The sequence below is a fragment of the Ranitomeya imitator genome, chromosome 1 (assembly GCF_032444005.1).
Source record: "Ranitomeya imitator isolate aRanImi1 chromosome 1, aRanImi1.pri, whole genome shotgun sequence".
In the NCBI taxonomy this organism is placed as follows: Eukaryota; Metazoa; Chordata; class Amphibia; order Anura; family Dendrobatidae; genus Ranitomeya; species Ranitomeya imitator.
The window spans coordinates 323535007-323607095 of record NC_091282.1 but is presented as its reverse complement, the minus strand read 5'-3'; the positions used below and the strand labels follow the sequence as shown (position 1 = coordinate 323607095).

The 72089-nt window shown below is 43.1% G+C and overlaps 1 protein-coding gene across 1 annotated transcript; it reads left to right on the top strand.

The window, feature by feature from the left end:
- The first annotated feature begins 40427 nt into the window (after positions 1 to 40427).
- On the top strand, positions 40428 to 41366 carry LOC138663544 (olfactory receptor 11L1-like). The gene has a single exon (XM_069749822.1). The coding sequence runs from the start codon at positions 40428 to 40430 to the stop codon at positions 41364 to 41366; it is 939 nt and encodes a 312-aa protein (XP_069605923.1).
- Positions 41367 to 72089: the final 30723 nt, after the last annotated feature.

Sequence of the window (72089 nt, the reverse complement as noted above, 5' to 3'; positions counted from 1 at the left end):
TTACATAGTTTTGTATCATCTGCAAATATCGATATTTTACTGTGTAAACCTTCTACCAGATCATTAATGAATATGTTGAAGAGAACAGGTCCCAATACTGACCCCTGCGGTACCCCACTGGTCACAGCGACCCAGTTAGAGACTATACCATTTATAACCACCCTCTGCTTTCTATCACTAAGCCAGTTACTAACCCATTTACACACATTTTCCCCCAGACCAAGCATTCTCATTTTGTGTACCAACCTCTTGTGCGGCACGGTATCAAACGCTTTGGAAAAATCGAGATATACCACGTCCAATGACTCACCGTGGTCCAGTCTATAGCTTACCTCTTCATAAAAACTGATTAGATTGGTTTGACAGGAGCGATTTCTCATAAACCCATGCTGATATGGAGTTAAACAGTTATTCTCATTGAGATAATCCAGAATAACATCCCTCAGAAACCCTTCAAATATTTTACCAACAATAGAGGTTAGACTTACTGGCCTATAATTTCCAGGTTCACTTTTAGAGCCCTTTTTGAATATTGGCACCACATTTGCTATGCGCCAGTCCTGCGGAACAGACCCTGTCGCTATAGAGTCACTAAAAATAAGAAATAATGGTTTATCTATTACATTACTTAGTTCTCTTAGTACTCGTGGGTGTATGCCATCCGGACCCGGAGATTTATCTATTTTAATCTTATTTAGCCGGTTTCGCACCTCTTCTTGGGTTAGATTGGTGACCCTTAATATAGGGTTTTCATTGTTTCTTGGGATTTCACCTAGCATTTCATTTTCCACCGTGAATACCATGGAGAAGAAGGTGTTTAATATGTTAGCTTTTTCCTCGTCATCTACAACCATTCTTTCCTCACTATTTTTTAAGGGGCCTACATTTTCAGTTTTTATTCTTTTACTATTGATATAGTTGAAGAACAGTTTGGGATTAGTTTTACTCTCCTTAGCAATGTGCTTCTCTGTTTCCTTTTTGGCAGCTTTAATTAGTTTTTTAGATAAAGTATTTTTCTCCCTATAGTTTTTTAGAGCTTCAATGGTGCCATCCTGCTTTAGTAGTGCAAATGCTTTCTTTTTACTGTTAATTGCCTGTCTTACTTCTTTGTTTAGCCACATTGGGTTTTTCCTATTTCTAGTCCTTTTATTCCCACAAGGTATAAACCGCTTACACTGCCTATTTAGGATGTTCTTAAACATTTCCCATTTATTATCTGTATTCTCATTTCTGAGGATATTGTCCCAGTCTACCAGATTAAGGGCATCTCTAAGCTGTTCAAACTTTGCCTTCCTAAAGTTCAATGTTTTTGTGACTCCCTGACAAGTCCCCCTAGTGAAAGACAGGTGAAACTGCACAATATTGTGGTCGCTATTTCCTAAATGCCCAACCACCTGCAGATTTGTTATTCTGTCAGGTCTATTAGATAGTATTAGGTCTAAAAGTGCTGCTCCTCTGGTTGGATTCTGCACCAATTGTGAAAGATAATTTTTCTTGGTTATTAGTAGAAACCTGTTGCCTTTATGGGTTTCACAGGTTTCTGTTTCCCAGTTAATATCCGGGTAGTTAAAGTCCCCCATAACCAGGACCTCATTATGGGTTGCAGCTTCATCTATCTGCTTTAGAAGTAGACTTTCCATGCTTTCTGTTATATTTGGGGGTTTGTAACAGACCCCAATGAGAATTTTGTTACCATTTTTCCCTCCATGAATTTCAACCCATATGGACTCGACATCCTCATTCCCTTCGCTAATATCCTCCCTTAAAGTGGACTTTAGACAAGACTTTACATAGAGACAAACCCCTCCTCCTCTCCGATTTTTACGATCCTTTCTAAACAGACTGTAACCCTGTAAGTTAACTGCCCAGTCATAGCTTTCATCTAACCATGTCTCGGTTATTCCCACTATGTCAAAGTTACCTGTAGATATTTCTGCTTCTAGTTCTTCCATCTTGTTTGTCAGGCTTCTGGCGTTTGCGAGCATGCAGTTTAGAGGATTTTGTTTTGTTCCAATCTCCTCACTGTGGATTGTTTTAGAAATGTTCTTACCTCCCTTCTGAGTATGTTTTCCTGGGTCGTCTTTGTTCGAGTCTAATGTTTTTCTTCCCGTCCCCTCTTCTTCTAGTTTAACGCCCTCCTGATGAGTGTAGCGAGTCTTCTGGCGAATGTGTGTTTCCCAGGTTTGTTGAGGTGTAGTCCGTCTCTGGCGAGGAGTCCATCATACCAGTAATTCACACCGTGGTCCAGGAATCCAAATCCTTGTTGTCTGCACCATCGTCTTAGCCAGTTGTTTGCATCAAGGATCCTGTTCCATCTCCTGGTGCCATGCCCGTCTACTGGAAGGATAGAAGAAAAAACTACCTGTGCATCCAGTTCCTTTACTTTCTTCCCCAACTCTTCAAAGTCCTTGCAGATTGTCGGTAGGTCCTTCCTTGCCGTGTCATTGGTGCCAACATGTATCAGAAGAAATGGGTGGACGTCCTTGGAGCTGAAGAGCTTTGGTATCCTATCGGTCACATCCTTGATCATCGCACCTGGAAGGCAGCATACTTCTCTTGCAGTTATGTCCGGTCTGCAGATGGCTGCTTCGGTGCCTCTCAGTAGTGAGTCTCCCACCACCACCACTCTTCGTTGCTTCTTGGCTGTACTTTTTGCTGTCACTTGTTGCTGTGTGCCCTTTTCTTTTTTGCTTGCTGGTATTGCTTCATTCTTAGGTGTGCCATCTTCATCCTCTACAAAGATTTGATATCGGTTCTTCAGTTGTGTGGTTGGTGATTTCTCCATGGTCTTCTTGCTTCTTTTGGTCACATGCTTCCACTCATCTGCTTTTGGAGGTTCTCTGACACTTTTTGCACCTTCTGTGACCAGTAGAGATGCTTCTGTTCTGTCTAGAAAGTCTTCATTCTCTTTGATGAGTTTCAAAGTTGCTATTCATTCTTCCAGACCCCGCACCTTTTCTTCTAAAAGGGCCACTAGTCTACACTTCTGACAGGTGAAATTGGATTCTTCTTCTGGTCGATCTGTGAACATGTAGCACATGCTGCAGCTCACCATGTAGGTTGTCACATCTGCCATGTTGCTCCTAGATCCTGCTGACTTGCTGTGTGTTTTCCTTCTTGTGTAATCTACTCAGCCAAGCTCTCTTGCAATAATGTCCTACAGGCAAAAATTTGCGCGCCGTAAGGCGCGCGGTTTGGTGATGCTTTCGAAGCAGCTGGTCCCGGCTGTACCCAACGATCTTCTAGCTTAGGGAGACTTCGCTTCTCCCAGAAGGCACCTGGAATATGCAAATTAGCCTCCTGAAGCTTGAATCCCTGGTTTGGTGATGCTTTCGAAGCAGCTGGTCCCGGCTGTACCCAACGATCTTCTAGCTTAGGGAGACTTCGCTTCTCCCAGAAGGCACCTGGAATATGCAAATTAGCCTCCTGAAGCTTGAATCCCTGGTTTGGTGATGCTTTCGAAGCAGCTGGTCCCGGCTGTACCCAACGATCTTCTAGCTTAGGGAGACTTCGCTTCTCCCAGAAGGCACCTGGAATATGCAAATTAGCCTCCTGAAGCTTGAATCCCTGGTTTGGTGATGCTTTCGAAGCAGCTGGTCCCGGCTGTACCCAACGATCTTCTAGCTTAGGGAGACTTCGCTTCTCCCAGAAGGCACCTGGAATATGCAAATTAGCCTCCTGAAGCTTGAATCCCTGGTTTGGTGATGCTTTCGAAGCAGCTGGTCCCGGCTGTACCCAACGATCTTCTAGCTTAGGGAGACTTCGCTTCTCCCAGAAGGCACCTGGAATATGCAAATTAGCCTCCTGAAGCTTGAATCCCTGGTTTGGTGATGCTTTCGAAGCAGCTGGTCCCGGCTGTACCCAACGATCTTCTAGCTTAGGGAGACTTCGCTTCTCCCAGAAGGCACCTGGAATATGCAAATTAGCCTCCTGAAGCTTGAATCCCTGGTTTGGTGATGCTTTCGAAGCAGCTGGTCCCGGCTGTACCCAACGATCTTCTAGCTTAGGGAGACTTCGCTTCTCCCAGAAGGCACCTGGAATATGCAAATTAGCCTCCTGAAGCTTGAATCCCTGGTTTGGTGATGCTTTCGAAGCAGCTGGTCCCGGCTGTACCCAACGATCTTCTAGCTTAGGGAGACTTCGCTTCTCCCAGAAGGCACCTGGAATATGCAAATTAGCCTCCTGAAGCTTGAATCCCTGGTTTGGTGATGCTTTCGAAGCAGCTGGTCCCGGCTGTACCCAACGATCTTCTAGCTTAGGGAGACTTCGCTTCTCCCAGAAGGCACCTGGAATATGCAAATTAGCCTCCTGAAGCTTGAATCCCTGGTTTGGTGATGCTTTCGAAGCAGCTGGTCCCGGCTGTACCCAACGATCTTCTAGCTTAGGGAGACTTCGCTTCTCCCAGAAGGCACCTGGAATATGCAAATTAGCCTCCTGAAGCTTGAATCCCTGCAGACTTGTTCAATGTGCAAGTAGCCCAAGTGTTTCTGGTTCTACAATCGTTCTCTTGTTTCTACAATACAAAGGAGTCCACCACTACTTATGGGTCATTTGCATCAAAGGTGTTCCATTCCGCATGTCTAAATGGATATTCCCTCTCTGAACCCTGCTTATACAGGTACTATACAGATGATCAAGTTTTTAAATACATCAGATAGGGATTATATACATTAGTTAGGACAGCTCTATAAGGGTATACCTTGACGATTGGTGGAGCAGCTTAGTATGCATTTTTGTGCAACAAAACGTGTCAACTAAATGCCCTGTTTTTTCCATATTTTGACCAGCACTTGCTTATTATTGTGATTTTTTTTAACAAAAGAGTGTTTTTGACCTCACTGTGCTCTTTTGTGTCTTCAAGTTTCTTGGTGGTGTGTGAACAGGTTTCTAAAGACTTGTTCAATGTGCAAGTAGCCCAGGTGTTTCTGGTTCTATAATTGTTCTCTTGTTTCTACAAGACTCCACCACTCCTTATGGGTCATTTGCATCAAAGCTGTTCCATCCAGCATGTCCATATGGATATTCCCTCTGTGAACCCGGCTTATACAGGTACTATACATATGATCAGGTTTTTAACACTAGGACTACTTGTGTTGTCATTTTGACTCTTCTGTGACTCCATTCTTCGGGATTCCAGCTTGAGACTCGGTGACTTTTCCTCAAATAGGATATGAAAAAAGATTTTGTGACAATAAATAATTTTGGTGAAAAAATTGCGCATTTTTTTCAAAATTTACCTTTAACTACTAAAGGTAGTCATTTCGACTACCTACTATATTTTGCTGCTCCTTTTGTCACTAAGGGTATGTGCACACGTTCAGGATTATTCGTGTTTTTTCGTGTTTTTTCATTATAAAAACGCGATACAACCGCATTAGAAGCTTCAGCCATATGCATCCTATCATTTAGAATGCATTCTGCAGTTTTTGTGCACATGATGCATTTTTTTCTGCGAAAAAAACGCATTGTGGTAAAAAAAAGCAGCATGTTCATTAATTTTGCGGTTTTTTTCGCGTTTTTTCTGCTATTCTATGCATTTGGTAAAAACGCAGGAGAAAACGCATGAGAAAACGCATGAAAAACGTGCAAAAAACGAATCAAAAACGCGCAAAAAAACGCAAAAAAAAACACATGCGGTTTTCTGGCAGAAATTTCAGGAAAATTTCTGCCAGAAATCCTGATGTGTGCACATAGCCTAAATGTTGCTGTAAAGTTTTGTGCATAATTTTTTCACTGTATCTTATTTACCCTGATGTTCATGTAGATGTAGTTCAATTCAGATGTCAACTTTCACATTTTCCTTGTGTTACCTGGTTCTATTACTGTGTAATGCTGAACTGAAAAGAGCTTGTTTGTAATACTGTAGGCTCTTATGTTATGCTAAAGAAGGGTGTTGTTTTTCTCTGGTCCTAGCAGTAGACAGTAGTCTGGATAGTAAGTTTAATTTCAGTTCAGCTGAAGAGACAAAGAGAACATATGCAGACATAATGTTAGGGCTAGCGGAACGCACCAAATAATAAGACTGATAGTGTACGGTGCGTTCGTAGCCCGGGGTCCACCGTGCAGAGATGGAACCTGCTGCTGAGTAATGATGGACTATATGGCGGTACTCATAAGTATACTCGCGTGGATTAAACTTCACCCAACGTGAAGGAAGCGATCCTGTTGCGTCACAGGATCGCGGTACCGCACATAGAAGGCGAGCAAGCAGTCAGTGAACTTAACCCCAACTAGGATTGAAGTCCGATTAGACCACTTGCTGACACAACACCGCAACAGGGTGTGTTAGGAAACTCTTATCATTAGAGCACCGAAGTGCGAACTGTGCCGTGCTGGCAGGCACCACTAAGCACCCAGACGTGGGTCAGGAAGTGCACTACTGGCGCGTGGCGCCGCACAGGCGGTCACAGCAATAGATGCTGATACGTGTGTGACACGTTGAGTGATTTGTCGGGCGCTAGATAGCAGCCATACTCCATACGCGAACAGTCATACAATAGGGTAGGGGTATTTAATGAACGACTTGCACTCACAACAAACACACGTATTCAATTGTACACTAGCGCATGGCCGTGCGGTCATGCGCAGTTTATATAATTGCAGGACAGGAAGTGGCCACAGAAACTTTGCCCTTCCAGGGCCTGCCAAGAGGACCAATGGAATGCGCTGCAGAGCCAGAGCACATGACCCTCGATCTCCAACGGGAGATCTTGCTCTGCGCATGCTCAGTGTGCGCAAACAAGGACTTAATCCCAGGGAAGTCCGCTCGCCGCTGACCAGCACTGACTTTAATGGCAGGAGCTGAAGAAGCAGCAGTAACTCTCTGTACAGAGTGAGAGCGAGCAAGACACTGGGAGCGACGTCCCTGCTGAGCAGACTCTACTGCGGCTGGAGGAGAATGGGAGACCGCAGCGGAGACGGATTGAGATTCCCCCTGTGCAGCAGAGGAAACTCGACTCCTAACACATAAGAGCTCAAAAAACTCATACAAGTATATAGCAGTTGCAACATTTTATTGTCATATTATTCGATTATTTTGTACTGTATAGTGTGAAGCAGCAATTTTTTTGGGGGGAAAAACTATATTTGCATACAGCTTGATGTTATTAGTTATAGTTCACAGCTAGAAATAATTTTTTTTATCTGCAAATGGGCAATATGCATGAATATAGCAATAATGCAATGTAATGGTTTATGACGCGAAAACAATAAAGATTACGTGTTTTTTTATTTTTCTTTTGTTTATGATCAATCATGTTCACATGCAGTATAATTCTGTGAAAAAATGTATAAATTAGCTAAAACATCAAGACTTTTATAGGTCCAGTCAAAAATGAACTAACATTATATTTGTATAGTGGTAGCGAACAGAACAGCAGGGATATGTTACTGGTGATTCTCATTGTATGCTGTGTTATATGAATATATACTGTATATATGTCCAGTACTGCTATTTTCTGTTGTAGTTTTACAATGATCCTAGCAATAAAAGTTGTAAAAGACCCCCTCTAAACTCTAAAAATAAACAAAAACAAGTCAGTAGTCAGAATGACTACATTCAGTAGTTCTAGTCAGGGTCATGAGTCCAGTAGTCCTAGTGTTAAATACATCAGATAGGGATTATATACATTAGTTAGGATTGCTCTACATGGGTATACCTTGACAATTGGTGGAGCAGCTGAGTATACATTTTTTTGCAAAAAAACAGACTTGTTCAATGTGCAAGTAGCCCATGACTTCTGGTTCTATAATTGTTCTCTTGATTCTACAAGACTATGGAGTCCACCACTCCTTATAGGTCATTTGCATCAAAGCTGTTCCATCCAGCATGTCCACATGGATATTCTCTCTCTGAACCCTGCTTATACAGGTACTATACAGATGATCAGGTTTTTAAATACATCAGAGAGGGATTATATACATTAGTTAGGACTGCTCTATATGGGTATACCTTGACGATTGGTGGAGCAGCTTAGTATGCATTTTTGTGCAAAAAAAGTGTCAACTAAATACCCTGTTTTTTCCATCTTTTGACTAGCACTTGCTTATTACTGTGATTTTTTTACAACAGAGTATTTTTTACCTCACTGTGCACTTTTGTGTCTTCAAGTTTTTGGTGGTGTGTGAACAGGTTCCTACAGACTTGTTCAATGTGCAAGTAGCCCATGTATCTCTGGTTCTATTTTTCACTCTTTGTTTCCTTGCAGCCATTTGGTAAATTCAAAAAATGTTGATTTTTTCTCATTAATGTACACTCTGCACCCCATCTTGACTGAAAAAAACAGAAATGTCAACATTTTTGCACATTGATTAAAAAAGAAAAACTAGAATATCACGTGGTCATAAGAATTCAGACCCTTTGCTCAGTATTGAGTAGAAGCAGCCTTTTGAGCTAGTGCAACCATGAGTCTTCTTGGAAATGATGCAACAAGTTTTTCTTACCTGGATTTGGAATGCTATGCCATTCTTCCTTGCAGATCCTCTCCAGTTCCGTCAGGTTGGATGGTGAACTTTGGTGGACAGTCATTTTCAGGTCTCTCCAGAGATGCTCAATTGGGTTTAGGCCAGGGCTCTGGCTGGGCCAGTCAAGAAAGGTCACAGAGTTGTTCTGAAGCCACTCCTTTGTAATTTTAGCTGTGTGCTTAGGGTCATTGTCTTGTTGGAAGGTAACCCTTCAGCCTAGACTGAGGTCCAGAGCACTCTGGAAGAGGTTTTCATCCAGGATATCTCTGTACTTGGCCGCATTCATTTTGTCTTGTCCCGGCAGCTGAAAAACACCCCCATAGCTTGATGCTGCCACCATGTTTCACTGTTGGGATTTTAATAGGCAGGTGATGAGCAGTTCTTGTTTTTCTCCCCACATACCGCTTAGAATTATCACCAAAAAGGTATATCTTCATCTCATCAGACCAGATAATCTTATTTCTCATAGTATGGGAGTCCTTTGTGTGTTTTTTAGCAAACTCTATGTGGGCTTTCATATGTCTTGCACTGAGGAGAGGCTTCCGTCGGGCCATTCTGACATAAAGGCCTGACTGGTGGAGGGATAGTTGACTTTTTGGAACTGTCTCCCATCTTCCTACTGCATCTCTCAAGCTCAGCCAAAGTGATCTTGGGGTTCTTCTTTACCTCTATCACCAAGGCTCTTCTCCCACTATTGCTTAATTTGGATGGACAGCCAGGTATAAGAAGACTTCTGGTGGTCCCAAACATCTTCCATTTAAGGAATATGGAGGCCACTGTGCTCTTAGGAACCTTGAGTACTACAGAAATTCTGTTGCAACCTTGACCAGATCCAAGATTGGCCTTGCTACAATTCTGTCTCTGAGCTCCTTGGCCAGTTCCTTTGACCTCATGATTTTCATTTGGTTTGACATGCACTGTGAGCTGTGAAGTCTTATACAGACAAGTGTGTGCCTTTCCAAATCAAGTCCGATCAGTTAAATTAAACACAGCTGGACTCCAATGAAGGAGTAGAACCACCTGAAGGAGGATCACAAGGAAATGGACAGCATGTGACTTATATATGAGTGTCTGAGCCAAGGGTCTGAATACTTCTGACCATGTGGTATTTCAGTTTATCTTTTTAATACATTTAAAAAATTTTCTACATTTCTGTTTTTTTTCAGTCAAGATGGGGTGCAGAGTGTGCATTAATGAGAAAAAAAATGAACTTTTTAGAATGTACCAAATGGCTGCACTGAAACTAAGGGAAAAATGTAATGGGGTCTGAATACTTTCCATACCCACTGTATGTGCAGGAAAGTTTGTTTTTTTCTAGCCCATATTAAAATGTTTTTATATCCTTAACCCTGCTGTTCTGTTTGCATTTGCTATACACTTGTACTGTTCCCGGGTCAATATGACCTATTAATTCTTGATTTTTAGCTACTCTAAGTGTTTTATTTGAATACTTTTTTCATTGTTATACTGTATGTGAACATGGTTGATCATAAACAAATGAAAAATTTAAATTTAAACTTAATAATTTATTTTTTTTCATAAAAAGTTTACACAGGCTTTTAACAATTATCTTTGATTGTTGGCATTCTGCACACAAATAACAAAGAAGCTTTACATTACTATTACTAAAACATGAAATTTAACTTTTTGAAAACAATATTTATAAATCAACAAATAAAAAATCATAAAAACTTCAACCTTTTAAGAAAGAAAAAAGAAAAACTGAACATGTTCATGCGTTTTTACACTGAACACAATAATAAGACACATGTCCTTTACACAGATATTTTGAACATCCAGCACATGTCAGATTAGTCTTATTGTCACAGGAAGATGGACAGAAGCTACATCTCTTCCTTTTTTTGCTGGTAGCTGTGCTGGTGGAGGCCGTGGATGTGGAGTCTTTCTTGAGCATGCTGGACACTTTTTACAATGGCTGTTGCTCCTTCACTTCTGGAGGTCACTTTTCGTCTCTCAATACATGGCCTAACCAGGGATTTGCCCAATTCCTCAAGAAATAATCTTCTTTTATGCAGCTTATTCCGGTTCCAATCGGGGTCGATTTCTCTCCATAAGACAAATGCATTGTCTGCAGAAACGTCCAGTATGTTATAAAATGAAATCATTGGCCACCGATTGGTTTTGCGTTTGCATGTATATGTTGATATTGCTTGGTCTAAAGTATCAACTGCTCCCTTTGTGGCATTATAATCCAAAATAATGTCAGGCTTTCTGTCTTCTCTATCACTTACGGCATTGTCATGGTGCATTGTGCTCATTAGAATTACCTGCTTGTTTTTTTTTCGAACATAAGAAACAACAGTTGTATTTCCAGAAAAAAAAAAGTAGAACTGTACACCTCTCTCTTGCTAAGGATACCTTGTGGTAGTTCAGGTTTGTTTTTTCTTATAGTACCCAGCATGGTAAGTTGTTTTTCTTCAACATCTGGCCTAGTTGATAGGATGTAAAAAAGTTGTCACATGTGACATTTTGTCCTTTTAGTGCATGAGTCAAATTGAGAACAACACGCATACCCTGATTTTTTTCAGGTCTTTCACCAGGGGTTTTCCTGTATACACTTGAACATTTAGAGCATATGAACTTTTGCTGTCGCAAAGTGTCCAGATCCTGATGCCGTATTTTGCTGGCTTACTTGGTATATATTGTCTGAATGGGCACCTACCTCGGAATGCCACCAGTTGCTCATCAACAGTTAAATTTTCACCACTATTATACAATTTTGGTAGAATCTCTACCCATTGATTCCAAACATTTCTAACAGGTGCTAGTTTATCTTTAGCTCTTCTTTCCATTCTATCTGTTTTAGAATCAAACCGCAGTACTCTAGAAATTTCATGAAACCTTTGAATGATAGACAACCAGTCTCCTCTCTCACAAACAACAAATGGATAATACTAGATAATTACTTGTTTACTGATAAGAACAGTGAAACCATCACCATTTTGAGATGAAGTACACATAAAAAAACATAACTTTTGCAGTCAGAAATAATCAGAGACCTGTAGAACAGTATAAAATGCTACTGGGTCATATTGACCCGAACAGTACAAGTGTAACAATCAGGGTGTAGCAATAAGTAAACAAAAAAAAGCAAAAACAAAAAAAATATATAGAGCTCCACAAATGAGGAGAAGTCAAGATACCACTAGTTTCAAATCCTCATATAAAAAAATCTACATGGTCTCAAAAATCATTTTGGGTCATATTGACCCGAACAGTACAGCAGGGTTAATTGCCTATTTATTTGGATTCATAATAAATGTGTTATGGCATTATGCATGCTGTCAGTGCTTCAGTTATATTGCATAGAAAATATATAAATTCCATTTATGTCTCCGTAATTGTGTAAAAATCAAAACATAACTCATAAAAGAGTTAAGTCTTCTGTTTGCTGTTATGAAACTCATTAGAATCACACAAGTGTATTGTATCAGTAGAACTCTTGATAATACTTTATTGACAACAGATACATTTTTTTTGTAGCACATGAAATTAACTAGAATTGAGATGCACTGAGGCCATTTGAAAATAAATACTAATTAAACTCTTGAGGATTTCGCTGCAAGATATTTCTGTCCCCTGACACTAATTACGGTAGTTGACTATGAGTATGGTATTTATTTTCATGGTTTTTGTGTTAGTTATGTTATAATTGAAGTAATATGAAATTTATGGTCTTTAAAATGATGCAATATAATATTTACTAGTATTTTTGTATTTACTAGTATTATTGGATATTTAATTTAAAATACAAATATTGATATCACAATTATTTAATCAGTCCAAGTATATTGCTGATTAATTGCACTATTTGTGTTTAAAGGTTCAAACTCAATTTTCTTCACATTACAAAACTCCTGCTTCCTGTCCAGTAGCTAAATAGTTGTACGATAAAATTATTGCTGTCTGCTTCTGTTAGATTAGTAACCTATTGGTAACTGTAGGCCGCCACACATGCAGGCTAAGAGGAAGATAATCACACGGTACAAACATGGAAAAGCAATACAAGAATAATAAAAATATATTTTTTAAAGACACATACTGTATGTGCAATATAATGTAAGGGCTCACACATGTCAGTGTGTCTGGTACGTGAGGTGACAGGTTTCACATGTACCAGAGACACTTACACACATAGACACATTCAAGTGAATGGGTTTGTGCACATGTCAGTGCGTTTCCACATAAAATATATCCGTGTTAACCCCTTCCCGACCCATGACGCCATGTAGGCGTCATGAAAGTCGGTGCCAATCCGACCCATGACGCCTATGTGGCGTCATGGAAAGATCGCGTCCCTGCAGATCGGGTGAAAGGGTTAGGGTTAGGGCTAGGGTTAGGGCTAGGGGTAGGGTTAGGGCTAGGGGTAGGGTTAGGGCTAGGGTTAGGGTTTCGGTATGTGCACACGTATTCTGGTCCTCTACGGATTTTTCCGCTGCGGATTTGATAAATCCGCAGTGCTAAACCGCTGCGGATTTATGGCGGATTTACCGCGTTTTTTTCTGCGCATTTCACTGCGGTTTTACAACTGCGATTTTCTATTGGAGCAGTTGTAAAACCGCTGCGGAATCCGCACAAAGAAGTGACATGCTGCGGAATGTAAACAGCGATTTTTGTTTCCTGTAGGTTTACATTGAACTGTAAACTCATGGGAAACTGCTGCGGATCCACAGCGTTTTCCGCAGCGTGTGCACATACCTTTAGAATTAGGCTATGTGCACACGGTGCGGATTTGGCTGCGGATTGGCCGCTGCGGATTCGCAGCAGTGTTCCATCAGGTTTACAGTACCATGTAAACATATGAAAAACCAAATCCGCTGTGCCCATGGTGCAGAAAATACTGCGCGGAAACGCTGCGTTGTATTTTCCGCAGCATGTCAATTCTTTGTGCGGATTCCGCAGCGTTTTACACCTGTTCCTCAATAGGAATCCGCAGGTGAAATCCGCACAAAAAACACTGGAAATCCGCGGAAAATCCGCAGGTAAAACGCAGTGCCTTTTACCCGCGGATTTTTCAAAAATGGTGCGAAATATCTCACACGAATCCGCAACGTGGGCACATAGCCTTAGGGTTAGGGTTGCAATTAGGGTTGTGGTTAGGGTTGTGATTAGGGTTATGGCTACAGTTGGGATTAGGGTTAGGGGTGTGTTGGGGTTAGTGTTGGAGGTAGAATTGAGGGGTTACCACTGTTTAGGCACATCAGGGGTCTCCAAACGCAACATGGCGCCACCATTGATTCCAGCCAATCTCGTATTCAAAAAGTCAAATGGTGCTCCCTCACTTCCGAGCCCTGACGTGTGCCCAAACAGTGGTTTACCCCCACATATGGGGTACCAGCATACTCAGGACAAACTGCGCAACAATTACTGGGGTCCAATTTCTCCTGTTACCCTTGTGAATCTAAAAAAATGCTTGCTAAAACATAATTTTTGAGGAAAGAAAAATGTTTTTTTATTTTCACGGCTCTGCGTTGTAAACGTCTGTGAAGCACTTGGGGGTTCAAAGTGCTCACCACATATCTAGATAAGTTCCTTGGGGGGTCTAGTTTCTAAAATGGGGTCACTTGTGGGGGTTTCTACTGTTTAGGCACACCAGGGGCTCTGCAAACGCAACGTGACACCCACAGACCATTCCATCAAAGTCTGCATTTCAAAAGTCACTACTTCCCTTCTGAGCCCCGACGTGTGCCCAAACAGTGGTTTACCCCCACTCATGGGGTGTCAGCGTACTCAGGAGAAACTGGACAACAACTTTTGGGGTCCAATTTCTCCTGTATCCCTTGGGAAAATAAAAAATTCTGGGCTAAATAATTATTTTTGAGGAAAGAAAACGTATTTATTATTTTCACGGCTCTGCATGATAAACTTCTATGAAGCACTTGGGGGTTCAAAGTGCTCACCACACATCTAGATAAGTTCCTTTCGGGGTCTAGTTTCCAAAATGGGGTCACTTGTGGGGGGTTTCTACTGTTTAGGCACATCAGGGGCTCTGTAAACGCAACGTGACGCCCGCAGAGCATTCCATCAAAGTCTGCATTTCACAACGTCACTACTTCAATTCCAAGCCCCGGCATGTGCCCAAACAGTAGTTTACCCCCACATATGGGGTATCACCGTACTCAGGAGAAACTGGACAACAAATATTGGGGTCAAATTTCTCCTGTTACCCTTGGGAAAATTAAAAAATTCTGGGCTAAATAATTATTTTTGAGGAAAGAAAACGTATTTATTATTTTCACGGCTCTGCATTATAAACTTCTATGAAGCGCTTGGGGGTTCAAAGTGCTCACCACACATCTAGATAAGTTCCTTTGGGGGTCTAGTTTCCAAAATGGGGTCGCTTGTGGGGGGTTTCTACTGTTAAGCCACATCAGGGGCTCTGCAAACGCAACGTGACGCCCACAGAGCATTCCATCAAAGTCTGCATTTCAAAACGTCACTACTTCACTTCCGAGCCTTGGCATGTGCCCAAACAGTGGTTTACCCCCACATATGGGGTATCAGCGTACTCAGGAGAAACTGGACAACAACTTTTGGGGTCAAATTTCTCCTGTTACCCTTGGGAAAATAAAAAATTGCAGGCTAAAAGATCATTTTTGAGAAAATATTTTTTTTTTTTTATTTTCATGGCTCTGCGTTATAAACTTCTGTGAAGCACTTGGGGGTTCAAAGTCCTCACCACACATCTAGATTAGTTCCTTTGGGGGTCTAGTTTCCAAAATGATGTCATTTCTGGGGGATCTCCAATGTTTAGGCACACAGGGGCTCTCCAAACGTGACATGGTGTCCGCTAATGATTGGAGCTAATTTTCCATTTAAAAAGCCAAATGGCGTGCCATCCATTCCGAGCCCTGCCGTGCGCCCAAACAGTGGTTTACCCCCACATATGGGGTATCAGCGTACTCAGGACAAACTGGACAACAATATTTGGGGTCCAATTTCTCCTATTATCCTTGGCAAAATAGGAAATTCCAGGCTAAAAAATCATTTTTGAGGAACGAAAAATTATTTTTTATTTTCATGGCTCTGCGTTATAAACTTCTGTGAAGCACCTGGGGGTTTAAAGTGCTCAATATGCATCTAGATAAGTTCCTTGGGGGGTCTAGTTTCCAAAATGGGGTCACTTGTGGGGGAGCTCCAATGTTTAGGCACACAGGGGCTCTCCAAACGCTTCATGGTGTCCGCTAACAATTGGAGCTAATTTTCCATTCAAAAAGTCAAATGGCGCGCCTTCCCTTCCGAGCCCTGCCGAGTGCCCAAACAGTGGTTTACCCCCACATATGAGGTATCGACGTACTCGGGAGAAATTGCCCAACAAATTTTATGATCCATTTTATCCTACTGCCCATGTGAAAATGAAAAAATTGAGGCGAAAAGAATTTTTTTGTGAAAAAAAAGTACTTTTTCATTTTTACAGATCAATTTGTGAAGCACCTGAGGGTTTAAAGTGCTCACTAGGCATCTAAATAAGTTCCTTGGGGGGTCTAGTCTCCAAAATGGGGTCACTTGTGGGGGAGCGCCAATGTTTAGGCACACAGGAGCTATCCAAACGCGACATGGTGTCCGCTAACGATGGAAATAATTTTTCATTCAAAAAGTCAAATGGCGCTCCTTCCCTTCTGAGCCTTACCATGTGCCCAAACAGTGGTTTACCCCCACATGTGAGGTATTGGTGTACTCAGGAGAAATTGCCCAACACATTTTAGGATCCATTTTATCCTGTTGCCCATGTGAAAATGAAAAAATTGAGGCTAAAATAATTTTTTGTGAAAAAAAGTACTTTTTCATTTTTACGGATCAATTTGTGAAGCACCTGGGGGTTCAAAGTGCTCACTATGCATCTAGATAAGTTCCTTGGGGCGTCTAGTTTCCAAAATGAGGTCACTTGTGGGGGAGCTCCAATTTTTAGGCACACGGGGGCTCTCCAAACGTGACATGGTGTCCGCTAAAGAGTGGAGCCAATTTTTGATTCAAAAAGTCAAATGGCGCTCCTTCCCTTCCAAGCCCTACCGTGCGCCCAAACAGTGGTTTACCCCCACATATGAGGTATCAGCGTACTCAGGACAAATTGGACAACAACTTTCGTGGTTCAGTTTCTACTTTTACCATTGGGAAAATAAAAAAATTGTTGCTAAAAGATAATTTTTGTGACTAAAAAGTTAAATGTTCATTTTTTCCTTCCATGTTGCTTCTGCTGCTGTGAAGCACCTGAAGGGTTCATAAACTTCTTGAATGTGGTTTTGAGTACCTTGAGGGGTGCAGTTTTTAGAATGGTTTCACTTTTGGGTATTTTCAGCCATATAGACCCCTCAAACTGACTTCAAATGTGAGGTGGTCCCTAAAAAAAATGGTTTTGTAAATTTCGTTGTAAAAATGACAAATCGCTGGTCAAATTTTAACCCTTATAACTTCCTAACAAAAAAAAATTTGTTTCCAAAATTGTGCTGATGTAAAGTAAACATGTGGGAAATGTTATTTATTAACTATTTTGTGTCACATATCTCTCTGGTTTAACAGAATAAAAATTCAAAATGTGAAAATTGCAAAATTTTCAAAATTTTCGCCAAATTTCCGTTTTTATCACAAATAAACGCAGAATTTATTGACCTAAATTTACCACTAACATGAAGCCCAATATGTCACGAAAAAACAATCTCAGAACCGCTAGGATCCGTTGAAGCGTTCCTGAGTTATTACCTCATAAAGGGACACTGGTCAGAATTGCAAAAAACAGCAAGGTCTTTAAGGTCAAAATAGGCTGGGTCATGAAGGGGTTAAAATACGTTGACATGTCCATTTTTTAACAACAGCATGGGCTGGAAAATATCCGGCACGCATACACACTGATGACAGATCTTTGATCTGGGGTGAACTCACTGAGCCGAACTGCAGTGAACTCACTGATTTTTTTCTCACGGAGCTGAGGTCACCGCTGTTCAGTCTGATAATCAACTCGATGATGACACTGCTGCTCACTGATATTGCGCTCACAGCAGCTCATTCACAAGTGGCTCTGAGCCTAGATGGTCGCAGCGTTAGGTGAGGATTTCTGTGTTTTTTATTTTTAACCCCTTAACATCCACCAACATGCCTTTTAATGATGGAAGTTAAGGGTACTTTACTTATTCTTCAGCACCACTTTTTAAAGGTGCTGAGTGTTAGGTGTCAAGCTTCCGCTGCTGCACAGAGGGAATCTTAAACCATGTCCTCTGCGGTCTCTCATTCTTCCCCAGCCACAGTGGAGTCTGCTCAGCAGAGACATTGGTCCCAGCATCTGGCTCACGGCTCATACTCACTTGCGAGAGACTCAGATGAATCTCGCACTGCAATACCCGGCACTGAACATTCAGATCGGAGCGTGCGGCCGCATAGGAAAACATGCAGCCCCACGCTCCGCTCCTCTGTGCTATGTGCAGTGCCGGGTATTGCCGTGCGAGACTCATCCGAGTCTCGTGCAAGTGAGTATTAGCCTATAAGCTGATACTATGCATCTGGTTACAGCTGCCGTCCCAGGATCAGCCTTTGTAACCAGCATTGATCAGTGGCGAGCAGACATTCCAGGGACAAAGTCCTGCTTTTTGTCTACTGAGCATGCCCGTGGGATGACCTCTCATTGGAGGTCAGAGGTCACATGCTCAGATCCTGTAGCGGCTCCTATTGGACCACTGAGATGGTCCCGGAAGGTTACATCTATAAAAGTCTTGCATGGCCGCTTGACCATGCACTAGTATAAACCTAAATGGTGTGTATGTGAGCTCGTGTGATTGTTTCTGGTGAATGCTCCTTAATGTTCCCCTTCCCTCCGGTTGTTGCTTGAGCATCAGTGTGAGTGGAGATAAGATACAGTGCCAGTCAGTGGCTAAGTCTCCGCCACACACTAGGTCAACGTCACTAGCGGCGTACGCAAACGTGACGCTGCACGCATTCGGTGCACTATTGCTTTCCTTTAGCAGTTCACAGTTGCATCCGCATTAATTATTTGGGTACAATTCCTTTGTCAGAGTAGGGTGGGAATTCCCGCTTGAACCCAGCATCTGTCTCCGGACATCTTCAGGCACAGGCTCAAAAGCCACTGTGTGACAGATAGGGGTCCAACCACCAGTGCAGTGGGGGTAAACATTAGGGATCCCACTAGCTCCTACTCTGCTGCTCCCTGTGTCAGCTAACAGGGTACAGCATTCTGTTGTGCTCTGCAACTCTGTGAAGCAACAAGGTTCTCTTCTGTTCATACCGGGTGATGATTGTTATGATCCGGTGACCTTGGAGCAGCATGAAAACTTTCACTGGAGTAGGTGGTCACTATACTGACTGCAAATCCTGATCTTAACACCGCAACTAGAAGTAGCCGTGGAGTGTACCTAACCAATCCTAGACACCTCGTCACAGCCGGAGGACTAAATACCCCTAAAGATGGAAATAGGAATACTATCTTGCCTCAGAGCAGAACCCCAAAGGATAGACAGCCCCCCACAAATATTGGCGGTGAGTCGGAGAGGAAAAAACATACACAGCCAGAAAAACAGGATTTAGCACAGGAGGCCACTCTAGCTAAAATAGGACAGAATAGGACAGAGTTCTGTGCGGTCAGTATTAAAACCCTTCCAAAAATATCCACAGCAGATTATACAAAAACTTCCTCCGTCTAACTAAAGACATAGGAGCGTATATCTGCAACTCCAGCGAATCCTACATTCAGAGCAGGAATACAATCAAAAACAAGCACACAGCCTGTGTGCCACCGAAAAAGAAACCGACACTTATCTTTGCTGAAATGGCAGCCAAGCAGGAGAAACCAGGCAGAGATCCATCATATCCCAAAAAACATTGACAACTGGCAAGGACTAATGAGTCCTGCAAGCCTAAATACCCCATTCAGAACTGCAATTAGCAGATACACCTGTCCAAGACTGCTACCCAGGAATAACTGCATTACCATCTGCTACCACCAGAGGGAGCTCAAAAGCAGAATTCACAACAGACGATATCCCTTGTGTACTTTGGTGTAGTACTGCCATAGAGTGGCACCATTACTCAGCATCAGGTACCATCTCTGCACGGTGGACTCCGGGCTGCGAACGCACCTTATTTCCGTACTTATATTTATTTGGTGAAAACAACCCAACAAAAATTTAGGCAACATTTTCGATATCAAGTCATCTCTTTTGAAGTATACATAATACTAATGTCTCAAATAGTAGGACAAATTAACGACCAATCATCTATTACACATGGAACAAACAACAGAAGAACAGAGGATGATACATAGGCCAAAATAGATATAAAAATAGAAAAAACTTTATTCGAATAATATACAGAGAAACAGGTGAGGAGGTGAATGCAACCACAGTGCATATGTACAATCAAGCGAAACGGGATGGGTAGACCATGGCAATTAGATTATAAGTAATATGTACTCCATGATAGGTGACACAATCATACATGTGAATGGATATAAATATAAATCGCACTGATGGCCCCTAACATATAGAAATGGATATACCAGCCTATAGCTGAGTAAAAAGTCGTGAGAAATAGAAGTCAATAAAAATGATATAGCATACCCAGATGTAGGTGCAATGAATCACCAAAGCAGTCACGAGAGGGGCACAGCAGGAAGCCAAAGGTCACCACATCACCCCGACGTGCGTTTCGGCAAAGCCTTCGTCAGGGGGCGTATATTTATTTGGTGCGTTGCGCCAGTCCTAACATTATACTAGTGCCAGGGTCTGGCTAGTAATGGCGGATGGACAGCGACTGCAGCAGTACATCCAGCAGTTGGAGGGCAGGTTGGCGGCTCTCGAGCGCACAACCTCAGCTGTGGATGTTACCGCAGTAGCTATTCAGGCTGCTAGCATGGCTGTATCTAGATTGTCCACTGCCAACCCTGTTCTGACCTTAACCCGCCTCCCACTGCCAGATAAGTACTCTGGCGATAGCAAGTCATGTAGGGGATTCGCTAACCAGTGTGCAATACAGCTGGAGCTCCAGGCTGCACGTTTCCCCTGAAAGTGGGCTAAAGTGTGATTCATTATATCTCTCTTGTCAGACAGGGCATTGGAGTGGGCTACGCTGCTGTGGGAGCATGCCGATCATGTGGTGCAGAGTGCTCCGTGGTTCCTGAGCACTCTGAAACAGGTCTTTTTGGGACCTCAAGTCACCCATGATACGGCACTCCAACTGCTGGCACTGACACAGGGCTCATCCATGGTCAGCCATTTTTCCATCTACTTCCGGACTTAAGCATCTGAGCTGGAGTGGCCGGATAAAGCCCTCATCCCCGTATATTGGAGGGGGCTGGCTGACCAAGTAAAGGACGCTTTGACCACTAGGGAGATTCCTGCCACACTGGAGGAGCTAATAGTGGTCTCCACTTGCATCGACCTTCGTTTTAACGACTGAAGGTTGGAGCAAGCCCAGTGTAGGCAGAGGTTTCGGCTGGCTCCCACAATTGCCAGACCTCTGGAATCTCTGGTTCATGCGTCCGAGCCACATGAGGCCATGGAGGTTTCTTGAGCGGGATCTAAGTCCCGGGTCACTCGAGTACCCATGGTATGTCCTTTCTGCCAGCAGTCGGGTCATTATGACAGGAAATGTCCCCAGCGGTTGGGAAAACGTCAGCATCTAATCATTGTAAGAGGAGGTACACTAGACAAGGCGATGTTTTCCTCCAAATTGTCCTTTAAGGGGACAATTACCATTGGCCTATCCACTCACATGGTTGAGCTTTGTGTGGATTCCAGGGTGGAGGGTAACTTTATGTCTTCTGCCTTCGCCCAACAGCATGCGTACTCAAACGCGACGTTGCGCGCACACTGTGCGCTATTCCTTTTCTTTATCGGTTCGCAGTTACGTCTGCATTATTTGAGCACAATTCCTTTGTCAGAGTAGGGTGGGAAATCCCTCTTGAACCCAGCATCTGTCTCTGGGCATCCTGAGGCACGGGCTCAAAAGCCACTGAGTGACAGAGCGGGTTCAACCACCAGTGCAGTGGGGGTAAGCGTTAGGGATCCCACTAGCTCCTACTCTGCTGCGCTCTGTGTCAGCTAACAGGATACAGCGTTCTATTGTGCTCTGCGACTCTGTGAAGCAACAGGGTTCGCATCTGTTACACCAGGTGACGTTAACTCGTGTGTACTTTGGTGTAATACCGCCATAGAGTGCCACCATTACTCAGCAGCAGGTATCATCTCTGCACGGTGGACCCTGGGCTGCGAACGCACCTTATTTCCATACTTATATTTATTTGGTGCATTCCTCCAGTCCTAACACTGAGAAATAAGATTATAGCACCCTTCAGCGTCAGAAATTCTCTGGGGACATGGCTACCGGGGGTAGCCGAGACCCCAGAGAACATGATTCCGGTTGGTTTATACTGAACCCCATGTTGCGATCACCATTATTCACGGAATAATGGTGGCCGTAAAAGAAAAAGTGAGAATTTACATTTAATTTCTCTCTCCTCTGATATGATCTAACACAAAAAAAATGTAAAAGTAGTATCACAGGTACATTAGTTGACTGATCAATTGACCCACAGTGGAACCTGTTATAATGGCACAAAAGCAGTCAGCCATGGTCCATGCATGAGGTATCAGAGTCTGGCCCAGCATTTACAGCATGGAAATGAAGTGGTAATGAACATCTGGTGGTTAAAGGAGCGTTGTAAGCTGTCTTAGCAGGGAGAGCTCACACCTTATGCAGCTTCTCCAATTTTTTTTTTAATCCAGCCACACTAAGATGGCACAAACATTAGTTTCATAGACTAATATTGATAGGAAAATTTAAAAATAGTAACACAGGTCGATAACTGATCAATTTACCCACAGTAGAATCTGTTATAATGGTACACAAGCAGTCAGTCATGGGCCATGCATTAGGTATTAGGGTCTGGCCTTGCATTTACAGCTTGGAATTGAATTTTAATGAGGACCTGTTGGTTAAGGGAGTGATGTAAGTCTTCTTAGCTGGGAGTCCTCACACCTCATGCAACACCTCCAATTTTTTTTTTATTCCAGCCACACTCAGATGGCACAAACAACTTTTTCATAGACTACTATTGATAGAAAAATGTAAGAATAGTAACACAGGTAGTTGACTGAAAGTAATTGCAGGCCTGCTTATCTGGGAGCCCTACCTACATGGGCAACCCACCAGATGGAGACCCAACTTTGTGTCTCCACATTTTAAAAAATAATTGTCACTCAGCACTAAAGTGCCATCAATTTCCACAGAGAAGGAGCAATATAATAGGCCTCTGACACACCTTTAACCATAGGCAACCCACCAGATAGAGACCCAACTTGGAGTCTCCACATTTAAAAAAAAAATATCACACAACACTTTGTGGCTTCAATTTCCACAGAGTAGAAACAGTCTCTGACACATCTACTACTGGCAACCCAACAGATGGAGGCCCAACTTGGAGTCTCCACATTTTAAAAAATAATTGTCACACAGCACTAAAGTGCCATCAATTTCCACAGAGTAAAACAGTATAATAGGTCTTTGACACACTTTCAACTACAGGGAACTTACCAGATAGAGAACCAACTTGGAGTCTCCACATTTTAGAAAAAAATATTTTTAGCATCAGCAGCAATAGCAACAGGAGGCACAAAAGACAGAACTAAGATGGCATAGACTGCAATAACGCAAGATCAATACATGACAATAAAAATGACACCATCGCCTCGTCTGCTTAATCTGTGACTGCGGTGCAAAAATCATCGGAGATCCATGACTTGTTCATATTGATGAAAGTTAGGCACTTTGAGAGGACAGCCTGATGTGCTTATCTGTCACAACACCACCACCAGCAGTGCTGAAGACATGTTCTGAGAGAACTCTGGCTTCCCCCATGTCTCCAAGGCATAACAGGCGAGTTCAGGCCTTTCAATATTTAAGATAAAGATGTAAAGAGTTCCAAATCCCTACTGATGGCATTGATTTTGAGCTCCAGATATTCCTGCACCATCCTCTCCAGTCATTCACAACGTGACAGACTTGTACTCTGTTCTGCTGGTGTACGGGATGGTCTAAAAAAAGGTGTTAAACAACTCACAGAAATTGCTTCAGCCACTTTCACTGCTGCTGCTAATATTTTGGCGATTACGCCTTGACGTTCCCGGGGTTGGATGCATACAACTGAGATGCACACTGCGTGACTCACTGCTGTCTTGGGGAAAACCGCCCTTAAGATTGTCTGCAAGATTATTTAGATACTCCAGCATGTGCACAACCCTTTCCAGTGGGTAAAGAATCTGGCCAAATTTACTCTTGTACCTTGAATCTAACAGAGAGGCAATCTAGTATTTAACACTATTTCTAACGATAAGAATACAGACATCGTTTTGAAGATAGTGCAGTGAGAAGGCACTCATGTGTTGGGCGCTTCTATGAGATCCAAGTCCATGCTGTGTTGATGGCAGAGTAGCTCTCAAGGTTGCTTCCTCCATCCCATTCCACCAACCACGGACAACAGATAGCATATCATTATTCTTATCATCTCCTGACTGTTGCACGTCCATCACTTCGTTCTCTTCAGATTGTTCCTCGGCTTCTGCATCTTCACTAACAGTTTGTCTGATACCATGAGCCCCTCTTAATCACTGTAAACCACCTTTCCATGGCAACTGCCTGTGCGACAATAGATATTAGATAGATATTGCTATCCCTTTGCATCCTCCTCTACTACCAACTCTTCCTTAGAGACCATCACATCCTCATGCAGACTATTCAAAGTGTGCTTCAACATTTAGACTGGAATAGTAATGCTGATGATGGCATTGTCAGCGCTAATCACCTTAGTAGCCATGTCAAAGCTGTGCAGAAGGGTGCAGAGGTTCTTCACCTGTGCCCACTCCGCAAAAGTGATTTGCAAAATGTCCGAACTGCATTGGCCCAAGTTATGCAAAAGGACATACTGCACCAGGGCTCATCACTGCTGCCACATCCACTGCAACATGTACAGAGTGGAATTCCATGGTGTTGGAACATTGCTAGTCAAATGCTTACCTGGTAGGCCAAAAAACCTCTGTAGTGATGCAAGTTGATGAACTGCGGATTGCGATCGCCAGAAGTGAGCATGCAACGACTATGGTTTCTGTAGCCGCACATCCAGGCAAGGATAGTGGTGAGGAAATTGCTGTGCCACCAGGTTGAAGACGTGAGCCATGCAAGGGCACGTGTGGGAGATTGCCACTGCATATGGCCACCACCATTTTTGCACCGATATCACACATGGCCTTCCCTGGAATCATGCTTAGTGGAGACAGCCATTGCTCTAACTCAGCCTGGATACCTTTATACAAACCCTTGAGCTGTGTGACTGCAATCTCCAAGGCATATTAATTTAAACACTGCCTGACTGTGGTGTCACTGCCTGATTGTGATTCTATCTGTACTATTGGAATGTGTGTATGTTAGAGGGAGATGTTGAGGGCACAGGTGGAGGCCCAAGGGAAGGTAGAGGAGGCAGAAGCAGTGGCGGAACTGTTAGAAACAGAGTTTTTTCCACTACTCTTGGGGATTCAAAGGCTTGTTTAGCTGCCCCTTGACCATCCGTCCCCATTGCCACCAGATGCGCCCAGTGACTGAGATGTAACACCCCTGCCCATGTTTGCTCGTACCAAGTTTCAGTGGTGAAATGCACCCTAGCAGACATAGATTTCTTCAGTTATTGATTGATGTTGTCGGTGACATGCTGGTTTAGCACAGGCACAGTTTTCTTAGGGAAGTAATGGCAACTGGGAATCTGTTACTGGGGACTACGAAGGCCATCAACTTTTGAAAACCATCTTTATCCACATGGCAGAAAGGCAGCATTTCCATGGCCAACAGATTGCAGATGGTGGAGTTCAAGTTCTTAGCTTTGCCATGTGTAGTAGGAAACATTCTTTTACATGACCACAACTCTGGGCTGAGAGCTGGCTGCTGTGCTAAGAGAGGGCAGAGTATAGAGAACAGGACAAAGTGTTGCATTTTAGCGCAGTGAGATTCCCACACATCGTCATCATCTCTGTTCTCACACTACTCACCTTGAGAGTCACTCTCCTCCTCTTGCTGCCCTGACACCACAGTACAGTCCAAGTATGCCTCTTATATCTGAGTCTCATCAGGATGTCCTCCACCACTGGTGGTTAATGTCTGGTGACGAGGGTCTGGATTCTGTTCTGACCCTACTTCATCTGGCCGCAGATCCAAAATGAAAAAATTTGGGGTATTGGTGCAGATGCTTTCTTCCTCTGGATTCTGTGATTCTTTGGAGCAGACCTCTGATGCCCGTGAAATGCAATGTAGGAACAGCTATTCAGAATAGCCCATGTGAGTTTCCCCACAGTCAGTTGGGCGTTTGGAATTTATTCAACAGGGAAATAATCAAGATTCTACATATGGACAAGAAGAGCAAAAATTACTTTTACAGAATTGGAGAAATAGAACTAAACAGCTCATGTCAAAAAGACAAAAAAGACTTAGGTTTAGATCACAGACTGCACATGAGTAAACAGTGTGAAGCAGCAGCCAAAAAGGCAAACACAGTTCTAGGATGTATTAAGAGAAGCATAGAGTCTAGATCACGTGAAGTAACTATACCACTGTACTCCTCCTTGGTCAGGCCTCATCTAGAATACTGTGTCCAGTTCTGGGCACCACATTTTAAAAAAGATATTCAAAAACTGGAGTAAGTTCAGAGAATAGCTAACAGGATGGTGAGCAGACTTCAAAGTATGTTCTATGAGTAATGGTTAAAGGATCTGGGAATGTTTAGCTTGCCAAAAAACAAGGCTAAGAGGAGACTTATTGGATAACGATCCAAAAAAAATAGGTCAAGTTGACCTGTCATTGGCTACAGCAGAACAAAGTGGCCATCTCAGTCTCCTGAGCTCAATATCATTGAGCCACTCTGGAATGATCTCATGTGCACAGTTCATGCTAGACATCCCAGGAATTTACAGGAACAGGAGGCTTTTAGACAAGAAGAGTGGGCAGATTTACCATCTGAAAAAATAAAGAACCTCATCCACAACTACCACAAAAGACTTCATGCTGTCATTGATGTTAGCGGGGGCAATACACAGCATTAAGGAACTGGGTATGTGAACTTTTGATCAGGGTTATTTGGATGTATTGGGTTGTCATTATGATTTAATAAGAGAAAACACAGTAGTTTGACAATAAATGGCTTCACACAACCACTAACCATGAGTGGAGAAAAAGTTTTGGTGTTGTCATTCATATTCTCTGACAAAAGGCCAAGAAAGCAAAAATTCTGCTGGTATATGTAAACTTTTGAGCACAACTGTAAATTGATGTAGATATATAGTTGTAGATATAGGTGTAGTGATATAGAAATCTCATAATTCCCAAACCCACAATAGTGCTTTGCCTGTGGAGCCTTTTTACAGCTCTATATATGTATAGTTATTAAATAAATAAATGAAAAAAAAAGTTTTCTCTGGATATTGGGCACTTCTAAGCCTAAAATAAATAAATGAAAAAAAAAAAGTTTTTTTGCTAAGCAACAAAGCCTCTGGATATTGGGCACTTATAAGCCTAAAGTTAACAGTCCGCAGCCGTCCCAGTAGGAAAGCATCACATAGGTTGCTCCAGTTCTGGCTCTTTGCATTCGCTGTCCGCAATTGCCCTGGTGCATTGACAATCTGGGTAATAGGGCTTGTAGTTGATGTCAGCTGTCAATAGTGCAAAAACACATTTGACAACAAACCCTGTTGTTAGTAATGGGGAGGTGTCTATCAAACACCCTCATTACTAATCCAGTACTAAAATGGAAACACACACAAAAAGACATGTTATTTAAATAAACACTCCCTGACACATTTCCTCATTCACAACTTTACTGAAAAAAGAAAAATTTCCCAGTTGTCCAGCGAATCCAGCATAGTCTACAAATGAAAGCCTGAAAAAGCAAACAAACAAGAAACACAGAGAAATAAAAAAGATCCCTCATTCACCAATTTGTTAACCCCCAAATTCCCCAGCTTATTGCCAAGTAACCTCATATGCAGGGGTGAACCTAGCCTCTCTGCTGCCTGAGGCGAATGAAAAAATGGCGCCCCCCAACCGTCCCTGCCTCACTGCCTGTGCACACATATCCCTCCACCGGACCCGGTAATCGGCGCTCACAGTAGCATACCAACAGAGGTGTATCTAGGGTTTCTGGCACCAGGGGCAAGAATTCATTCTGGTGCCCCCCCTCCGGCAAGGACATATGCGATTTGTACACTCAGTCATGTACCGACGAGCTCCTCTCCCTAATGCTCCCAATGTTCAGTGAAAAACTGAGAGAAGCAGAAGAGAAGCTCGTTGTCACAGGACCATAAGTGTGAAAGTCGCATATGAGTGAAGTGTCCATGTGACGACTACTGGAACCTGCCGAGCTGAATCCTGACATCGCAGCTTCTGGATTCTCACAACTCATGCACTGCACACTTTTAGGATTCTCCCTTGCCGATGGACGGTCATGTCAGCTCAAGCTTGCGATTTGTATACTTCTGACCACATTCCAACTAGATGTGCCCGCCTCGCTCAGTTCATTTTCATAGAGTGGAGCCACACATGTCTAGTCAGCATGTGACCACATTAATGTAAGTCCCCAGCATGAGAGAATCCTGACAGCATGCAGGGTGCACTGTGAGAACTCAGAAGTCTGCAGTCACAAGGAATGACTGCAGACTCATCACAAACCTGGACACCCCCTTTAATGCTCCTAAGTAGTGTTGAGCATTCCAATACTGCAAGTATCGGGTATCGGCCGAATTCCGATACCGAGTTCTGATATTTTTGTGATATCGGAAATCGGAATCGGAGTGTGCGGTGTGTATGGTTGCCAGGGTCTGGAGGAGAGGAAACTCTCCTTCAGGCCCCGGGATCCATATTAATGTAAAAAATAAAGAATACAAATAAAAAATATGGCTATACTCACCCCTCAGGTGAACCCTGGCTGTCACCGCTGCAAGCGTCCGCCTCCGTTCCTGAGAATGTAGTGAGTGAAGGACCTTTGATGACGTCGCGGTCAGGTGAGCGGTCACGTGAGCGGTCAGGTGACCGCGACATCATTGAAGGTCCTTTACTCTCTGCAATTCTCAGGAATGGAGGTGGACGCTTGCAGCGGTGACAGCCAGGGTTTGCCGGAGGGGTGAGTATAGCCATATTTTTTATTTTTATTCTTTATTTTTTTACAATAATATGGATCCCAGGGCCTGAAGGAGAGTTTCCTCTCCTTCAGACCCTGGGAACCATGCAGGATACATTCCGATATTTGTGTCCCATTGACTTGGTATCGGGTATCGGTATCTGCAAGATCCGATATTTTGTCGGTATCGGCCGATACATCTGATAATTTCAAATATCGCAAGGTATCGCTCAACACTACTCCTAACATAAATAAAAACGTGAGAGTTAGTTAGTATCACAAATAACATTTACATCCAGGTACTTTATAGATGATGTTGTCTCTGGAGCCGTTGTTCTTTTCTTCATCTTGTCCATACCCCATGATGAGTTTTCTCAGCCACAGTCGTCTCTGCAGACTTCCATCTTCTCCGCTCTTTTGCAGAAAGTCTCCACAAGATGCCCTTAAAGATACAAGTGTCATTATAATGCTCCTGAATAAAAAATTGCCCTCACTATATTGTCTGCACAAAATATGACCCATACACTGTCCCTCTTATGGTACATGCTCTTCACACTGTCCTCTCACACTGTGTCCCCCCTATAGGGCCTAGTATTTATACTCCAAATTTAAACTCCATCCTCCCACCCTATGTGCATGGCTCCCCCATCCTTCTCCCCTGCGTGCAAGGCTCCCCATCCTTCTACCCTGCGTGCATGGCTCCCCCATCCATCTCCCCTGCGTGCATGGCTCCTCCATCCTTTTCCCCTGCGTGCATGGCTCCTCTATGCTCCCACCCTGCGTGCATGGCTCACCCATCCTCCCTGCCTGCATGGCTCCTCCATCCTTCTCCCCTGCGTGCATGTCTCCTCTATGCTCCCACCCTGCGTGCATGGCTCCCCCACCCTTCTCCCCTGCGTGCATGGCTCCCCCATCCTTCTCCCCTGCGTGCATGGCTTCCCATCTTTTTTCCCTGTCATACTCACCTCTCACCACGGCGCAGAACTTCCTGGCATCTCTGCAGCGTCTTCCTTCCTGTATGAGCGGTCACGTGGTAGCGCTCATTAAGGTGATGAATATGCACATATTCATCACCTTAATGAGTGCTACCATGTGACTGCTGAAGACAGGACGCGCTGCCGGCGCTGAGATGTAGTTGCAGCCACCGCTGGAGGAAGGTATTACGTCTTCAAGGAGGGGGGAGGAAGGAAGGAGGGAGGAGGGGGTGGGCACTTGACCCCGGAGTTTTATAAAAAAAAAAAACCTAGCAGCGCAAATCCAGTTACTACAGAATCTGCCACCCCCTCTCTTCTGCCGCCTGAGCCAAAGAGCTCAAATCGCCTCATGGTAGCGGCGTCACTGCTCATATGGATGATTGTTTTCTTTTCCATCATATTTTCCCATTGACACTTTTAGTTCAGAAGACATTTTTTACCATACTAGATATAAGTATGCCATCTACAACAATTCCTCCCTCTCAAAGAGGAGCAACAAAATACTGTAAATGTACAAACAGTTTCAGCAACAAGTCACATCGATATTGGGATGGCATTCAGAAAATTACACTAGCAAAGGAGGTGTGCAAGTAATTATTTTGTGTGCAATGCACATTGTTACAGTGAGAGTATTTTTTTTTCCTTTTAGGCTATGTGCACACGTCAGGATTTCTTGCAGAAATTTCCTGAACAAAACCGGACATTTTCTGCAAGATATCCGCATGCTTTTTTTTCGTGTTTTTTGCACGTTTTTTGTGCGTTTTTTTGCAGATTCTTTGCAGATTTTTCCGGAGGTTCCATATGCAATAGTATAGTGGGGAATCCGCAAAAAATCTGCAAAATTAATGAACATGATGCATTTTTTTTACTGCGATGTGTTTTTTTTTCGTTGAAAAAAAAGCAACATATGCACAAAAATTGCGGAATGCATTCTAAATGATGTGATGCATATGTATGCTTTTTTTGTGTTTTTATAACGAAAAAACGCTAAAAAAACTGGAAAAAAACACAACGTGTGCACACAGCCTTAATGCTCCTCATTGTTTATATATCACCACAACTTCCACCATACACACCCACTGAAAAGGACCAACAGAAAACTGCTAGACCAGGGCTTCTCAAGCTTTTTATATTATGGCATCACCAGACAAGTAATTTAATGTTCATAACAAAACAGGAAGGCCAAGTTGGTGTCTTGGCATCAACATTTGTGCTGGAAATCCTTACTAAAATTGAAAATATCTCCCAACTTTATGATTGCTGTCATTGGACATTAAAATAAACACAAAATTAGTCAATTAGATAGTTAGGCTAGTTTCACATTTGCGATAGAATCTGCAGCGTTTAATCCGCAACCTCAAACGCACGAAAAATTGCATGCAAATGCAGCATTTTTTAGATGCATAAGGCAACGCACGCAGTTTTCACACTTTTTTCATGCGTTTTGCATGCGTTTGCTTTTTCTGTGCTCATGGTGGAAATTTTAACAGGAGAAAAATCTAGATAAACAGACACCGCCAATGGGGCGTGTATTATGGGATACCTTTATATAGACCCTTGTACTGCTGAAATCTTCACAGTTTGCTACTGTATCCTGTGTCATGATGGATATTTGCATGGAGAGCATTTATTGCAACCTGGATTTAAGTATCAAGCTGTTTCTTGCCTATGCGTTTGCTTGGGAGCAACAAAGATGGCGAGCTTAATGCCAACCCGGACAAATTTCCAGAATATACCAGGATGTCTCAAGAGTCTTTTCGAGATTTGCTTGGTCGTGTCCATGGAGCCATCCAGAGACAGGACACCCAGCTCCGTAGAGCGATTCCTGCAGAGGAACATCTCCTGGTTACATTAATGTACGTAATACTTCTAAACAAATGCCAGTCATAATTATTGTTGGTCTACCATGTATTATTTGTATTTTCCGTTATGTCTTTAGGCTAAACACTAGCATAACTTGAATTGATTGTAATTATATTTTTTTTTATTTCAGATTTCTGGCTACTGGAGAGAGCTTATCATCGCTCCACTTTCAGTACCGGCTTGGAATTTCCACATTGTCTGGAATAGTTGCTGACACCTGCCGGGCTTTGTGGAACATTCTCCAAGATGAATTTATCCCCCTACCCACCGCGGATATGTGGATGTAAATTGCAGAAAAATTCTGGAGTGTGTGTGATTTCCCCAACTGTTTGGGAGCGGTGGATGGAAAGCACATATGCATTATCAAAACCGCAAGAACTAGATCGGAGTACTTGACCTACAAAAAATATTTTTCTGTTGTGCTCATGGCAATAGCAGATGCGGACTGTCGCTTCATCGCCGTGGACATTGGAGCTTTTGGCCGTGGCAATGACTCACAGACTTTCAAGAACTGTGATATGGGCCGACGTGTGTATGGCAAAAATTTTATTTTCCCCTGCCATGACCTCTCCCCAACACTCAAGGCCCACCGATGCCATTTGTTGGGGATGAGGCCTTTCAGATGTGTGAAAACCTACTGAAGCCATATTGAACCACACTAAAAGGATTTATAGCTACAGACTGAGCAGGGCCCGAAGAACAGTAGAGTGTACCTTTAGGATTCTTGTCTCAAAATGGTGCATTCTTGCGACAGTCATTAATCTCAAAATGGAAACAATCGATGAGGTGATCAAAGCGTGTGTGGTTCTCCACAATTTCATAATGGCTAAGGAGCGACCCAACATTGAACTGGATGAACCAGTTGCAAATTCATTGCCCGATTATCAGCATCACCCGCTGCGGTCAACTGTTGAAGTTGGCCACATGCGGAACCAATTTGCTGCCTATTTTGATTCTGATATTGGACGTGTGGCATGGCAAGACAATATTGTGTAAAATGTGCTGTTGGGTTTGGGTCTGTACCAGATATGTTTTAAATGTTCCTAATATTTTTTGTTAATAAACTACGTGTTTTGATATCTTTACCGAGTCTCCTAAGTATTTCCTCTAAAAACCACTTAGGTTGCTAGTGGTAGATAGTTGACGTCATTACATCCTGATTCTGTTCTGCAGTATCTATTGGATGCAGACTGAAGAGACAATGGAGATTTAATACAAAGCAGATCTATACTCATCAACTCATGTGGGAGAAATAATGAGGTCAGGAGCACAGAACCCAGCCTCATGAATTCACTATTTCTGACACCTGTCCAGGTGAGTATAGATACGCCTTGTATGACCTCCCTCGTATCTTCAGTTTGTGTGAAATAGATTACGTAGACTGAAGAGAAAATGGAGGTTATACTAGGCAGTTCTCTACTCAACAGGTCAGGTATCATAACTAATAAGTTTTTGGACACATGACCTGTTGAGTATAGTTCTGCTTTGTATTACCGCCATTGTCTATTCAGTCTGCAACACAGATTAAGCAGACTGAATAGATTATGGAGAAAATACCAGTAATATTATTTTTTTCCACCTCATAGATCAATACCAAACACACAAAGCTGACGTGTTGTTCTCAATAAATACTGTAGCTATGAGGTGGCAAAAAAAAAAGTGTATGGCGCAGTGTGTTTATTAAGCGCATGTGTGTTGCCAGCAGCAAAATACACAATTAACCAAGCAATATTGGGGCAAAAAACATTATTATTCATTTTTAAACAAAAAACAAAAATTAACTGCGTCTGCTTGGGGTAGAGTGATGGAACTGTGGGGTGTGCAGCTGTGAGGCCTGGCTAAGTGTGGACGATGCAGGGATGGCAGGAGAAGGGGCAATTAAAATAGTGGGCTTTTGGAGTTTGGGGATGTGGCTTAACGCATGAGAAGAAGGCATAGACACACTGGAAAGGTGAGACAAACCTGACATTACAGACACATTGGTAGGTGAGGGGGAGGAATTGAGATAGTCTGCTGTTTCTTTTTCCCTATTTGGGATAGGTGCGGTCTGAGGAGCCTCAGTGGGCTCATTTCTTGCAGCCTGGTCATGGTGGCCTACCTGTCAGGGTCCGTGTGCCGCTGCTGCTGCATGGTTGTGGTGGGAGAGCAGAAGGCCATGCCAGAGACCTGGTACTGCATGGTGGTGGGGAAGGCTATGCCTGGGTCCTGCTGCTGCATGGTTGTGGTGGGAGAGCGGAAGGCCATGCCAGGGTCCTGGTGCTGCTGCATGGTTGTGGTACAGAAGGCCATGCCAGGGTCCTGCTGCTGCTGCATGGTTGTGGTGCAGAAGGCCATGCCAAAGTCCTGCTGATGCTGCATGCTGGTGGCAGCCGAGGAGGTCCGAGCAGGAGCAGCAGTTTTCATGGTGGTGGCGGTGGGCTGTCCAACAGCACTCGGCATGGTGGTGGTGCTATAGTGGTGTCCGGCAGTGCTTGGAATGGTGGTGGCAGTGCAGTGGTATGCAGCAGAAGTCAGTATTGAGGTCAAGCGTGACAGTGTTGGCACAGGTGGAAATGCCACCACTGTCTGCTGAAAATACCAACTCTGCTGCATAGCCTGCATGTAAGCAGCATTGCAGGCCTGCATGACACTAAGCTGGAGATCAGGAGTAAGGTGTTCCAACATGCCCTTCTCTATTTGATTGAAAAAATGATGTGCTGGCCTGTGGAGGTTGGCTTTCACTTGGTCAAGGCTTTTGGGGGCCTCCTGGATAAGTGTATTCATATGGTTTATGGCACTATCCAGTTGTTCACCCATCGCCTTGAGTCCATCATGAAGGACTGAGCTCAAGTGCAAAAATTTGGGCATGAGTGACTTCTGCCGCTGCCGGGAAGAGCCCCCCAAAAAGAGGCAGAGGCAGAGGACTGGGACAGGGGAACACCTGATGGACCAGCTTCCTGGTCTCCAGTCTGTGTTGCAGGCCCACTTGCTGCAACGCTGCTGGATGGCTGGGACGGGTCCGTGGCTGTTTGATGAAGAACCGTACCAGAACCAGGGTCAAGAGTGCTGCTCCATTTGCTGTGAAAAAACATTACTACCAAACATTTACAATAGTAAAGCATCAACTCCTGTGGAATAGAAAAATACAAATTAGGCAATCCAACACAACCCATTACACCACAAAAAATGCTTATGTTCTCTGGGCAAGGACCGTTCTCAAAAATGCAAGGATGCGGTGATATTTGTATTTGCAGATCCTTGCTCCAGAACCATTAGGAACCCAGCTCTCTTGATGAAGGTCCTTGTTGAAGCGATCCTTCATCGAACGCCAATGTGTTTTGACTTTGAGTACTGTTGAAAAATATAAATAATGATTAGACAATGCACTTTTTACCGTGATCACACAACTGTGTGTGATGAGAGAAACTCTCAGGATTTTCTCTCATCACACACAGTTGTGTGATCCCAGCCAAGGTCACAGCTGCAGCACACCATATTGCAATACTTACAAAATGTATTTTGGACCCGAGTCGGGCGTTCTCCCAGCCATCCCACATCGCTTTGGCCACCTCATTCCATAGCCGCCAGATCATCACTTTGTCCGAGTGCTGTTAAAACCGGGTGTCCCACAACGGGACTCACTCATGGAACAGGGAAATTAGTAGATTATTTTCAATGAAGTCCTCATCCCATTCTGGAACCTAAAAAATAAATAAATACATTAATGTTGGAGACATTAACATAAGAAAAAGAAAGAAAACAGAGACAGAGAACTGGCATGAATATTCGAAGTCAAGAAAAAAAAGGAGTCAAGAAGAAAAAGGTAAAGAAAGAGGAAAGTAAATAAATTAACATTCAAGAATAGTAAAGTCAGGATACAATAAACAGTCAGCCAGGTATTGTTACACACTGCCGCCTTGCCACCGGACCGTGTCCACGCTGCTCCAGCTCAGCCTCTGCTGCAGTGGATGAACTGCTCTAAAAAAAGGAAAAAAAATGTCATGTGTAGATAAGACAGTGAATACTTACCAATCTGAAGAGGTGAGTATTCACTTCACTGACGTTTCCACCTTGTGCAGGCCCAAGCTGTTGCTCCTCAGAAGTAGATGACATTCTGATGCATGCAGAAAGAAAAAAATGCCAGAAATTAGGACATATAGAGATAGAAAATAGAAAATAAAGACATTGCCTTTGAATCTCACATTGTTCAGAGTGTAGATTCCTCCCAGGTTATTTCCTGTGTCTGTCTGCTCTGCTTCCCAGTCTGCTGTGTAGTGACCTGCCAATGTCCACTCCCTCCTTTTATCAGTTTGCATGTGGGGGGTGCCTGGTCAGTTTCTAGACATGTTTTCCTGTGGTAAAACGCATGTGTTCACAAACTAAAGCAAACGCATGTGCTTGCGAATGCACGCGTTCACATAGACCGTAATGTGTTTTTTTGCCGCATTGCTTCCGCTAACAACTGCATACGTTTCTAGGTGGCAAATTGACACCTCTGAAATTACTAAATGTAGCATTTCCCGCGCCAAGCTGTAGACGACAAAAAAAAAGCATGCGTCGTCGAAAGCGGCAAAACACAACCAATCAAAGGCACCTGCGTCCCTAATGTTAAAGATAGGAATACACAACGCATGCGGATAATTGTGGAAGGAACGCTGCGGACACAACCGCAAATGTGAAACCAGCCTTAAATAACCATAAAAAGGGATGCTTATATTAGAATCATTTCTGTGAAATTGCCTCCCCAGTAGAATCTCACCAACAACTGGAGGGCACCTCATTATTACACAACACTGCCCTAGGCTAAACTAACATGCAGTCTTTGGAAGTGACAGCACTGGCTGTCACATGGCTAACCAGGGACCCGGAAGTGACACCACACGTGACGCATGTGTCCCAAAGCCCGGGATCTGCAGTCCAGTGCTGCATAGGTAGCCATAACTTACAATTCAAACCAACAAAGTGAACATGCTAGAGCTGTGGGGTATTGGAGCATTAAGTATTAAGTAATATTTTTTTTTTAATAACTACCTCTTTTGTCTGATCAATTTTGAAGAAACTGTCTTTAAACTGCAACTGATATGATGTTCACACAATACTGATTTCCCTTGGGAAAATCATTATTATTTTAAAGCAATGCATGTCTGTATTAATCTCTAATTAGCAAATTCCTCTGGGACTATAGAGTACATATAAACTCATAGGTTTATTTGTCCAAATGCTGTTATACATCCTGTTATTCTTGTTATAATGGATATGTGGATTATTTTATAATATATGTTGGTAAAGTATTGTTATTTCAATTATTATGAGTAATATAGATTAAAAATCATCTAAAACTCTGGTTATTCGTATCAGTTAAATATAAATACAAAATATAGTTTCCGAAAATATTAAATAATATTGTATTATAATTCAAATATAATATGTCTCATACTTGCACAGTGCCGGGCACATTATCTGAACTGCCATTATGTAGCATCTGCACTTTCCATATTATAGTATGGTACTATTCTCACCTAGAAGCAACGGCTCGCAAATGTGGTGTCTGATGGAAATTGGACACATATTGGAGTTCACACGTCCTATACACTTTAATATGAGCTTTATTGGAAGTTTATACCCTCAGATTTAGTATGGAGTCATAAAAATGTATTATACCAGAGCTCTTCAAGGGGATGTTCAATTTTTATTATATTTATATCTAATATTCTGCAATTTTTTAAATCTATCTTTATAGTGGTAGTAGTTCTGATACTGATCTCCAGAAGCATAATATAGACGTAGTCCACAAAAAGAAAGAGATAGGGACCCGTTGAAGCGCAGTCGGCGCGAAACGGCCGTCGTCCTGTCTGCTTCTTGCACCTTCATGTATACCTGCCGCCCTAGAGGTATGTCCTCACCCCGCTAAGTGGGAGAAAAAAAAGGACTTTTAAATACATCGATTGGTGAGTGCCACTATTTCTTTTTTCTTCGCATTTCTCATAATATAGTTATTATCACTTTCACTGCATAGTAATTGACAACTTGCTCTGCAGTGTGTGTGTGTGCAGAGTGTGCGCGATCAGTAAAGTGAGCAGGGACTGTTACAGCCCAATGAACCCCACCAATGACAAGAAGTGAACGACTGCAGGAACAATATAACTTCATGTTATCTTTGCTAGTTACTTGCTGATTACCACTATCTCTGCAGGTAAATACGGCTTTTTGAACATGTTTCCTTAAAAACTATTAACACCTGTGAGGTTGTTTTATTTTGAATAAAACGCATGTGTTTTTTGAATGAATGCATTTCCATAACTGGGTTGTATTAGATGAAATTAATCGAGCTTTTTTCTATGTCTGCCTGCAGCTGCAACTAGAGGGAGCATTTGATCTTAGTGTATTTTATCCTATTATTGTGCGCTGTGTATTCCAGTATGCAGGGAGTTAATTCCAGTTTATTTTGGCTGTAGTTAGCTAATATAGTTAAAGTGTTATCTTATGACATATTTATGGCATTTCTAGCTACACACGAAAAAAAAATTAATCAAAATTCACCATGTTAAAATTGCTGATTAGCATAAAAGTCAAATAAACATTTTTCAGAAATGCCCTCCGGTTTCATAAATCTATTCGATTGTTAATCATGTATGACATCAGGGAGTGTATCATTTTAGCATTGGCCTAAAGGGGCTGTCTGGGATGTGATAGGGAGTCATCTGATTCACCTGCAAAACTGCACTGTAGTTACGACTGAACATAAACACTCTGTAATTGCAATTACAATGTGAGCAGAACAGCTATTCCCTTACAGGGCCTACAAAGTCAATTGATCGCTTGTTAAACAATCTCCAAAAATCAATGGGTCATCGCCACCATGATTTTTAGCCACATTGTAGCTGAGCCACTGCTCTGTGTGATGTACGCTCGTGTCTGTTAGGCTATGGACATCTTGAAGATTTTTTTGAGTGATCGATGGGGATCTCAGGACTCAGACCCTCACACTCTGCTTTTAGTAAAAAAGGAAAACATGTAGAAGTGGTATCAAAACTTTACATATTCTTTAAGTAGAACTGGAATGGGTGAAATACTGTATATGGTAGCATATGTGCACATGACGTCTTATAAAATTAGGCGAACCAATCAAATCTTTCAATCCAAAGAAGCTGGCGCTCTTTTTTTAATGTTACACTTTTTGTGTGTTTTTTTTTTTAAGTCATTACCTGAGTGTTTTTCTGACAGTTTTGTCCACCAGCGGAATTTTTGGAAAGGTTTTTCCCATGGTTCCTACGACGTCTTTTTTGCTGTCATTCTGTTGCTTTTTTGACTCCATTGAATAATGAAGAAATGCTCATAAAATTTCCTGGTGCCTTTTAGGCATCTTTTAGCTTTTCCATTGACTAGTATTGTAAAGTACAAAGAATATTATAGTTTCTTACCTGTAAAGTGGTTAAAGAAGTAACAAAAAACTGAACATGTGCACAACACTGCCATTTATATGTTTCTGTGCATTATATTAATTTTTTGCAGTTGTCTTGTGGTGCTTTTTGTGGCAATTCCAGGCAGAAAAAGACGATGTGTGCGCATACCCAAGGACACGTTCAAAGATTGAGTATTTCGTGAGTTTTTTTACTTCAGTATTTGTAGCCAAAACCAGGTGTGGGAAAAAAATACAGAAGTGATGATGTGTTTCTATTACACTTTTCTTCTGATTTTTCCACTTTTGGTTTTAGCTTACAAATATTGAGGTAAAAAAAAAGATCAAATGCTGAACACGTGCACATGGCCTAATATTGCACTGCAATTTTGAAATCCACAGCAAAAAATTGATATGATTCCAAATTAGGATAGCTGGTATGTTAATACAGCAAATATTTCTTTCTTCACGTGCCTGAGATTTCCTAAAATGTTATAGTGGATTTTCTGTCATTTGTGCATACCCTATTGAGCACAGGAGGATGTGGTTGTACTATGGTTCAAACAGAAACTGCACTAAGGTCATCTGACTCAGATTTTAGGATGGCGTTGATGTTTCAAATAATTATTATTATAAGGGCTCATGCAGATGGTCGCATTTTTGGACTGATTGCAATCCAACAAAACAATGGATCGCACTTGGACCAATGTTATTCTATGGGGCCATGTACATGTAAGATTTGTTCCTGTCTGAGAAAACAAATCACAGCATTTCCGAGTTTCATCCAATATTCAGATCGCACATGGCCACGCAAGTCAAGGACCTGTAAAACCATCAAACTGTACTCAGATAACATCCAAAAATGTTTCTCCATCTTCCCCTCAAGAGAATCGGACCACTCTATGATCACACTCTGATCAAACTGTGTGGGCATAATTAGCCCGATTCTCTCAGATGAGAAAATCTACAGCCAGCTGCCCCTTACCTTAAAGGGAACCTGTCACCTGAATTTGGCGGGACCGGTTTTCGGTCATATGGGTGTAGTTTTCCGGTATTTGATTCACCCTTTCCTTGCTGGCTGCAATATTGGATTGAAGTTCATTCTTGCCTTGCGCAGGCGTGTACTACGGAGGACATAGAATGAACTTCAATCCAATATTGCGGCCAGCATGCAGCCAGCGGGTAAGGAAAGGGTTAATCAAACACCCAAAAGCTCCGCCCATATGACCAAAAACCGGTCCCGCCAAATTCAGGTTCCCTTTAATACTAAAAGACATGTTCAAATATATAGAGTTAATACTTATTTTGTAAAACTGTGACATCTGGAGAAGAATGTAAATTCTAATTTAGTAACTAATATGATATTTAGCTTTAGTATTTCTTGAATGTGAAATAAAAGGGAAATATTGTTTAATATTAAATCATTACATTTTTTATTTTAGTAAAAATTAAACAGTTTTCAAATTCCAGTTACTTTTATTTATTCTTTTGCTTTTTAGAGCTGAACAATAATTTAATTTTAATAAATGTAAACCATACCATTTACATGTGGATTAAGTGATCCTGGTTAATAAGAATGACAGTCACAAATGAAACTATAGTAACTGAATTTATTCTTCTGGGATTTACGAGTATTGGACATATAAAGCTGCTATTATTTACTATATTTTTATTCATCTATATTGTGACCGTTACTGGAAATGTGATAATTGTTGCCATTGTATATGGAGATGTACATCTACACAAACCCATGTATTTATTTTTAAGTAATTTATCATGTTTGGAAATTTTCTACACAACTAATATTATCCCCAAAATGTTATTTAACATTGTAATGGAAAATCCAACCGTACCTTTTACAGGATGCATTATTCAGCTTTACTTTTTTGGTTCCCTGGGGTCTACTGAATGCTTTCTTTTGGGGGCTATGGCCTATGACAGGTATGTGGCTATCTGCAAACCATTGCACTACTCATTATTAATGACCATTAGGACAAGTATTATCATGTCATTATGTTCTTGGTGTACCGGATTTATTGCTACTTTTGGGGCAATTATATTAGTTTCACAGTTGCACTTTTGCGGCCCTAATAGAATTAGACATTTTTTCTGTGACCTTCAGCCAGTTATGAAATTATCCTGCAAAACTGCATACACAATGGAAACTGTATCTTGGGTATTGGCGTCCACTATTCTTCTAGGATCTTGTTTCCTTACACTAGCATCCTATGCAAGAATCATAATAACTATTGTACAAATTCCATCTTCTAAAAGTCAACAAAAAGCATTTTCTACTTGTACTGCCCACCTAACAGTAGTTATTATTTTTTATGGTGCCATGATTTCTATGTATGTCAGTCCAAATACAATGAAAAATGAAGATTTTAATCAAGTCTCATCTCTACTTTATACTGTTGTGACCCCTTTTATGAATCCCTTTATCTATACCCTGAGGAATCAAGATGTGAAACAAGCACTTCATAAAGCAATTCTAAAAATGTGCATATGTAACTAATTCTATACCAGCAATTGTAAGAATTCATAGATGTAACTAATCCTACATATAAAATGTGCAGTCAAGAGGTGAGTAGCATTCAATCAACCGTCAAATCAAATGTTTTCTTTTTTAAATATAATTTATTATTTAAAAACATGTACAAAAGCATGTATACTGTACCGTCTTGGCCAAACGTTCTGAGACTGACACAAATTTTGGTTTTCACAAAATTTGTTGCTTATGTGTTCTTAGATGTTTCTTTCATTACTGAAGTACAGTTATAAGTATTTCATAAGTTTTTATGCAAATTTAACAAATGTATCAATTTTATGCAATGACTTAATATTCCAGTGTTGCCCTTTATTTTTCAAGACCACTTCAAGAAGCTCTGACATGCTGGATAACAGCTTCTACGCTAAGTCCCAACGGATGGCAATCTATTCTTGCCTAACAGAGTCTTGGAGTTTATCAAAATGTATTCATTTTTTTTGTTTGTCCGCACACTTTTTAGGGAGTGGCCACAGATTCTCAACATGACTGAGATCTTGGGAGTTTCCTGATCAAGAGCACAACAATTCAATGTTTTGTTCACCAAGCCACTTAGATATTACGTTTGTCTTGTGACATTGTGCTCCATCATGCTGAAAAAAGAAAAGCAATGTTGCTTCTATATGGTTGGCAGAAATTTCCTTTAGAAGATATTTAGATAGCATTCTTTATTAATTACAGTGTTTTTAGGCAAAGTTGTGAGTGAGTTCATTCCTTGAACAAACATCAACCCAACACACATAATCTCAAAATGCTTTACTGTTGGCATGACACAGGACTCATGATAGAGCTCACCTTTTCCTCTCCAGACGATCACCCTTTCGGATGCACCAAACAGTCTGCTGAGGACATCACAAGGGAAAGAACCTTTACTCCAGAAACTCTGTCTTTCCTGCAGAATGCCAGTTTTTCTTTCATGTTGTTCTTGGAAAAAAGTGGCTTCTTTACTGCCTTTATTAACAGCAGACTCCAAAGCTCTCTCTTCACTGTGCATTTAGATGCACAGACATATACGTGCTATCATTCCTGAGCAAGCTCTGCACTGGTACTGAACAGATTCCATAGCTGAATCCTCTTTAAAAGATGGTTGTGGCAGTTCCTAGACTTTCTTTGGTACCCTGAAGTCTTCTTCACAGCAATTGCACTTTTAATTAAATTACTTGATGATCCGATGAATGGTTGATTTGAGGGCAATTTTACAAGCAGCAATGTCATTACCCATCAACTCCTTCTGGGGCAAAGTGATAATGAATGCATGTGTTTCCTTGCAGGTAATATGCAAATTCTCTCTTCAGTGAGGAAGAGGACTAAATCTCTAGTGCCACCTATTGGAAGTAGTAATCCTTGCAGTCAATGTCGACCCTGACGTGGCACTAGAGTTTTTGTCCTCTTCGAAGAGACAATTTGCATATTTCCCAGAGGAGCATTGCAGCTTTAAGTCTCCTCATCTCGACATGCTTAACATGTCACTCTCTGCAAGGAGAAATGATACTTTTTGGATCCCTTGCAGGTAATAATAATTAACAGAAGACAATGATTTTAAGCTCCAGCCCACTTTTAAAGTCGGCTCTTATATTCTAATTAGCATGATAGTAAGACATCAGGAGCTTTGCCCTCACACTTGAGTTAAAAAGGAGACCAATAAAATGATGTAGGCAGGTTATATTGTGGCACAGCTGAAATTCAGTGTAAATGAGGTTTTTGGTATTAAGATAATTTTCATGGAAAGGAACAACTTTGCAATGTTTTTGCAATTAATCTGAAGACTACTAATAACAATCTGGAATTAAAGCACTACTGCAAATTTTTTTTTCAAAATTGCACCGCTGGAGTGGTGCTTTAAATGTAATTTACCTGCCCACTGTCTCATACTCACCCACCCCCTTCATCGTTTTTAACCATCGCTCCCGCCGGTCTCCAGCGCAAAGTGACCTATCGGCAGCTCCAGTGTTTCAGTGGATCTGTGTGCAGGTTACTTTTGAATACAAGTGTTTGAGAGCCTCGATCTGGCTCCCATAAAATTGCAATAAGACCTTGTGAAGCAGCTTCTGTCTTTTAGTCAGTCAGAAGCTGACCTCACAAGATGGTGTTGCGGGACTGGAGCAGTTCCAAAAATCATACTTAACCTCATTTCCCAGCTCAGAAACTGGCGAATCCTAACAGCCCACAATGCATGCGCTGGAGATTATTATTATTATTATTTATTTATATAGCACCATTAATTCCGTGGTGCTATATATGAGAAAGGGATTACGTACAGAGTTATAGATATCGTTTACATTTAACAAATTTTCAATGACAGACTGGAACAGAGGGGAGAAGATCCTGTCCTTGCGGACTTACATTCTATGGGATAATGGGGAAGAGAGAGAAGGTCGGGGGTCCAGCGGCTCTGGTGGTGGTGAAGTGGCAGCTCGGGTGGAGGTGAGGCAGTGGAATGGTTATTGCAGGCTGTAGGCTTTCCTGATGAGATGGGTTTTTAGGTTCCGTCTGAAGGATCCGAAGGTGGTGAATAATCAGACGTGTTGAGGCATGGAATTCCAGAGGATGGGGGATATTGAAGAGAAATCTTGGAGGCGGTTGTGTGAGGAACGAATAAATGTGGAGGAGGGTAGGAGGTCATGGGAGGATTGAAGATTATGTGAGGGAAGATATTGGGAGATTAGTTCAGAGATATAGGGAGGGGATAGGTTGTGGATGGCTTTGTAGATCAGTGTTACTAGTTTGAACTGGATTTGTTGGGGAATTGGGAACCAGAGGAGGGATTTGCAGAGGGGAGAAGCAGGAGAGTAACAAGGGGAGAGGTGGATTAGCCGGCAGCAGAGTTGAGGACAGACTGAAGCGGTGCAAGAAAATTAGCAAGGAGGCCACAGAGGAGGTGATGAGGGCATGCACAAGAGTTTTGGTAGATTGTGGGCTGAGAAAGGGACGAATTCTGGCAATATTTTTTAGTTAGAGGTGACAGGAAGTGGCAAGAGTTTGGACATATGGTTTGAAGGACAGAGCAGAGTCGAGAGTTACCCCGAGGCAGTGGATTTCAAGTGCGGGAGGGAGCTTGATGCCGTTTACCATAATAAATAGATCAGATAAGGGGGATATGCTAGAAGGGGGAAAGATGATAAGTTCAGTTTTGTCTACATTGAGTTTTAGGAAGCAAGTGAAGTGAAGAAGGAGCATATGGCTGACAGACACTCCGGGATTCTGGAGAGCAGAGAGGTGACATCTGTGTTGTGAATTCTGTGGCAGAGCTCCCTCCTGTGGTCACAAGTGGTACTTCAGCTGATTCTCTCTGGTAGCTTCCGTTTGTGGAGGAAAGTGGTACTGCGGCTTCTGAGTTTCCTCCCTCAGGTGATCTGGTGAGGTCGTTAGGTGCTTCTCTACTTAACTCCACCTAATGCTTTGATCCATGCTTCCTGTCAATGTTCCAGTGTTGGACTTGTTTTTCCCTGGATCATTCCTGTGGCCTTCTGCTCTGCATAGCTAAGTTCTTCTTTGCTATTTGTTTGCTATTTTTTCTGTCCAGCTTGTCTAATTGTTTTGCTGGAAGCTCTGGGACGCAAAGGGTGTACCTCCGTGCCGTTAGTTCGGTACGAAGGGTCTTTTTGCCCCCTTTGCGTGGTTTTATTTAGGGTTTTGTGTAGACCGCAAAGTTATCTTTCCTATCCTCGCTCTGTTAAGAAAGTCGGGCCTCACTTTGCTGAATCTATTTCATCCCTATGTTTGTCTTTTCATCTTAACTCACAGTCATTATATGTGGGGGGCTGCCTTTTCCTTTGGGGTATTTCTCTGAGGCAAGGTAGGCTTATTTTCTATCTTCAGGCTAGTTAGTTTCTCAGGCTGTGCCGAGTTGCATAGGCAGTGTTAGGCGCAATCCACGGCTGCCTCTAGTGTTGTTTGGAGAGGATTAGGGATTGCGGTCTGCAGAGTTCCCACGTCTCAGAGCTCGTTCTATTATTTTGGGTTATTGTCAGGTCACTGTATGTGCTCTGACCGCTATGTCCATTGTGATACTGAATTGCCTATCACAACAGTACAGGAAGCCAAAAGTGCTAATGATTCTCAATAGAGGGAAAAAAGAAGTTCTGAGACCATCTTTTTTTCTTTGCACTGTGTTTTGCCTTTTTTTTCCCCTAGACATTTGGGTGGTTCAGGACACAGGTGTAGCAATGGACATTAAAGGTCTGTCTTCATGTGTGGATCAGCTCACGGCAAGAGTTCAAAATATTCAAGATTTTGTGGTTCAGAATTCTTTGTTAGAACCGAGAATTCCTATTCCAGATTTGTTTTTTGGAGATAGAACTAAATTTCTGAGTTTCAAAAATAATTGTAAACTATTTCTGGCTTTGAAACCTCGCTCCTCTGGTGACCCAGTTCAACAGGTTAGGATCGTCATTTCTTTTTTGCGTGGCGACCCTCAGGACTGGGCATTTTCTCTTGCGTCAGGAGATCCTGCGTTAAGTAATATCGATGCGTTTTTCCTGGCGCTTGGATTGCTGTACGATGAGCCTAATTCAGTGGATCAGGCAGAAAAAAATTTGCTGGCTCTTTGTCAGGCTCAGGATGAGATAGAGGTATATTGCCAGAAATTTAGAAAGTGGTCCGTGCTCACTCAATGGAATGAATCTGCGCTGGCAGCTATATTCAGAAAGGGTCTCTCTGAAGCCCTTAAGGATGTCATGGTGGGATTTCCTATGCCTGCTGGTTTGAATGAGTCTATGTCTTTGGCCATTCAGATCGGTCGACGCTTGCGTGAGCGTAAATCTGTGCACCATTTGGCGGTATTACCTGAGATTAAACCTGAGCCTATGCAGTGCGATAGGACTATGACCAGAGTTGAATGGCAAGAACACAGACGTCTGAATGGGCTGTGTTTCTACTGTGGTGATTCCACTCATGCTATCTCTGATTGTCCTAAGCGCACTAAGCGGTTCGCTAGGTCTGCCACCATTGGTACAGTACAGTCAAAATTTCTTCTGTCCGTTACCTTGATCTGCTCTTTGTCATCGTATTCTGTCATGGCGTTTGTGGATTCAGGCGCTGCCCTGAATTTGATGGACTTGGAATATGCTAAGCGTTGTGGGTTTTTCTTGGAGCCCTTGCAGTGTCCTATTCCATTGAGAGGAATTGATGCTAAGCCTTTGGCCAAGAATAAGCCTCAATACTGGACCCAGCTGACCATGTGCATGGCTCCTGCACATCAGGAGGTTATTCGCTTTCTGGTGTTGCATAATCTGCATGATGTGGTCGTGTTGGGGTTGCCATGGCTACAAGCCCATAATCCAGTATTGGATTGGAAATCCATGTCGGTGTCCAGCTGGGGTTGTCAGGGGGTACATGGTGATGTTCCATTTCTGTCAATTTCATCATCCACCCCTTCTGAGGTTCCAGAGTTCTTGTCTGATTACCGGGATGTATTTGATGAGCCCAAGTCCGATGCCCTACCTCCGCATAGGGATTGTGATTGTGCTATCAATTTGATTCCTGGTAGTAAATTCCCAAAAGGTCGACTGTTTAATTTATCCGTGCCTGAGCACACCGCTATGCGCAGTTATGTGAAGGAATCCCTGGAGAAGGGGCATATTCGCCCGTCATCGTCGCCATTAGGAGCAGGGTTCTTTTTTGTAGCCAAGAAGGATGGTTCGCTGAGACCTTGTATAGATTACCGCCTTCTTAATAAGATCACTGTTAAATTTCAGTACCCCTTGCCATTGTTATCTGATTTGTTTGCTCGGATTAAGGGGGCTAGTTGGTTCACCAAGATAGATCGTCGTGGTGCGTATAATCTGGTGCGAATCAGGCGAGGCGATGAATGGAAAACTGCATTTAATACGCCCGAGGGTCATTTTGAGTATCTAGTGATGCCATTCGGACTTGCCAATGCTCCATCAGTGTTTCAGTCCTTTATGCATGACATCTTCCGAGAGTACCTGGATAAATTCCTGATTGTGTACTTGGATGACATTTTGATCTTCTCGGATGATTGGGAGTCTCATGTGAAGCAGGTCAGAACGGTTTTTCAGGTCCTGCGTGCTAATTCTTTGTTTGTGAAGGGATCAAAGTGTCTCTTTGGTGTGCAGAAGGTTTCATTTTTGGGGTTCATCTTTTCCCCTTCTACTATCGAGATGGATCCTGTTAAGGTACAAGCCATCCATGATTGGACTCAGCCGACATCTCTGAAAAGTCTGCAAAAGTTCCTGGGCTTTGCTAATTTTTATCATCGCTTCATCTGCAATTTTTCTAGTATTGCCAAACCATTGACCGATTTGACCAAGAAGGGTGCTGATTTGGTCAATTGGTCTTCTGCTGCTGTGGAAGCTTTGCATGAGTTGAAGCGTCGTTTTTCTTCTGCCCCTGTGTTGTGTCAACCAGATGTTTCTCTTCCGTTCCAGGTCGAGGTTGATGCTTCTGAGATTGGAGCAGGGGCTGTTTTGTCGCAGAGAGGTTCTGATTGCTCAGTGATGAAACCATGCGCTTTTTTTTTCCAGGAAGTTTTTGCCTGCTGAGCGAAATTATGATGTGGGCAACCGAGAGTTGCTGGCCATGAAGTGGGCATTCGAGGAGTGGCGTCATTGGCTTGAAGGAGCTAAGCATCGCGTGGTGGTATTGACTGATCATAAGAACTTGACTTATCTCGAGTCTGCTAAGTGTTTGAATCCTAGACAGGCTCGTTGGTCGCTGTTTTTTGCCCGCTTTGACTTTGTGATTTCGTACCTTCCGGGCTCTAAAAATGTGAAGGCAGATGCTCTGTCTAGGAGTTTTGTGCCCGACTCTCCGGGTTTATCTGAGCCGGCGGGTATCCTCAAGGAAGGAGTAATTGTGTCTGCCATCTCCCCTGATTTGCGGCGGGTGCTGCAAAAATTTCAGGCTAATAAACCTGATCGTTGTCCAGCGGAGAAACTGTTTGTCCCTGATAGGTGGACGAATAAAGTTATCTCTGAGGTTCATTGTTCGGTGTTGGCTGGTCATCCTGGAATCTTTGGTACCAGAGAGTTAGTGGCTAGATCCTTTTGGTGGCCATCTCTGTCGCGGGATGTGCGTACTTTTGTGCAGTCCTGTGGGATTTGTGCTCGGGCTTAGCCTTGCTATTCTCGTGCCAGTGGGTTGCTTTTGCCCTTGCCGGTCCCGAAGAGGCCTTGGACACATATCTCTATGGATTTTATTTCAGATCTTCCCGTTTCTCAAAAGATGTCAGTCATTTGGGTGGTCTGTGATCGCTTTTCTAAGATGGTCCATCTGGTACCCTTGTCTAAATTGCCTTCCTCCTCTGATTTGGTGCCATTGTTCTTCCAGCATGTGGTTCGTTTGCATGGCATTCCAGAGAATATCGTTTCTGACAGAGGTTCCCAGTTTGTTTCAAGGTTTTGGCGAGCCTTTTGTGGTAGGATGGGCATTGACTTGTCTTTTTCCTCGGCTTTCCATCCTCAGACTAATGGCCAGACCGAACGAACCAATCAGACCTTGGAAACCTATCTGAGATGCTTTGTTTCTGCCGATCAGGATGACTGGGTGTCCTTTTTGCCTTTGGCTGAGTTCGCCCTTAATAATCGTGCCAGCTCGGCTACCTTGGTTTCGCCATTTTTCTGCAATTCTGGGTTCCATCCTCGTTTCTCTTCAGGGCAGGTTGAGTCTTCGGACTGTCCTGGTGTGGATACTGTGGTGGACAGGTTGCAGCAGATTTGGACTCATGTAGTGGACAATTTGACCTTGTCCCAGGAGAAGGCTCAACGTTTCGCTAATCGCAGACGCCGTGTGGGTTCCCGACTTCGTGTTGGGGATCTGGTTTGGTTATCTTCTCGTCATATTCCTATGAAGGTTTCCTCTCCTAAGTTTAAACCTCGTTTCATTGGTCCGCATAGGATTTCTGAGGTTCTTAATGCTGTGTCTTTTCGTCTGACCCTCCCAGATTCTTTTTCCATACATAACGTATTCCATAGGTCATTGTTGCGGAGATACGTGCACCTATGGTTCCATCTGTTGACCCTCCTGCCCCGCTTTTGGTGGAGGGGGAATTGGAGTATATTGTGGAGAAGATTTTGGATTCTCGTGTTTCTAGACGGAAACTCCAGTATCTGGTTAAATGGAAGGGTTATGCTCAGGAAGATAATTCCTGGGTTTTTGCCTCTGATGTCCATGCTCCCGATCTTGTTCGTACCTTTCATGTGGCTCATCCTGGTCGGCCTGGGGGCTCTGGTGAGGGTTCGGTGACCCCTCCTCAAGGGGGGGTACTGTTGTGAATTCTGTGTTCGAGCTCCCTCCTGTGGTCACAAGTGGTACTTCGGCTGATTCTCTCTGGGAGCTTCCGTTTGTGGAGGAAAGTGGTACTGCGGCTTCTGAGTTTCCTCCCTCAGGTGATCTGGTGAGGTCGTTAGGTGCTTCTCTACTTAACTCCACCTAATGCTTTGATCCATGCTTCCTGTCAATGTTCCAGTGTTGGACTTGTTTTTCCCTGGATCATTCCTGTGGCCTGCTGCTCTGCATAGCCAAGTTCTTCTTTGCTATTTGTTTGCTATTTTTTCTGTCCAGCTTGTCTAATTGTTTTGCTAGAAGCTCTGGGACGCAAAGGGTGTACCTCCGTGCCGTTAGTTCGGTACGGAGGGTCTTTTTGCCCCCTTTGCGTGGATTTATTTAGGGTTTTGTGTAGACCGCAAAGTTATCTTTCCTATCCTCGCTCTTTTAAGAAAGTCGGGCCTCACTTTGCTGAATCTATTTCATCCCTACGTTTGTCTTTTCATCTTAACTCACAGTCATTATATGTGGGGGGCTGCCTTTTCCTTTGGGGTATTTCTCTGAGGCAAGGTAGGCTTATTTTCTTTCTTCAGGCTAGTTAGTTTCTCAGGCTGTGCCGAGTTGCATAGGTTGAGTTAGGCGCAATCCAAGGCTGCCTCTAGTGTTGTTTGGAGAGGATTAGGGATTGCGGTCTGCAGAGTTCCCACGTCTCAGAGCTCGTTCTATTATTTTGGGTTATTGTCAGGTCACTGTATGTGCTCTGACCGCTATGTCCATTGTGATACTGAATTGCCTATCACAACACATCTGGGCCAGAGAGCAGAGGAAGAGGAGTAGATGGAGGAGATAATTCACAAGTCTGTAGTCTCACAGAATGACTGCAGAATTATCTATTTGGACCAGACAAAGCCTTTAACCCTTGTCAGGCTGCATAATTTTACAACCTTAACAGGCTGCATAGGTACAATTGTGTTATGGCTGGCAATCAGGCAACACAGCGTGCAGTAATCAGCGCACATACAGAGATCTGGCAATAACCAAAAACAATAGGACGAGCTCTGAGACGTGGAATCTCTGTAGACTGCAGTACCTGATCTATCCTCACACAACTATAAGCAGCAGTGGATTGCGCCTAACAACTACCTATGCAACTCGGCACTGCCTGAGGAGCTGACTAGCCTGAAGATAGAAATACAAGCCTGACTTACCTCAGAGAAATACCCCAAAGGAATAGGCAGCCCCCCACATATAATGACTGTTAGCAAGATGAAAAGACAAACGTAGGAATGAAATAGATTCAGCAAAGTGAGGCCCGATATTCTAGACAGAGCGAGGATAGCAAAGAGAACTATGCAGTCTACAAAAAACCCTAAAACGAAAACCACGCAAAGGGGCAAAAAGACCCACCGTGCCGAACTAACAGCACGGCGGTGCACCCCTCTGCTTCTCAGAGCTTCCAGCAAAAGACAATAGCAAGCTGGACAGAAAAAAACAGAAAACAAACTAGAAGCACTTATCTAGCAGAGCAGCAGGCCCAAGGAAAGATGCAGTAGCTCAGATCCAACACTGGAACATTGACAAGGAGCAAGGAAGACAGACTCAGGTGGAGCTAAATAGCAAGGCAGCCAACGAGCTCACCAAAACACCTGAGGGAGGAAGCCCAGAGACTGCAATACCACTTGTGACCACAGAAGTGAACTCAGCCACAGAATTCACAACAGTACCCCCCCCTTGAGGAGGGGTCACCGAACCCTCACCAGAACCCCCAGGCCGACCAGGATGAGCCACATGAAAGGCACGAACAAGATCTGGGGCATGGACATCAGAGGCAAAAACCCAGGAATTATCTTCCTGAGCATAACCCTTCCATTTGACCAGATACTGGAGTTTCCGTCTAGAGACACGAGAATCCAAAATCTTCTCCACAATATACTCCAATTCCCCCTCCACCAAAACAGGGGCAGGAGGCTCCACAGATGGAACCATAGGTGCCACGTATCTCCTCAACAACGACCTATGGAATACATTATGTATGGAAAAGGAGTCTGGGAGGGTCAGACGAAAAGACACCGGATTGAGAATCTCAGAAATCCTATACGGACCAATAAAACGAGGTTTAAATTTAGGAGAGGAAACCTTCATAGGAATATGACGAGAAGATAACCAAACCAAATCCCCAACACGAAGTCGGGGTCCCACACGGCGTCTGCGATTAGCGAAAAGCTGAGCCTTCTCCTGGGACAAGGTCAAATTGTCCACTACCTGAGTCCAGATCTGCTGCAACCTGTCCACCACAGAATCCACACCAGGACAGTCCGAAGACTCAACCTGTCCTGAAGAGAAACGAGGATGGAACCCAGAATTGCAGAAAAATGGAGAGACCAAGGTAGCCGAGCTGGCCCGATTATTAAGGGCGAACTCAGCCAACGGCAAAAATGACACCCAATCATCCTGGTCAGCGGAAACAAAACATCTCAGATATGTTTCCAAGGTCTGATTGGTTCGTTCGGTCTGGCCATTAGTCTGAGGATGGAAGGCCGAGGAGAAAGATAGGTCAATGCCCATCCTACCACAAAAGGCTCGCCAGAACCTCGAGACAAACTGGGAACCTCTGTCAGAAACAATATTCTCAGGAATGCCATGTAAACGAACCACATGCTGGAAGAACAAAGGCACCAAATCAGAGGAGGAAGGCAATTTAACCAAGGGCACCAGATGGACCATTTTAGAAAAGCGATCACAGACCACCCAAATGACCGACATTTTTTGAGAAACGGGAAGGTCAGAAATGAAATCCATCGAAATATGTGTCCAAGGCCACTTCGGGACCGGCAAGGGCAAAAGCAACCCACTGGCACGTGAACAGCAGGGCTTAGCCCTAGCACAAATTCCACAGGACTGCACAAAAGCACGCACATCCCGTGACAGAGATGGCCACCAGAAGGATCTAGCAACCAACTCCCTGGTACCAAAGATTCCTGGATGACCGGCCAGCACCGAACAATGAAGTTCAGAGATAACTTTACTAGTCCACCTATCAGGGACGAACAGTTTCTCGGCCGGACAACGATCAGGTTTATTAGCCTGAAATTTCTGCAACACTCTCCGCAAATCAGGGGAGATGGCAGACACAATGACTCCTTCCTTGAGGATACTCGCCGGCTCAGATAACCCCGGAGAGTCGGGCACAAAACTCCTAGACAGAGCATCCGCCTTCACATTTTTAGAGCCCGGAAGGTATGAAATCACAAAATCAAAACGAGCAAAAAATAACGACCAACGGGCCTGTCTAGGATTCAAGCACTTGGCAGACTCGAGATAAGTCAAGTTCTTATGATCAGTCAATACCACCACGCGATGCTTAGCACCCTCAAGCCAATGACGCCACTCCTCGAATGCCCACTTCATGGCCAGCAACTCTCGGTTGCCCATATCATAATTACGCTCAGCAGCAGAAAATTTCCTGGAAAAGAAAGCACATGGTTTGAACACTGAGCAACCAGAACCTCTCTGTGACAAAACCGCCCCTGCACCAATCTCAGAAGCATCAACCTCGACCTGGAACGGAAGAGAAACATCAGGTTGACACAACACAGGGGCACAGCAAAAACGATGCTTCAACTCCTGAAAAGCTTCCACGGCAGCAGAAGACCAATTAACCAAATCAGCACCCTTCTTGGTCAAATCGGTCAATGGTCTGGCAATGCTAGAAAAATTACAGATGAAGCGACGATAAAAATTAGCAAAGCCCAGGAATTTCTGCAGACTTTTTAGAGATGTCGGCTGAGTCCAATCCTGGATGGCCTGAACCTTAACCGGATCCATCTCGATAGTAGAAGGGGAAAAGATGAACCCCAAAAATGAAACTTTCTGCACACCGAAGAGACACTTTGATCCCTTCACGAACAAGGAATTAGCACGCAGTACCTGGAAAACCATTCTGACTTGCTTCACATGAGACTCCCAATCATCTGAGAAGATCAAAATGTCATCCAAGTAAACAATCAAGAATTTATCCAGATACTCACGGAAAATGTCATGCATAAAAGACTGAAAAACAGATGGAGCATTGGCAAGTCCGAACGGCATCACCAGATACTCAAAATGACCCTCGGGCGTATTAAATGCCGTTTTCCATTCATCTCCCTGCCTGATTCTCACCAGATTATACGCACCACGAAGATCAATCTTAGTAAACCAACTAGCCCCCTTAATCCGAGCAAACAAGTCAGAAATCAATGGCAAGGGATACTGAAACTTAACAGTGATCTTATTAAGAAGGCGGTAATCAATACACGGTCTTAGCGAACCATCCTTCTTGGCTACAAAAAAGAACCCTGCTCCCAATGGTGACGACGATGGGCGAATATGTCCCTTCTCCAGGGACTCCTTCACATAACTGCGCATAGCGGTGTGTTCAGGTACGGACAAATTAAATAAACGACCCTTAGGGAATTTACTACCAGGAATCAAATCGATAGCACAATCACAATTCCTATGCGGAGGTAGGGCATCAGACTTGGACTCTTCAAATACATCCTGAAAGTCCGACAAGAACTCTGGGATGTCAGAAGGAATGGATGACGAAATAGACAAAAATGGAACATCACCATGTACTCCCTGACAACCCCAGCTGGTTACCGACATAGAGTTCCAATCCAATACTGGATTATGGGTTTGTAGCCATGGCAACCCCAACACGACCACATCATGCAAATTATGCAGTACCAGAAAACGAATAACTTCCTGATGTGCAGGAGCCATGCACATGGTCAGCTGGGCCCAGTACTGAGGCTTATTCTTGGCCAAAGGTGTAGCATCAATTCCTCTCAACGGAATAGGACACCGCAAAGGCTCCAAGAAAAATCCACAACGTTTAGCATAATCCAAATCCATCAGATTCAGGGCAGCGCCTGAATCCACAAACGCCATGACAGAATACGATGACAAAGAGCACATTAAGGTAATGGACAAAAGGAATTTGGACTGTACAGTACCAATAACGGCAGAGCTATCGAACCGCCTAGTGCGTTTAGGACAATTAGAAATAGCATGAGTAGAATCACCACAATAGAAACACAGTCTGTTCAGACGTCTGTGTTCTTGCCGTTCTACTTTAGTCATAGTCCTGTCGCACTGCATAGGCTCAGGTTTACTCTCAGGCAGTACCGCCAGATGGTGCACAGATTTACGCTCGCGCAAGCGACGACCGATCTGAATGGCCAAGGACATAGACTCATTCAAACCAGCAGGCATAGGAAATCCCACCATTACATCCTTAAGAGCTTCAGAGAGACCCTTTCTGAACAAAGCCGCTAGTGCAGATTCATTCCACAGAGTGAGTACTGACCATTTCCTAAATTTCTGACAGTATACTTCTACATCATCCTGACCCTGGCATAAAGCCAGCAGATTTTTCTCAGCCTGATCCACTGAATTAGGCTCATCGTAAAGCAATCCGAGCGCCAGGAAAAATGCCTCAACATTACTCAATGCAGAATCTCCTGGTGCAAGAGAAAACGCCCAGTCCTGTGGGTCGCCGCGCAAAAAAGAAATAATAATCAAAACCTGTTGAATAGGATTACCAGAAGAATGAGGTTTCAAGGCCAAAAATAGCTTACAATTATTTCTGAAGCTCAGGAACTTAGTTCTGTCACCAAAAAACAAATCAGGAATCGGAATTCTTGGTTCTAGCATCGATTTCTGATCAATAGTATCTTGAATCTTTTGTACATTTACAACGAGATTATCCATTGAGGAGCACAGAGCCTGAATATCCATGTCCACAGCTGTGTCCTGAAGCACTCTAATGTCTAGGGGAAAAAAAAGACTGAAGACAGAGCTAAGAAAAAAAAATGATGTCAGGATTTCTTTTTTCCCTCTATTGGGAATCATTGGTGAGGCTCCTTGTACTGTTATGGCTGGCAATCAGGCAACACAGCGTGCAGTAATCAGCGCACATACAGAGATCTGGCAATAACCAAAAACAATAGGACGAGCTCTGAGTCGTGGAATCTCTGTAGACTGCAGTACCTGATCTATCCTCACACAACTATAAGCAGCAGTGGATTGCGCCTAACAACTACCTATGCAACTCGGCACTGCCTGAGGAGCTGACTAGCCTGAAGATAGAAATACAAGCCTGACTTACCTCAGAGAAATACCCCAAAGGAATAGGCAGCCCCCCACATATAATGACTGTTAGCAAGATGAAAAGACAAACGTAGGAATGAAATAGATTCAGCAAAGTGAGGCCCGATATTCTAGACAGAGCGAGGATAGCAAAGAGAACTATGCAGTCTACAAAAAACCCTAAAACGAAAACCACGCAAAGGGGCAAAAAGACCCACCGTGCCGAACTAACAGCACGGCGGTGCACCCCTCTGCTTCTCAGAGCTTCCAGCAAAAGACAATAGCAAGCTGGACAGAAAAAAACAGAAAACAAACTAGAAGCACTTATCTAGCAGAGCAGCAGGCCCAAGGAAAGATGCAGTAGCTCAGATCCAACACTGGAACATTGACAAGGAGCAAGGAAGACAGACTCAGGTGGAGCTAAATAGCAAGGCAGCCAACGAGCTCACCAAAACACCTGAGGGAGGAAGCCCAGAGACTGCAATACCACTTGTGACCACAGAAGTGAACTCAGCCACAGAATTCACAACACAATTGTACCTTCACATATACCTCCACTGTGGGAAGACTTTACTTGGTTTCAGAAACTAAAGTTCATTCAGCTACAAATGTTATGCTGATATCTATTGTTCAGTGTTGTTACTGGTCACTTATGTTGCTGTCAATTAAGTTAATTCAAACTGGGAGTGGCTTCTACTTGTCTTCCTGCCTCCCTCCTCTCATTAGCCATTTTGCTGTTCATCTCATTGCTGTGAGCACACATTTCTAGGCTTGTGAAGTCTTCAATTTCTTGGAAACGAAGGTAGGAAAGTCTCACAGCATCTAACAGCCAGTTATACCTTTATTCTCATTATGTGGGGACAGAACAGTCAAATTGTCTTTCAGCCTGGACTTGGCTTACATATATTTTGTATGAAACTTATCACTATAGGTATAATTTTTATACGAAAAATGGATAATAATTAGTATCTACATATTGTTTTACGATGTTTTATTTATATTCAGCACAAAATACGAAGCCAAAATTCATCTAGCAAGTCATCATGAGTGATAGTAATGCTGGATCTAGTTTCCGCCATAATCCAAGAAAACGTGTTTGCAGGTTAGTATAATTTTGTGAAAAGCCAATAATGTAGTATTTCGGAAAATTATTTATTTTACATTTTTTCATATTTACAGATTTACGTCTGACGAAATAATGCGAATGCTAGAAGAATCTGATTCTGAGCATGAGGATGAACCATATGTTCCATCTGATGATGAAAACTATGTACCACAAGTGGATGTTACTGAAGAAGATTCAGACATTGAACAAGAAATGGTCATAGAGCATGAAAATGAATACGAATCAGACGAAAGTGTTGAGGATGATTCTGTGCCTCAAAATGCAGGCGACATTTGGACTGCTAAGGATGAAACTCAATGGTGCAGTAATCCACTGCCAAATGCACAAACAAAATCTCGTAATGTCCTACGACAAAGAGGTGGCCCTGCAGCAATCAGCAACCTATATACAGCAAAAGAGCTATTCAAGTCCATCATGACTCCCGAGATGTGTGACATCATATTACGGGAAACGAATCGAAAGGCCAAGAGAGTTTGTGATGCTTACAACAACGAACTGGTACAACGTTTTCCTGATTCTTCCAAACGGCCACCACAAAAAACATTCAAGCAATTTACTGAAACTGAACTTCATGCATTTTTGGGCATACTGATTGCTGCTGGTGTGCACAGAGCCAACAAAGAGAATCTGGAGGAAATGTGGAATGTTGCTGCTCTGCCTCTTATACGTGCAGCCATGTCTCGTGACCGCTTCAAGATGATACTCAGATTTATCAGGTTTGACAACGAAAATACACGTGCAGAACGTGTGCAAACAGATAAAGCTGCACCAATACGGGACATCTGGACAATGCTGAACAGTAATCTGGAGAGAGCCTACAAGCCATATCATTGTATCACCGTCGACGAGCAATTATTTCCATTTAGAGGTCATACTAAATTTACCCAGTATATACCTTCAAAACCAGCTAAATATGGCATAAAGATTTTCTGGGCTTGTGACTCATCAAATGCCTACCCTTTACAAGGTCAGCTCTACACTGGGAAACCAACTGATGGTCCTCGACAAGTAAACATTGGAGAACGAACAGTATTGGACCTAGTGAGCTCGTATAAAGGCTCTGGAAGAAATGTCACCACCGATAACTTCTTTACAACCATGGAACTAGCTAAGGTATTGAACTCCTGGAACATGACACTAGTTGGTACAGTGAGAAAAAACAAAAGGTTCCTACCTAACAACATGCAGCCTGCCAAAGAAAGGCCTGTATACTCGACAAATTTTGCCTACAATCATGATGCAACAGTCTGTTCATATGTACCAAAGAAGAACAAATCAGTCGTGCTTCTATCATCTATGCACATGACGGGAGAAGTTGAAGAGACACTAGCAGCCAAGCCAGAGATAATAAAATACTACAACATAACAAAAGGTGGCGTTGATGTTATGGATAAAATGTTGGGAGAGTACACTGTGAAACGACGAACATCACGTTGGACTTTGGCATTTTTCTACAATATGATTGATGTCAGTGGGTTAGCATCCTACATCATCTACAGAGAACACAATCCAAGCTTCAGGGCAAAGGATCAACGAAGAAAGTTCCTGAAAGATCTCGCAAATCAGCTGTGTATGATTGCAATTGAAGATCGTAGTACAAACAAAATGATAATGAGAAACCATTTTCTTCGAGGTGCAGTAGAAATGGTGCTTGGACGATGCATTGTGGTAGCATCGCAGCCAGCAGCTGGCCCCAAAATACCTCATGGTAGTCGTGGACCCTCCCCTGTTGTTGGTAGTTGCTATGTCTGCAGAGACCTGAGGCGAAAACAACGCAAGACTAGAAAGTCTTGTGTGGTTTGTGTGAAACCCATTTGCGATGAACACTCTGTAGCAAAGCCAACATGCATTACTTGCAAAGAAAATCAATAAAAAAAAGTTTCTTACATTTTCTTTTATAATGTAAATGAACAGTTTTTTACTTGTTTATAATAGTTAAATAGCATTATCATAAAAAAAAAATTTATGCTTTTTCCCTTGCATTATCTTCATTCAAAATATATGAGGTACATTTGTACCTATGCAGCTTGTTATGGATGCAAAAAGATCTCGACCCCTTATCTCGGAAGCGGGTGGAGATATTTTATTGAAATTTGGCCAATATATTCTGGACCAAAAATGTAGAGATGTCACGAAATTTCAGCCCTCTACGTCTTTTCAAAAAAAAGTTATTGCAATTTTAAAACGGAATAGTTACAATTGTACCTATTCAGCCGGATAAGGGTTAAGTGTATTGCCGCATTTACTTACACATGCGTAATGCTAAGTTTAAAAAAAAACTTTAAGGTAGAAAACCACAAAAGCCATATAATAATAATTGCTAAAATCATTAAATACAGATTATCTTTGTTTAAGCTTCACTTCTTTTGCTATTTTTATTATAGATTAACCTAAAGGCATACATAAAAAATAACTCTATTTTTAAAGATTTACCAGTTATCACAAATAAGCAAACAATTATCTGATATTAATATGATACTTCAGCTGCCAGTAATTTTAGGGCAACAATTATTTTATGTTTGAAGTGCACTGAATTTCAATTGTTTCAGTCTTTCCTTTGTAAACTTGCAATTATATTTTTCTGGCTAAGCTATAAAGGTATTCATCTCAGAATGCTTGTATACCTTTATACATAAATGTATTTGCAAAGAACTTTGAAACTCAATGACATACCTACAGTCGTGGTTGAAAGTGTTGACACCCTTGAAATTGTTCCAGAAAAGGAAGTAGTTCTCTCAGATAATTATTGCAAGTACACATGTTTTGCTATACACATATTTATTTCCTTTGTGTGTATAGAAACAACACAAAAAGACAGAGAAAACAAAGGCAAACTGGACATAATTTCACACCAAACCCCAATAATGTGTCGGAAAAACTTGTTGGCACCCTCTACTTTTGGCTCCACATCCTTTGAAATAAAAAACTGCAAACAGTTGCTTCCTATTACCATCAACAAGCTTCTAACACCTCTCAACTGGAATTTTGGACCACTCTTCTGTTGTAAACTGCTCCAGGACTCTCATTTATGAAGGGTACCTTCTCCCAACAGCAATTTTAATATCTCTCCACAGGTGTTCAATGAGTTTTAAATCCAGACTCATTGTTGGCTACTTCAGAACGCTCCAGCACTTTGTTTCCACCCATATCTGAGTGTTTCTTGAAATATGTTTGGGGTCATTGTTCTGTTGGAAAACCGATTACCTATGATGCAAACTCAACTTTCTGACACTGGGCACTACATTGCGACCCAGTCTCCTTTGGTAATCCTAAGATTTCATGAATCATGATGCATTGCACACAGTCAAGGCACCCAGTGCCAGAGTCAGAAAAACATCCCCAAAACATCTTTGAATCTCCACCATATTTGACTGTAAAGACTATGTTCTTTTCTTTGTAAACCTCATTCGATATTTGGTAAACAGTAGAATAATTTGCTTTACCAGAAAGTTCTATCTTTGGGTCATCTGTCCATGAGACACTTTCCCTGAAGGATTTTGGCTTACTCACATACTGTACATTTTGGCTAACTGCAGTTTAGCTTGTTCATGTCTCTGTGTCAGCCGTGGGGTCTTCCTTGGTCTCTTGCCATAGCATTTCACTTCATTCAAATGATAGTTCGCACTGACACTGAGGCATCCTGAGCCTGCAAGACAGCTTCAATTTCTTTGGAACTTGATTAAGACTGCTTGTCCACCATCCGAACTATCCTGCGCTACAACCTTTCATCAATTTATTTCCGCCAACCACATCCAGGGAGCTTAGCTATAGTGAAATGGGTTGTAAACTTTTTGGTTATGTTGCGCACCATGGACAAAGAAACATCAAGATCTCTGGAGATGAGCTTGTATCCTTGAGATTGCTGATATTTTTCAGCAAAACAATTATACTTCTCAAGTCCTCAGACAGTTATTTTTAGAGTCTTGTGTGAAATTATGTCCAATTTACCTTTTTTCCGCTGATTTTTGTGTTGTTCCCAAACACACAAAGGAAATGAACATGTGTATAAAAAAACGTGTAAATACAATAATTTTCTGGGAGATACGCTTAGTTTTCTGAAACAATTTCAAGGGTGAAAACACTTCTGGCCATGAATATATAGAGGTTGCAGTTACAATTGGGACCTAGAACTTATGTGTGCCAGGGGCCACTGACATATTAACTTGATTTTTTTGAGCATCATCACCCAGTGCTAAGGACAGGAAGAACATGGCATATACATGTGATGATGGGCTGTTTGAAACACGTGGTTAACACTTTCCTTCTGCAATAAGTGACCTGCACCACATACTGCATTTCATGTCCAACAAAACGTCATGGGTTATTATTGCTGTGAGATGTCAGTTACTCAATGTGATGTTAAACTGAATCTCTACTTCCCTGAAGCAGAATGTGAGCTACAAAGAGAAAAAATACTTGAGCGGGACACAGCACAGCAGGAGTAGTCTAAACAGGCTGCCAAAATGTTTATTGGGTGAAAAGATCCTTTGGTTTGTAGGACCTGTACTGCTGAGAAGAACCAAAGCCTATGTGCAATGAATGATTTATAGCTGATCATTCTATATGCAGAGGGGTCAGCATGTGCAAACCAGCTGTTAATTGATTTCCGACAGGCAAACATGTTAGAACACAAACCTGGAGCTTCTGATTACCCACTTTTTAAAGAAATGAAAAGACAGTACATATCATTAATGCAGCGGTTCTTGAACAAGATAATTGTGGAAATAGCCAATAAATAAAAAGCAGATAGACAATAATTGACCAACTTCATTCCAGACAACATACAATAAAGAAAGTTGATAGTCCTAAAGATGTTCAAGGAAAAGAAATAAGAATTTTATTGGATCAGTATTGGGAACTTTTTTCCACATTGGCATTTTGGATTTTTTAAACTTTTTTCATCCTTTTTTTGCGAATATATTTCTGTTATCAAAGGTTATTTTTCAGTACACTTAGGTTCTACATTGATTATGTCGCCCAAGATGCCATCTAAATCCTTGAAAACCCTGATAAAGCTAGAGAGGAGAAATAATGTGATTTTGGACTCTGCACTCTTTTTCAGTGGTGTAATCTTCTTACAGCATAGTGTACTCAAATTAATTTCATTTGTTCCTTGTGAGTCTTCTTGTTTTTCTCTCTTTCATGAAATCTTGTTTTGCCAGTGATCTGAAAACAATATATAATGTATGTAACTGCAATTAAGGGATAATGATCATTATATTTCCTTGAACAATGGAGATCTGATGAAATTGTTACTAACGGCAAATCTTAGAACTATTTCCATAATTAAATGTGGATTATTTTTCTTAATGCTCACCTAAGGGTGGATCGCACTAGGCATATTATTGTAGAAATTTCTGCTGCTGTCCAAATGATCTGAATGGACTTGTAGAAATCCATGTGCTTGTCATCAATACAACCTTATTCAGATAAAGGGAACTTGTATTAGAGTCAGAGATATTAATATGCTAAATCATTTCATAATGTGTTAGGCAGACAGAAGACCCCAAACTTAACTGCAAACAGAATGCTAATACAGACAATACAAGTGACAGCTAAATATCATGTCTATGTGAAAATCACATTCGGTATATGGATAGCTTCTATGTGCAATCCAATATGTAATTTATGTCTACACGTACATACATGAAAAGCACTAATGAAACATTGATGAAAATCAAATGAAAAACACTGATGAAACTCAGACTTTTGTGTGTATGTAATAAACACAGATGTTTGAATGAAGCCTCAAATAGATGTAGACCTAACCATGCTAAACAAATAGTGGAGCAATTTTAGAACATTTTCCCAATTACTAATGTTGCTAAAAGTTTTGAGTTTTGATCTTTTGACCTGTGAGCCTAAAGCCTCATTCAGATGTTCGTGTAATGCGGTTCAAGCGTGGACCATGTTTCACGGGCATGTGATGAGGATTCAGGCTAAAGTCATGCAAGTGTATAACAAAATCATTGGATTTTCTTTGAAATAAAGTTTCACTTTTTTATTTGCAAGGCAATGTATATGGCATCCATATATAATTTGGTTTTATACATCAGCCTTTAAAGGGGTATTCTCAAGTTTGAAAGTTATACTATATCCCAAGGTTAGCGGATCATTTTGCGAACTCTAAGATCTGCCTGCCAAGGCCCTAGTGATAACAAGAAACAGGGTGAGGAAGAGCCTAATGGGAGTGCGAAAGACCAGCCATGCAAAGAGGAACAATCTTCGATAGTCCCTTTAAAAGTGAATAGAACAATAATATGATCGAGCACCACTCTATTCAGCCAGGGCTCTTTAGAATTCTGGTTCTCTGTATCACTGGCGGCTGCAGCTATTAGAAGCCAGCAATCAGAAAGTTATTCCTTATTTTTTATGTGTTAAGATTCTGGAAGACTTAAAAATTTAGCAGCCATTTTTAATTTTTTTGATTGAGATTTCCAAAGCAAAATTTTTAAGGGCTACTTCACTCATTAAGTGACTATGAGGGACCTATGTAACATTAAACCCACAAATAAGAACCAATTTTAAAAACTGCACTACACATCATACACAAAACTGCTGTCATGAAATTTCTTAACCCTTTAGCCAAATAGTGCTCCGAAATTCAAAAGGTGCTCCTCTTTTGAACCATGCTATGTGACTGACCAAGCATTAATTCCTGACCACATATCGAGTATATGTGTGCTCCGGAAAAATTGCACATCAAACTGTTTTCACAATTTTCTCCTTTTACCCTTGTGAAAATGAAAAATTTGGGGCTGATGCTATATTGTGCTATGGAAATGAAAAATTACATTTGTTTCCGCTAAAATGTTGCTTTCGCTCCAAAAGAGCTAATAGGAGAAAATTGAACATATAGTTTGTTGCACAAATTCTCCTGTGTGCGCCAATGCACAATTTGTGGCTAGAAAGTATTTTTAAGGCACAGTGCACAGCTCAGAATTGAAGGAACACCACATTGGAATCCAGATTTTGCTGTCATTGTTTGTGGTTGCCATATTACATTAGAAAAACCTATGCAGTGCCAGAACATTACAATACATTAGACTTGTCAGTTTACACTGACAAAACAAATGCTAGACCCTGCTTATAGCATACCGTAAGTGTTCACTAGAAATTAGCAGATGTTTTGAAGTTTGAATTCGACAACTAAGCAAAATTTGCCCCCAAAATTAGATTTGCGGTGAGTAAGTTTTGGAGAATCTCATTATTAAAAAGCTAGTATTTGCTTGGAAAACATATCTGGTGGAGGGGAGAAATAGCGAGAGGTTCTGAGAGACCATAAAAATATTTATAAATATAATAAATAAAATATATATAAATAGAGATTGTATGTTACTCTCCATAAGGAGAAACGATACCCCTTAGACCCCAGTCCAGAGCCTCTCACCTAGCCAAATAAGTTCTCATGCTTCGCACTGACGAGGACCAACAGCCCGAAACACCGTGTCTGCGAATTGAGATATTGATTTGGCTTTTATCCTAAGTCATATTGCATGACTCGTTAAAGGGTTGATTGTGACTTGTAGGATCGCTACTTCCAACAGGTGGCGCAATAGAGTTTAAGTCCTCTTTTTCTCAGAAGAGGCAAGTTGCATAAAAATATTATACGCTATAGAAGAGAGCGGGAGAGAAAAGACCCTGCAAATCACAAGATATTACAATCTACAGGAGAGAGAGGACCCCACTGATCATAAGCGCCAACTCTCTACATGAGACAAAAAATATGTATTGTATTAGTCCTAGGGTATAAAATTTTGCAAGAGAAATTATATAGGAATCCAATCAAAGATACAATTTTTATTTATACTCATTTAAAACCCAGCACACTGTGAAAAAAAACAACCTTGGTGCTTACCAAGGAGTACCTAGTGCTGTGTTTATGCTTTCTCCTTCCTACCGGCGGAGGTTGGCACCCTAGAAGGGAGTGTTTTGGTGCCCCCGTTCCTCAATTACTTCCCTTAGGAGCCCCAAATACACCTTATATCTAATGTAATGTCCCCATGCACAATAAAGGAAGCCCTAATGCTAAACATAGGCCACACCTACAGCTAAGGAGACCCTATACTGCAAGGTAATTAAAAAGACATATAAATACACATACACAGCATTGGTGGCATTCATAGATATCCAAATATTGTATTTATCAAGATAAGCCTATATATGATCAAGCACGGACTCATACAGATACATAAGCACATGATTCAATACCTTAACCATAGTGTATTTGCAACACAGGATAAAGATTTTATAGACAAATTAAAACCTAGCCCAATATATACAGATCAATGGGGACTGACATCTCTTATATTGCAGAGTGTCATGATATATATTTGGATATCAATGTACTCATCTGTAGAACTGCCACCCTCTTTCCATTGCCTCAATGCATTTCGCCCTTCTGGCTCATCAGGAGGCCCGATATCGTATGATGTGTCTTGATAAAGTGTGATGGGCAAACTAAAATTAACCAGCCTCCATTTAAATAGCCTGCTTTACCTCAAACAGACCCTCCACTTAGGCGCAGTAAGCCAAACTGCATATAATATTTATATGATGTATCAGACAAATTAAGGAAAGGAAGGGGAATAATTCCAGGGCCAACAGACTACAAAGCAGGACCCAAATAACATGATAAGGGGAAAATCAATATATGACTGGGTTACTAATCAATTTGTCATGGTCCAAAGAGAAAATCAGGTAAATTTATACAAAACAAGCAAACAATATCTACTCATTTATCCCTTTAGGTTTAAAGGAATCTACTCTAAAGGTCCACTCACATTCCCTCCGTAGAGTGGCTCTGTCATGATCACCCCCTTTGGCATTGGGTTTTACCATTTCAATTATCATAAATCTGATGTTTTCCATGTCCTCCTGATGGGACATCCTCATATGTCTGGTTAGGGGGTGTCGCTGTTATTCCTAGTGTCACCCATATATTCGCTCACTCTTCTCTTCTTTTGTTTTCCCTATGTAATCTTTTGGGCAAGGACATGTGGTCATAGAGACAACCCCTGAGGTCTTGCAGTTGGAGAACTGCTTCTATCAAAAAGACTTCTCTGTTGAGGAGCTCCTGAATGACTTACAGATGTGACAGTCCTTTCATTTAAAGAACCTACATGGTTTCCTATCAAGCCATGTACCCTTATCTGTGGGTTATTTGTAGTAGTTGTGTACCAGCATGTCTTTTAGGGACCTTACTTTCCTATAGGTAATAGTTGGATGTTCCCCCCACAATATCTCTAAGATCTGGATTCATCATTAAAACGTCCCAGCGTCTACTGAACACATGCCTGACAATGTGATGTTGATGATCAAAGGCACTGATCATTCTGGTTGCATCATTAGGGACATCATTTTCATTACTCTGTTTTTGTAGCAAAGACTGTCTATACTCCTTTTCCACACAATAACAAGTCATATCCAGGATTTGACCAGGATAGCCCTTTTCTCTAAATCTATTATACATATTCCCAGCCTGACTCTGGAACATCTTGATGTTAGAACAGTTCCTCCTTAATCTTAAAAATTGGCCCTTGGGGATAACTTTCCTCAGAAGTGTTGGGTGGTGGCTGCTCCAATTCAGAAGACTGTTGATGCTTGTGGGTTTGCGTTAAATATTTGGAACTAAAGTACCATTGGGTTCTTTGTTAATTATGATGTCAAGGAACAGCAGCTCATCACTATGAAATTTTGATGTGAATCCCAGGCCAATCTCATTGATATATAACTACATAACAAATTCATTGAACTGCTCACCTGTTCCTGTCCAAATGACAAATATGTAGTCTATAAACGTATACCAAATTGCCAAATATTGATGCCACCACCTCAGATCTTCCCCAAAGAATATCATTTCCTCCCACCAGCCCTGGAACAGATTTGCATACAATGGAGCTCATAGACTCCCCATCATGTTTCCCTGAGCTGGTGGAAGCACTTACTGTTAAATGTAAAAGCATTGTGGGAGAGAGTAAACCCAAGTAGAGAAATGACAAATTTGTTGTGTCCAGTGCAGGCTATGGACCTCTGCTTTAGAAAGTGATGGACTCTTTGGATACCAGATTTATGTGGGATATTATTATATAGCTCATCTACATCTATTGATGCTAGCAGAGTATGTTTATCCACATGGAGCCCCTCAAGTTTCTGTAGCAGGTGTGAAGTATCCCTAATATAGGAGGGGAGGGATATAACAAATGAGAGAAGGATTTCATTGATACAGATGCCACAATTTTGGGCTAATGAGTAGTGTTGAGCGATACCTTCCGATATCGGAAAGTATCGGTATCGGTTTGGATCGGCCGATATTCAAAAAATATCGGATATCGCCGATACCGATACCCGATCCCAATGCAAGTCAATGGGACCAAAATATCGGAATTAAAATAAACCCTTTCTTTCCTTGTAGGTTCATTCTACATGAAGGAAAACAACTAAGAATAATGCCGGATGTATTTGGGGAGGTGGCGGAGACATTAAAGTCATAGAGGTTTATCCCAATCAAATAGAATAGCATGTTTTTTGTTTTTTTTTAAGACGTTCGGAGTGACAAAGATATTGACTATGTAAATTTTTTTTTTATTTTGTCAGATATTGATGTTTCACTATTCCACGCCCTTCCCCTTCTTTTTTTTCTTTTTTTTTTTCTTTTCCCACACTTTCATCTTCATCATCATCAGCATCTTTGACATCAACTTCTTCACCTTATTCATCTTCTTCTTCATCTTCTACCTATTTTTTTTTTTTTATTACATTCTTCATATTCATTTTATTCAACTATTATTATTCTTCTTATTCTACATATTCTTTTTATTCCACTGTTATTATTCTTCCTATTCTACTTCTTCATCATATTCTCATTTGTGACAGGCATTCCCGTAGTTGTTATCTATAAAAGTTTGAAGATTACACCTTCCGTTCTGCCAGTCACAAAAGTTACATTTGTCCGCGTTCAGTTTGGCCTGCAGCATCAGGCTTTATCCAGGGGCACCACGAGGAGGAACGGACTCACCCCCATACACTGCTTAGTCTTCTTCTGCATATAATTTAGATAATATCTTTTGCTCTGATATTAAGTCTTATGCTTAATGTTCTTCTGCTCTTTGTTCTGCAGCCTCTTGTTCTTCTGCTTCTCGGTCTTCCATGTTGTCGTCTCCAGGGTCGTCGTCTCCAGTGTCGTCATCTCCGCCGTCGTCGTCGTCGTCATCGGGGTGGTCTTCCGTGTCGTCGTCATCGTGGTGGTCTTCCGGGTCGTCGACGTTAGGGTCTTCAACTTGGAAATGTAGCAGAAGGTACAAGAAGGCTGAGAAAATGCCAAGAACCAGCTGATGGAACTGGAACTCGGATGGCTACCCGAAGGTTCAAGAGCCTATGGAACTACCGAGGACCAGCTGACGTTACTGGAACCCGGTTACTAAGCAGGAGGTACCCGTGCTAAAAAGCACTACCAAGGACCGCCTGACGTTGACGGAACTCGGATACCCAGAAGGAGGCACCTAAGCCAAAGGCTCTGCCCGGAACCAGCTGACGTTACTGGAACCAGGATGGGGAGCAGAAGGTACAAGAGCAAAAGACACTGCCGAGAACCAGCTGACGGTACTGGAACCCGGATGGGTAGCCGAAGGTCCAAGAGCCAATGGAACTACCGAGGACCAGCTGACGTTACTGGAACCCGGTTACTAAGCAGGAGGTACCCGTGCCTGAAAGCACTACCAAGGACCACCTGACGTTGGTGGAACTTGGATACCCAGAAGGAGGCACCTAAGCCAAAGGCTCTGCCCGGAACCAGCTGACGGTACTGGAACCAGGATGGGGAGCAGAAGGTACAAGAGCAAAAGACACTGCCGAGAACCAGCTGACGGTGCTGGAACCAGGTGGTGGACCCGAAGGCCCACAGGAGAGGAGAGAACAGCTAGGCCGCGAGGCAGCCGCAGTTACCGAACCCCAACAGTCCTACAGGGGGAGCTGGGCCTACTGGCACTACAGAACCAGCCTTGACTACCAGTTCACGCAGCCCACATAGGAAGCTCCTAAACTGGAGGCACCCTGGAGTTGGCTAACCCGACCGCACCACGACGAGGCAAGCATAGGTGTCTCAGTGAGCTTGACACAACCCGGAAACAGCTGACGGTGCTGAAACCAGGCTTGGCACGAGGGAGTACCTGTGACAAAAACACTGCCGAGAACCAGCTGGCGGTGCTGGAACCCGGATGCGTTGCCCCAGTGTGCAAGAGCCAATGGCACGACCGAGGACCAGCTGACGGTGCTGGAACCCGGTTACTAAGCTGTAGGTGCCCGCGCTTAAAAGCACTACCAAGGACCGCCTGGCGTTGGCGGAACTCGGATACCCAGGAGGAGGCACCTAAGCCAAAGGCTCGGCCCGGAACCAGCTGACGGTGCTGGAACCAGGTGGTGGACCCGAAGGTCCACAGGAGAGGAGAGAACAGCTAGGCCGCGAGGCAGCCGCAGTTACCGAACCCCAACAGTCCTACAGGGGGAGCTGGGCCTACTGGCACTACAGAACCAGCCTTGACTACCAGTTCACGCAGCCCACATAGGAAGCTCCTAAACTGGAGGCACCCTGGAGTTGGCTAACCCGACCGCACCACGACGAGGCAAGCATAGGTGTCTCAGTGAAGTTGACACAACCCGGAAACAGCTGACGGTGCTGAAACCAGGCTTGGCACGAGGGAGTACCTGTGACAAGAACACTGCCGAGAACCAGCTGGCGGTGCTGGAACCCGGATGCGTTGCCCCAGTGTGCAAGAGCCAATGGCACGACCGAGGACCAGCTGACGGTGCTGGAACCCGGTTACTAAGCTGTAGGTGCCCGCGCTTAAAAGCACTACCAAGGACCGCCTGGCGTTGGCGGAACTCGGATACCCAGGAGGAGGCACCTAAGCCAAAGGCTCGGCCCGGAACCAGCTGACGGTGCTGGAACCAGGTGGTGGACCCGAAGGTCCACAGGAGAGGAGAGAACAGCTAGGCCGCGAGGCAGCCGCAGTTACCGAACCCCAACAGTCCTACAGGGGGAGCTGGGCCTACTGGCACTACAGAACCAGCCTTGACTACCAGTTCACGCAGCCCACATAGGAAGCTCCTAAACTGGAGGCACCCTGGAGTTGGCTAACCCGACCGCACCACGACGAGGCAAGCATAGGTGTCTCAGTGAAGTTGACACAACCCGGAAACAGCTGACGGTGCTGAAACCAGGCTTGGCACGAGGGAGTACCTGTGACAAGAACACTGCCGAGAACCAGCTGGCGGTGCTGGAACCCGGATGCGTTGCCCCAGTGTGCAAGAGCCAATGGCACGACCGAGGACCAGCTGACGGTGCTGGAACCCGGTTACTAAGCTGTAGGTGCCCGCGCTTAAAAGCACTACCAAGGACCGCCTGGCGTTGGCGGAACTCGGATACCCAGGAGGAGGCACCTAAGCCAAAGGCTCGGCCCGGAACCAGCTGACGGTGCTGGAACCAGGTGGTGGACCCGAAGGTCCACAGGAGAGGAGAGAACAGCTAGGCCGCGAGGCAGCCGCAGTTACCGAACCCCAACAGTCCTACAGGGGGAGCTGGGCCTACTGGCACTACAGAACCAGCCTTGACTACCAGTTCACGCAGCCCACATAGGAAGCTCCTAAACTGGAGGCACCCTGGAGTTGGCTAACCCGACCGCACCACGACGAGGCAAGCATAGGTGTCTCAGTGAAGTTGACACAACCCGGAAACAGCTGACGGTGCTGAAACCAGGCTTGGCACGAGGGAGTACCTGTGACAAGAACACTGCCGAGAACCAGCTGGCGGTGCTGGAACCCGGATGCGTTGCCCCAGTGTGCAAGAGCCAATGGCACGACCGAGGACCAGCTGACGGTGCTGGAACCCGGTTACTAAGCTGTAGGTGCCCGCGCTTAAAAGCACTACCAAGGACCGCCTGGCGTTGGCGGAACTCGGATACCCAGGAGGAGGCACCTAAGCCAAAGGCTCGGCCCGGAACCAGCTGACGGTGCTGGAACCAGGTGGTGGACCCGAAGGTCCACAGGAGAGGAGAGAACAGCTAGGCCGCGAGGCAGCCGCAGTTACCGAACCCCAACAGTCCTACAGGGGGAGCTGGGCCTACTGGCACTACAGAACCAGCCTTGACTACCAGTTCACGCAGCCCACATAGGAAGCTCCTAAACTGGAGGCACCCTGGAGTTGGCTAACCCGACCGCACCACGACGAGGCAAGCATAGGTGTCTCAGTGAAGTTGACACAACCCGGAAACAGCTGACGGTGCTGAAACCAGGCTTGGCACGAGGGAGTACCTGTGACAAGAACACTGCCGAGAACCAGCTGGCGGTGCTGGAACCCGGATGCGTTGCCCCAGTGTGCAAGAGCCAATGGCACGACCGAGGACCAGCTGACGGTGCTGGAACCCGGTTACTAAGCTGTAGGTGCCCGCGCTTAAAAGCACTACCAAGGACCGCCTGGCGTTGGCGGAACTCGGATACCCAGGAGGAGGCACCTAAGCCAAAGGCTCGGCCCGGAACCAGCTGACGGTGCTGGAACCAGGTGGTGGACCCGAAGGTCCACAGGAGAGGAGAGAACAGCTAGGCCGCGAGGCAGCCGCAGTTACCGAACCCCAACAGTCCTACAGGGGGAGCTGGGCCTACTGGCACTACAGAACCAGCCTTGACTACCAGTTCACGCAGCCCACATAGGAAGCTCCTAAACTGGAGGCACCCTGGAGTTGGCTAACCCGACCGCACCACGACGAGGCAAGCATAGGTGTCTCAGTGAAGTTGACACAACCCGGAAACAGCTGACGGTGCTGAAACCAGGCTTGGCACGAGGGAGTACCTGTGACAAGAACACTGCCGAGAACCAGCTGGCGGTGCTGGAACCCGGATGCGTTGCCCCAGTGTGCAAGAGCCAATGGCACGACCGAGGACCAGCTGACGGTGCTGGAACCCGGTTACTAAGCTGTAGGTGCCCGCGCTTAAAAGCACTACCAAGGACCGCCTGGCGTTGGCGGAACTCGGATACCCAGGAGGAGGCACCTAAGCCAAAGGCTCGGCCCGGAACCAGCTGACGGTGCTGGAACCAGGTGGTGGACCCGAAGGTCCACAGGAGAGGAGAGAACAGCTAGGCCGCGAGGCAGCCGCAGTTACCGAACCCCAACAGTCCTACAGGGGGAGCTGGGCCTACTGGCACTACAGAACCAGCC

What these genes read in the sequence shown, in the direction of transcription:
- LOC138663544 (XM_069749822.1), top strand. Translation starts at nt 40,428, where the DNA reads ATGACAGTCACAAATGAAACTATAGTAACTGAATTTATTCTTCTGGGA.